The sequence below is a fragment of the Ochotona princeps genome, chromosome 3 (genome assembly GCF_030435755.1).
Source record: "Ochotona princeps isolate mOchPri1 chromosome 3, mOchPri1.hap1, whole genome shotgun sequence".
NCBI lineage: Eukaryota > Metazoa > Chordata > Mammalia > Lagomorpha > Ochotonidae > Ochotona > Ochotona princeps.
This window is the reverse complement of record NC_080834.1, coordinates 40,235,170-40,307,258: the sequence shown is the minus strand read 5'-3', so window position 1 is coordinate 40,307,258 and position 72,089 is coordinate 40,235,170. Positions and strand designations below refer to the sequence as shown.

Sequence of the window (72,089 nt, the reverse complement as noted above, 5' to 3'; positions counted from 1 at the left end):
TTCTCCACTTCAGCAACAATCAAAAGTATCTTCCAACTGTATTTCCCCCTAAAACAAAACAACAAAAAACTAACATGAGGACTCTGTAATTGGTCACCATTGTATACTCAATACATGACTTACACAGCAATTTATCAAAACGAAAACAAAACAAAACAACAACAACAAAAAGCAGGAAAAAAGTATCACTGTTTACAACCACTAAAATGAACTTTAAGATTAGCCTAGCTGCAGAGCCTGTTACTCCATTTCCTATCCAGCTCCCTGATAATGAACTTGGGAAAGAGTGAAAGGGGCCCAAACTCTTGTTTCCCTTTATGCGTGTGGGAAAACAGAATCTCAGCTTCAGTTTGGTCTTGTTTGCTATTGTGTCTGAACATTTCCATATTATGTAAATGCCTGGGATGTATTTTTGCATAATCATTGCATATCGACTATGACTCTTCAAAGCAAAATCCCCACTGGCAGGCTATTTCCTAGAAGATTTCCACTTACTACATGTTGTTTTTGCCAATGCTACATTGGATTTTCTTATTTAGCTTTGTTTATAAAAAGCTTGACTTTCAGCAGGTTTTCAAAGAAGTATCTTGTATTTCAAATTTTTGTGTTTCTCCAAAGTATAGATTTTTCAGAAAGGTGAATTGCAGATAAAATGTAAACTGCTCAGCTAAAGGTATATTTACTGGAAAATAGGACAGTCAGGACATCTTTGAAGAGATTTATTTCTTAAAATAAACAAGCAAACAAAAATGTGTATTTTAATGATTCTCTTGAATTTTATGTCTAATCCGGTTATTGAGCTTATGTGATGGCACTATCAATGCCAAATTCCCCAAAACAGTTTAGGAGTTTATATTCTCATGGACTGCAGAAACAGCAATAATGGGATCCAGAACACTCTACTGAAATTTGAATAATCGCACTATTCCAATAGAAGGATTTGGCATATTCTGTCCTTCCTATAATATCCTGGTTCATTTTTCAGCAGTATAAAGCTTTTAAATGTATAACAATCCATGCATAATCTCTCTCTGGCTCCATCTAGGATCAATGATAGAGGAAGCTGTAGGGCTGAGAAGTAAGATCTGTCACTGCAATGGACCTGGAACACATCCACGGTTTCATTAACTACTATCACATTAAGACATGATGCACATTTCCTAAATACATTTCCTACATTCTCATCCTATTTTGAAAGAGTCTATTGCTCATGAAATGACTCCAGAGATGATCGAACAATTCATGACATCATTGTGTACGGCTGCCTTGACATATTCTACAAAATAAAAATGTCTTGTCCAAAATCACCCATACATCTAGCAAAAATTTCCTTCCCCATTTCAATCGGAGGTATTTTTAAGTCAGGTACTTGTGTTTCACAGAATGATGACTACTTTCAGAAACACTGATTTTTTTTCCAATGAAAAAAGGACCTGCAGACCAGGAAAACAAAACAAAAGACAGTAAAAATCAATTCATCTTCCCCGCACAACCTTCAAGATTGCAGCGACAGGACTGGTGCACCATGTTAATTACAACTTCTGTGACCTGTTGTCTGCAGTTTGCTTATTTTTGTACTCAAGTGAATAAAAAGGGTCATGATTTGCATTTAATTGTTAACAATTATGCCTTTGTAATTCTAAAGATTATTGTTTCTGAGATGAACGAGAGTCTGTTTTGCTTGTAGAAATGGAATGTCAGCAAAGAAGAAGCAAATTTAAAATGTTGATAATGAAAATACAAAGAGCGATATGTTTTATAATTTTTCAATATTGAGATGAATCAAAAAGGGATCCTTAATTTCTGACTCACACACTGTGACTTTTTAATTAGTTGTGTTACAGAGGCGTGTTCTGGGAGCTTAAGGCATAAGGCACAAGACATCCTTGGATTAATCTGGGTTTTTGGAAATACCTGTTCATAGAATCATTTCTTAAAAAGATAGCGTGTACTACAGAATGGTTACATCAGGACCTCAATAAGGCCTGATTTTCTAGTTGTATTTGCCAAGACACCAGATGTGAGAGTGAATTGAATAAGTTCTCTCCATCCCAGTCCATTTGTGTGGAGTAGAAATATCATCTGCTGGTTCAGCACTATTGATAGGTGTATGCCATGTAGAAACACATACTTGTTTTCCCCACATTACAGATCATTATCATGAATCCCTCGCTTTTTGTTATCAGCATCTCTGTCTTTAAGAAAAAAAAAAACACTGTGAATGTCTACATTTAAAATGAATGTGGCAAAATGTCAAAAATCATTGAATCTTAAAAGTAAGAAAATACCAATTTATGCACAAGAAAGAATATTCACTGAGTCCAAACTCACGAAAATTCAATTACACACTGCTGTAAATTTCTGGATTTACTATTCAAAGCAGTATATAACCAGAATACCTTTGTTCATTATTAACTTAATAAAATGGTTACTGATATGTTTATTGCCAACCAAGTTTCATTTTGCTAAACTTCGCTTCAAGTAATAACACATCCATCAACTCCTATCCTTCTTCTCTGCTGTTATATCCCCTTTGCTTGTTCCCACCATCTCTGTAGAGTCTCATTCAGCACCAACTTATTAGCCAACCTTGTCCTTGAATCAGCAAGTATATGAGTCCCTTGTTCAGCAGTTTGAGAGTCTCAATATCACAGTTGGCCTAAATGATGGTTGCACTCTAAGACTTTGTGTTGCGTATAGTAAGTTGGATCCTGTTCTCCCTGCTTCCCCTTGAACTGTAATTTCAGTAACTGGGATTTAATATTGTTCATTTCGATTCGGGATCACATTACAGCAGTAGGGAACATTTAGCCCATGGGCCAAATAAGGCCAGTGAAATCATTTGGTCTGGCTAAGGCAACTATAGACGGAACCAAAAATTCAACAAACCTTTACCGGGCCAACTTGTAAGTTGATAATTTTGTATGACTCATGAATGATGTAAATATATAATTAATTCTCAACAGAAAAAAACACACACCTTATCCCTGAATGCCAGTTGTATTGATCAGTTTTTCATTTACCAAAATAAAATACCTAAGTCAGTTCACCTTAAAAAAAATTAATTTTGCTTAAATCACAGTTTGGATGCTCAAGTTCATGGAGTTCTGGCTCCATTGATTTGGAGATGAATGACAACAGTGTGGATATCTGCAAAGGAAGATCCTAGGGTAAGCTGGGAACAGAGAGCGGAAGAGTCAAACTCAGCTTTTATAGTTGGTCCACTGGAGAGAACTACCTTTGAAGGGTGCATGCTCCCAATGTCCTGTTAATCTTCTGCCATTCCCACATTCTAAACACAATAATTGCATTAAATTTCCATCTTCTCAGTATCATTGACTAATTTTTTATTGGCAACTTGGAATACAAGGTACTTAATTTTTAATCCAGCTTATTTAAGTAACAGTTTTTCAAAGCTGAATGTACTCATTTGGAGCTGTTTTTCTGCTTGGCATACAAAAACAACTTTCTGTAACTCCTGGGTGGGAAACCATAAGGTGGGAACACTACCGTTTGGATTACTTGCGATCGAATAAACTGATCAATCCAAGTGATTGATATTCATTTTTCTCCATGGTAAGAATTTTTAAAAATTTAGAATAGATGCATTATTCTAATCATACACTAATAATTTCACTCTGAGTGTCTCATGGGAGGTACCCTTTTTATACAGAAAATACCTGTATCTTTCTTACTCCCATACCTCTGAATTAGGCATGGATATGCTGCCCATACTGTGTCTCCTCACCAAGAGGAAGCAAGCTTAAGTGAAATGAGCTGCGAGTGTCACCTAATAATATTAATGAGTCATCTCAGCCCTACAGATACAAGGACTTTGGTTTCTATCCAGACAAAATCTACTTCTCACCCTTATAACTTTTTTTAAGATTTATTTATTTTCATTGGAAAGTCAGATATATAGAGAGGGAGATCTTCCATTGTTGATTCACTCCCCAAGCAGCCGCCACAATTGGAGCTGAGTCTATCTGAAGCCAGGATCCTGGAGCTTCTTCTGGGTCTCCCACACAGGTGCAGGGTCCCAAGGCTTTGGGCCATCCTCCACTGCTTTCCCAGGCCACAAGCAGGGAGCTGCATGGGAAGTGGAGCTGCTGGAATTAGAACAGGCGCCCATGTGGGATCCCAGGCATGCAAGGCAAAGACCTTGACCATTATGCTACCGCTCCAGGCCCCCCACTGTTTTAAAGTCTTTACAAAATTACACTGACAAGTTTCTGGAAAACATTTTCTTGTTTGTTTATTTGAAAGGTAGTGGCATAGAAAGATGAGGAGAGACAGAGAAAGACCCTCCATGTGTTAGATCACTCCCCATATGATCTCAATAGCAGAGACTGGGTCAGCTAAAGCCAGGAGCCGGACTCCATCCAGGTCTTCTATGTGTGTGCAGGAGCCCGAGCATTTGAGCCATCTTCTGATGCTCTGTCAGACGGATTAGCAGGGGACTGAACTGGAAGAGGAAGAACTGAGATGTAAATTGAGATTCAGTTAGGAGCTTGCAGCATTACATGAGGCAGCTAAGCCAGTTGTGCCCAGATCCTTGTCCCACCTTTCTGCTTTGAAGAGTTTTATGATTACTTTGGAGCTTAATTCAGGATAATGTCCCCATTTCAAGGACTGTTGCTTGGTAACACTATTTCTATCAGCACAACACCTTCCCAGCAGTGCCTGGATTAGTAGTATACTCAAGGGATAGAAGCCATAGGAAGCATCATTAAATCTTCTAGGAAATTAAGCTTTGCGTTTGAATCAAACATCCATGCTGTTGCTACCATCCAACTACTTACTCCTACTCTCCTGACCCTACCTGGCTCATGTTATATGTAAGCTGTTTAAAAATAGTGTTGCATTTTAAAATATTTTCTCTACCACATTTTCCCACCTGCTGAGACACTATTGACCATTTTCTGGACCTTTTAGAGATGAATATCTGCCTGAATTTTCATTCTCTTAGTTATTCAAGTATTTATCTACCATTTATTATGGGTCATCTACTTCTGTAGGAGCTGGTGACAGAGCAGTGATTAAAAAGGCCGTGTTTCAAAGGGCCTAACTGGAAACCATTATGCTAAGGGAAATGAGCCAATCCCAAAAGGTTAGATAACACATGTTTACCTTAATTTAACATGAAATGATGTCAATCCGAAAACAGTACCTGTAAACTGTAATATTATTTCAACCCCAAACAGCCTGTATCTCATGCAATAAGATATTGTGATGTAACCAATGAACCAACAATCAATGTGAGTCAGACTGCTTATGATCTACATCAAAAAATTGTAAAACCTAATATACTTTCAAAACCCTATGCTACTCGGAAATGGGGCGGGAGAGCAGAGGAATCTTCCATCTCCTTAGAATGTGTGAGGAAGACGTGAAGTATAACCTACTGGGAACATAACAGGTAACTTACAGACAACAGATTCAAATCAGCATTAGACAACAGTAAAACTACAAAGGCATATGGGAGGAATAGGGAGCGATCCTGACAACCTCTTAACAGGAGGTCATATGCACAGAGCAGGTGGGGACCCCAGAGTGAAGCAGGTAGACAGGAGGAGGCTTGTATCCCAACCCTGCAGACTCCCGGATCCTCACCAAGGAGCATCAGTGCGGGCACCAAGGACTACATCCCAACTGCCAAAGAGACCACGGGGAACTGGAGTGCCTTTGGAGGCTGAGAACTCTGAGGTCATACACCCCCCGTTTGGATCTACCACACGGGATGGAAGAAGCCCAAATCCTTCCTCGCAGGATCCAAGGGCATCAGAACAACAGCCAAGAGTCCTGAGCAGTCTGCAGAAAGAGAAGAACAGTAAACTTCCTTCAGGACTAGGAAGAGGAGCTTTCTCTGGCCCTTACTTAGTTCCAACTTTGGATCCTCACCCTCGCTTGCAATGACCATCAGGATCGCTCCGGGGCTCCTCCCCCGGCCAAAAAAAACATAGAATAGATAGTCAGAGAAATACAAGGAAAGATTAGAACCAAACAGGAAATGATCAGCGTGGATCCACATATACCTTACTAGATAGGACACAAAGATTAGTTACTCCTCAGTAGGGGATGGAGGATTTCTCTGCACACCCCTCCTAAAACTGGTCTGCACCGCAACTGTTGACATATGCCTTGTTAGCGTTACAACCCAGTTTAGACTATCCTAAAATCTGCCAAGTTCAGCAGAATTATGCGTCAACACAATCAACTGCTGAATACTAAAATGAAAATAGACACGAGACAGCTGAATAGTACCCTGTAGCCATTTTAAGGTATATAGCAGCCAGTTCTTTGTACAAACAAAAACTGAAGGGTCAATGAAGTAGTCACAGGATGTGGTTAAGAACTTGCACTGTTATAGTGAATTGATTACCCAATACCGTGTCACTTAATTCCATTATGTTGTAAATTGTTATTAATGTTATGTTGTGGCTTTAAATTGATCGGGATGATATTCTGCCAGCTCTGCCTTCAGACCAGAGATGGTCTCCCCAAGAAACTGTTGAATTTATCTGGACAATAAGATGCTGGACTCTATGCTTGGTATATGTTTGCAATGAAAGAATCTTGACTTAATTTGAACTGTAATACAGCAACAAGGTGGAGGAATCCTCCATTGGAGAAGGGTACAGGGAGGGGATGGGGGAATCCCAGAGCCTATGAAACTGTGTCACATAATGCAACGTAATAAATAATAATAAAAAAAACTAGCTCATTCACTTTTTAAAAAAAAATTTATTTATTTTGTTGCAAAGTCAGATATACAGAGAGGAGGATGGACAGAGAGGAATATCTTCCGTTTGATGATTCACTCCCCAAGTGACCACAATGGCCGGTGCTGTGCTGATCTGAAGCCGGAAACCAGGAACCTCTTCTGGGTCTCCCACGTGGGTGCAGGGACCCAGAGCTTTGGGCCGTCCTCGACTGCTTTCCCAGGCCACAAGCAGGGAGCTGGATGGGAAGTGGAACTGCCAGGTTTAGAACTGGCGCCCATATGGAATCCCAGGGCGTTCAAGGCGAGGACTTTAGCCGCTATGCCACACCACACCAGGCCCTCATTCACTTTTTTGACTCTACTTAAAAATAACTGGTAAATATACTTTATTCCTTTCTAAGAGTTAGATACTTTTAAAAAGACTTAGTTTTATTTATAGGGCAGAGTTACACCGAGACGGAATTAAGAGAGGGATCACCTATCCACTGGTTCACTCACCAAATGGCCAGTGTGAAGCCAGGAGCAAAGATTTTCCTCCAGGTCTCCTGCATGATTGCAGGGACTGAAGGGCTTAGGGCATCCTCTGCTTTCCCAGGTCTCAAGCACAGGGCTGGACTGGAAGTACAGTAACCAGGATTATCCACAGGGGATGCTGGCATTAAAGGTGGAAGCATAGCCTGTTACGCTGTGACACTGGCCCCAGATTTAGATGCTTTAACCTTAAATGGTATTAACAGCAATAATCAAATGATTCCACTTTTAAACTAACCTCAATAGTTATTGAAAAAATCCTGCATATGAAGTGATACAGCATTCTTATATGATCCATACACAATTTATGTATTTTAAAATATCTCAACATCATATATGCAATTCATAATACATTGTAGATACTCCAAAAATAGTTGTTATACTATATTTTTATGGGATAACAAAAACAAATGAAGTCTGTAAACCTTCATAATTTACACAAATTTTTCAACAAATGTTTTCAATTTTCAATTAGTTGAATACAGAGATGTGGAACTAGAAAATTCAGAGGGCTAATTGTACTGGTTCATTCCATGAAAAAATATAAATCTAATTGACAATATTATGTAGACTATCAGGAAAGACGCAATAGCATTCAGGAAACAAAATCAGTCTGAAATTCAAAAACATCTAGCATTCCCTAATAACAAGCTCCTTTGTTCATTTCACTCCTAATGTAAAATCTAGCTCCAGGGCACTTTTTTAAAAATTTTTGAGCATTTCTGATCTAGTTCATTATTAGTGGTGAAGGAATCTGTATTTCTTTATTTGTAAAGACAGATCAGATTTACAGAGAAAAGGAGATAAATACGAAGAGAAAAATCTTCCATCTTTTGATTTAATACCAAATTGCCACAATAGCCAGAGCTGGTCCCTTCTGAAGCCAGGAGCCACATACTTCTGAATCTCCCATGCAGGTGCAGGGTCCTTCAGCCACGTTTGCAAGTCCAACATTCTGCCATTTAAGTATGTCATGACTTAGGTACAGACAATGGCAGCAAGTCTAGTATCTTATTGTTGAGCTATATTTAGCAGTTTCATTAAGAGTCCTTTTATTTAGGTGTAGAGATGTGTACTGAAGTGTTTTTCCATTTTCTGGTGTGTTAGTCTTCAATACACAATTCATCTATGGCAATATATGTATACACATGTTTACCTATATGTTTATCTTACATTTTGTATAAAGGTGGCCCTATATCAGAAAGAAAATGCAGTATTTGTCCTTGTGTGATTGGCTTGCTTCACTGAGTATAATCATCTCTAGTTGGGACCATTTGGTTGCCGATGGTAATTTCACTCTTTTTAATGGCTTCTTTATCTATTCCACTTTCAGTGGGCCTCTGGGTTGTATCCATGTCTTCATTACTGTGAATTGGGCTGCTATAAATAGGGTTGCAGATCACTTTCTCATACGCAGATTTCACTTCCTTTGATATATTTTCAGGAGTGGGATAGCTGTGTCATATGATAGATCGATTTTCAGTGACTGAGCACTCTCCATACTGACCTCCGTAGTGGCTGCGCTAGCCTGTGTTCCCACCAACAGTGGAGTAGGGTACCTTTTTCCCTACATCCACCACAGCAATGTTAGTGTCTGAATATAGGCCAATCTCACTGGAGTCAGGTGGAGCCTCAATGTGGTTTTCATTTGTAATTACCCAATAGCTAGGGAAACTGAACAGTTTTTCATATATATATTAGACTTTTGATTTTGTTCTTCTAAAATGCCTGTTGTTCATTTCCTTCCCCCATTTCTTAACAGAGTTGTTTGTTTAACTTTTGTTGAGTTTCTGGAACTCTGTCTAAATCCTGGATATTAGTTCCCTATCTCTTGTATAGTGTGCAGATTTTCTCCAATTCTATTGGTTACTTCTTCACTTTATTGGTTATTTCTTTTGCTGTACTTACTTTGATGTAGCACAATTTGCTTATTTTGGCTCTGATTACCTGTGGCTCTTAGCAAGTTTTCTAAGAAGTCTGCCAATGTCTGTATCTTGCAAAGTGTTTCCTATGTTTTCCTCTAATAGTTTCATGGTTTCTGGGTGCAGAGTTAGCCTTTGATCCATTTTGAGCTGATTTTAGTGTAACAGACAGGTGAAAGTCTTGCTTCTTTCTTCCAAAATTGAATCATGAGGTGATTAAAATCTAAATAGACCTAACTAGGACAGATTGGATCAGATTATTTATGCTACCAAATAGGATTTATCCCAGGCCTGTAGAGATGACTTAACATTTGAAATCAATAAACATGATACATCACATCAACAAACTGAAAAATAAAAACCCATGTGATCATCTCAACAAATGCAGGAAGGCATTTGATAAAATCCAACACTGCTTCATGCTTAGAAGGAACATTGTACAACACAATCAAAGCAATTCACGAAAATCCAACGTCAGCATCCTGTTGAATGTGGAAAAACTGGAAACTTTTCTTCTAAGATCAGGAATGAGACAAGAATGTCCACTTTCAGCACTTCTATTCAACACTGTATTGGAAGTTCTTGCTAGAATTATTAGGCAAGAAAAATAAATTAAGGCAACTCAAATCGGACATGAGGAATTACAATTATCTCTGTTCATATGTGGCATCATTCTATACACAGAATAATGAAAAGACTATGGGAACTCATAAGATAACCTGGCAGAGAAATAGTGTACAAAATCAATGAACATAAATCCATATTCCTAGCATACACAAGTAGCTCCATGGCTGATAAAAAAAAAAAAAAACATGTAAGTACAGACTCATTTAAGAAAGGGGAAAGGAACCTTAAATAGCTTAGAGCAAACCTTACAAAAGATGTAGAAGACCTCTATGATAAAAATTTGTAATCATTAACGAAAGAAATAGAAGACATAAAAGATGGAGAAATTTGTCATGATTCTGGATAAGCAGGATCAACATTATTACAATGTTCATATTACCAAAAGTAATATACAAATTCAACGCAATCCAAATCAAAATCACAAAAACATTTTTCTTAGAAAAACAAATAAGATGATGCAAAAATTCATCTGGAAATCCAAGAGACTGCAAATAGTCAAAGCTATCCTGAAGAATAAAAATCAAGCTGGAGAAATCACAATATCAGACCTCAAGACATTCTACAGGGCAGTGGTCATCAAAACAGTCTGTTACTGGTACAGAAACAGAAAATATGGTTGAAGCAGAGTATAAATCCCAATAGCGAGCCCACACATGTACAGCCAATTAATCTTTGACAAGAGTACTGAAAAAAGCCCAGGGAATAATGCTTATCTCTTCAACAAATGCAGTTGGGACAATTGGATACTGATGTTTAAAGCTTTACCCAACAGTTCCATGCTTTCTAGATCATATTCTCTTTCCTGTTTTAAACAATAGTTCTTTGCACTATTCTCACTTCGTGATTATGGCCTTGCTTCTTGTCTGATTCTCCATGGTTTTTCAGCCACCTTCAATGAAATTTCAGGGCTACACTCGTTACTTGGAGTCATCCATTAGGGCATCTGAACATTTGCTACTATTCTCCAATCTCATGCAGTACTTCATAAGCCTCCCTCATACTCACAGTGCACTGGATTTAAGTTTTCAATATCTAAGATCACAGAGGTGTCTGGACTCAGCGAATGTTAAACAACCATTAATGGTTACTATGCTACAACTAGCTGGAATCTATAATTTTGAAAACTTAATGCAAAACAAACAGAAATGTATGTTGTACAAGATCTAGTCAAAAGATATTTGAACAACAGCCATTTTGTGATGACTAAATTTGTATGCCACTTTGTTGAGAAATAGAGTTGTGCTATGTCAACAACACTGTGGTGTACAAAAGACTGAGTATTTCTTCACATCTTATTCCCTAGTGGTACCATAGCACCTTAGTTTGCACAGCATATTCTCTGAGGTTTACACAATAAAATTGCCTAATTACACAGCTTTCAGTTTGTGTGTTCATAATTTGAAATTTTTATTTATGTATTTTAGAAAGGAAGATATATATGTCTTATATATATAGCCATATATATCTTTATATATATATATATATATTTCCATATATATGTGTATATATATATATGGAGAGAGAGAGAGAGATAGCTGTTAATTTATTCCCCTTGTGTTCTCGCTGGCTCTGGGTCAGGAGAAAATCTGGGAATCTGGTACTCAGTCTGAATCTCCGGTATGAATGGCAGGGGCCCAACCACTTAAGTGAGCACTGTTGTCTTCCTAGATGGGCAGTAGAAGGAAGTTGGAATTGGGAATTGGACTAGGACTTAAATCAACCCTTTGATAAAGATTGTGGGTGTCAAACTGGTCACTTAATCATGAAAGCCAACTCCCACTCCTACACAGAATTTTTTTAAATCTCTTTAAAAAGTATACATCTTACTAAACAGAAAATTTAAGTAGCATAATTCTAAAACAGTATTTGACGTAACAGGCAAATTCAGTATTTAAAATGTGTACTAAGCGCTAGTAATTTTAGGTTTAAAATAATTAATGTCCTTAACTAGTTTAATGTTATCAGTTTGCTAGCAAGTAAAGACTTTTGCTGATGAATTGCTGTTTTTATTTCTATGCTTGTATTGTTGTCTTTACTGTTGATTTTATGGATTAAAGTTTTATATGTGAATAAAAATAAAGAGTGGATTATTTAGCTTTCTGTTTTCAATGTGACTTTTTTTTCAGACAGACAAGTTTATTTGCAAAGTGGCTATGTGAGCAGGGAAAGAAGAGAGGAGGGGAAAAGTGGGGTGCCTCTTGAAAGGTGGCTGGAAAAGACACCATCTGATTATTAATACTAGGCTGGCTTTAGAATGAAACCTAGTAAGAATGTGAAGAAGTAGATTTATAATATCTTAAATCAGATAGATTAAATACTGCATGCTTACTTAAAATGAATGAATAATGCTAGAAATCATAGAGAACATGAGGTTTCCTCAAGACCTGGCTTTGTACTACCAATGCAGTGAAAACAAACTAAAACTAAATGTACAATTATGCCCAACTGTGAAACACATCATGTATAGTACATACTTTAAGCTAGTGTATAATTTATATTTATTGTGTTCACTAATATCACAAAACCAATGTTTAGTTTTACAGCTTTACATCACACATAGGGAAATGTTTTTACAAAACAGAAGTTGTGCTTTAATGAAAAATATTATAGGCTAGGTACCACACAGCTCAGTTCAAGAAGTTCACCTCAATCACAGAGATGTTATGCAAGGCATGCCACAAAACACACTGATGGCTCTACATAGTTGGTTCAGATTTTAAGTTTGTAAACTTAAGAGAACTTGTAAACAACACTTGTTTTAGTTTTCCCAGATTTTTGTTCTTTATACTTTGTTACATGCCAACAATTCTAGAAATTTGAGGGTAAGAATCAGCATGCACTTTCATCTTATAAACAATATGAAAATCTTCAACATTTTTCTGTCATGAAAACATGTTTCAAGATTTCAAAATTTCACTTAGATCTAATCAGTTGTATCAATTTGCTTTACTCACACAGCCTAACCTAGAAGCCTACTCTTTGTGCAACTTCTTATATCAGATGGAGCATACATCTGCAACTTGTTATCTGCAAAGTCGGTTTAAAAAGCATTTGCATGGTCTCCTCTGGAAGGTCAGTCCAGAGTTAGGCAGTGGCTGTCATGTCTTAATGGTAGCAAAATGAGTTAGTAGTATCTGTCATGCCTGATCGTAAATTTTAGAATTATCACCTAAAGACTGTATTTCTTAGTCAAAACTAGCTTTGAAAAACCTCATAACAATAGGAATTTCTATTCTAAATATATTCTCAATACAGATGGCAATATAGCAATATATATAATACATTGTAAGTTGTGAAATTAATAAATGAAATGTAGTCAGTAGTAAGGTTTACAAAATATTGTAAAGTTAAATAAGTCAAGACAAATGTGCACAAATGGAATTATGAAAGCTTTGTAAATGTTGAAATGACTAGTAAATACTGACAAATGACTCAAACCTAACACTTCAAGTTTTGATGACATTTTAATTGTCTTCAGAATATGGATAGCTCTTATTGCTTGTCACAGTTGGTCAGAATGGTCATCAGATGTGCTTATTTCCAAATTTAAAGTATCAGGTTGTACCCAGCTTTGACAAAATGCTGAGATGTCATTTTGGAAAATTATTCAATCATGTAGGAAGAGCTAGTCATTCAGAAATGTGGTGTTTGACATTTGATCACTGAACATGTTAGCACCTTGATAAGCATTGCAATGTAGTAAACGCAAACAAGAAAGAGTATACTCCCTGTTTTATTTACAAATCACAGTTTCCTTCTGATGGCAGAGGCTGGGTTACTAGGATGTGGCAGTGACTAAGAGGATCGTAAGTCATTATTCATTTTTTCACTTGACTTATGCAATCGACACAGGCTATTTGATGAAAGTATATGATTAAAAAGCAGACGGTAAAAATATTTCTAAAGTGCTGGAATATTAATGGGATATAATTAACTGGGTTAGCTTAGCACACTTCTAAGACTTAAGCTAAAGTTTTTCAAAACCAATACCTTAGTATTCCTTTGTTTTTCCCGCAAAACCTGTGTGGACAATTATAACATGACACCAAACTGAAAATTGCCAGATTACCGAATCCATTTTGGTGGGATGAATATCATCCATATTTCCACTTTTGGTCGACTAAATACATTGTTTCCTTTTCCCTTAGTTGAACAGAGCACAATACATATTACAAACATCACGGAGATAAAATTGTGTGTGTCATTTCTGCAATGCATGCTAATACATGGCTACTAGGCAGTTAAACTGATCTACTTGATAATCTAAAACTGTATGTTGTTATCAAATGACAAAAAAAGCAATAGAGAAAACATCCAAGTTTTTTACTGTGTCTTAATGATAAACTTTTATTATTGCAATTTTCCACAATACTCTCAATTTTTCTTATAGCTCTAGGGGACCATTTCAGTGGCCATCTATATTTTGTGGCTTTGAAATGTTCAAAAAAATTGAAGTATTTGTTTGGCTTGATGTTTACTTATGCATATATTATCCATGTGTCATTGAGATTTCACATGCAGCCAGTCATTCTTAATTATGATCCTATTTTGCCAATGGTGACCTTTGAGACTACTAGCAAAAGTCCTGGACCTCTACATATGGTTGTTGGTCTCACCTAAAACATTGTAATGAGCATGTCTGAAAAAGGAGAGCATCAGAACTGGAAATGGACCCATACACCTGTTCTGGGAGTCCAAAATTGCTCTGCCTTATTCCTGCAATCAATGAAACCATAGTCAGAGGCAAGCTAGAATTATCAGAAATGTCCCTATATGTACCAAGTTGAATCATTGCTCCAAAGCTTCCAACAGCAGTAATAACAATAGTTACATTCTATCAATGGATACACCATACTTGTAAGAACAACTATGACTACTAACGTCTGAGTCATACAAATCTGTTTGTGATAATGTGTGGAATTCTACAGATTTTAGGGGGAAATGATACTCAAATTAGGGGGTATTCAAAAAGCAGCAAAAGACAGCATCTGGTTTTATTATAGTTTACATCACTCAGAGGTGTGTGTACACAATTTTCACATAATACACTAACAACTCTTTGTCCAAGTTTATCAGTGAGGTGAGGGAACCTGATTTTTGTCTGTGCAATAACTCCCAGATGATCTAGGTACTCAAGTTTAAAACCTGCACCTTATATGATCAAATACACGTTTTTGTTATCTGTGATTTTGAGAGTTTCATGTTAATTGGATAGAAAATAACTATTAGTGTAGCTATAAGTAATGAATGTTACTGTTCATGAAAGATTAAAGTTTTCTTGGAAGAAAAATGATAATAACAGTAAATACACATGAAGAATATATACACATACACCTGTTTCACACAGAACGCTTTCTGTAAAAAAAAAAAAATACAAAAGCAACCAGTGCCGTATACTATGTAAACTCACAAAGTGTACTTTATACACAAACATTAAGCATAAATTAAAAAGTAGGACAATAGCAAAAACATTTTAAACATAGAAGAATTTGCACATAATTTTGTTAAATAAGAATAAATAATTTTATCACACAAATTCACATACAAGTTGCAAAAACAATAAATTACATTTTCTTTTCAGTGCTGCAACTTTATTTCATTTGTGATTCACCCCTTAATTCTTAATGGGATAAAACTGTTTCCACAGGAAGGCAAAGGGAGTTGAATGTGCTGAATAAAGTTTAACAATGGACTGTTACCGCTACAGAACAAGGAAAGGCATACTTGAATGTTTTCTGCTCCAGTCTAGAAGAAATAAACATGGAGCTCTCCTGGACTCCATTTGTAACTGAGTTAGAGTCTTAAAAACCTGAGCATTTTCAGATAAAGTGTTTTTAAGAAAGTCTCCCTTATCATCCTGAATCGGAAACTTTCTAAAAATTCAAGATGCAGCTGGGGGGAGGGGAAAGACACAGTGCTAAGTGAGGCTGGACTGAACTGGGTTGAGCTGTAGTGAGGCTGGACTGAACTGGGTTGAGCTGTAGAGAGGCTGGACTGAACTGGGTTGAGCTGTAGTGAGGCTGGACTGAACTGGGTTGAGCTGTAGTGAGGCTGGACTGAACTGGGTTGAGCTGTAGAGAGGCTGGACTGAACTGGGTTGAGCTGTAGTGAGGCTGGACTGAACTGGGTTGAGCTGTAGAGAGGCTGGACTGAACTGGGTTGAGCTGTAGAGAGGCTGGACTGAACTGGGTTGAGCTGTAGAGAATTTTTACAGTCCCACCGTTCTTTACATGATTCATCATTCCATTTCTTTGAATTTCAGGTTCCAGTGTCTGCCATTTTTTCTCAGAAAATCAGACATACATTCTTCTGTTAATTTAGTGAGAAACACAACAAATGAGTAGAGAAAACTTATTAAAAACATGGAATAGGAGTTTATTGGCTCTAAGCTTTTTAGAACTGTTTCAATGAGAAGTGCACAACTTCACTACTTTGGAAAATAAGGTATCTTTGATGAATTTTATGAAGACTCTATAGAAGTAGAGCAGAATACAGTCATGTTTACTCTTCAATTTTTAAAAATTGTTGGAAATATCATCATGAAACATAAGACTGAATGTTGACAAATTTAAACAACTGGTGATGAATCTTCTTCTAAGTTAGAAAAAGTAAGATTGGATTCTCTTTTATCTTTGCACAGCCAAAAAGGTTAGTGTTGTTTTGTTCAGTCATTGTTGTTGGTGAGCAGCTTGACCAGATCAGCTTTGCTCCCTGCCCTGGGCATCTGGTTAGCTCCATCAAATACAGCTATCAGTCCTGCATGGATCTTATTTCTCAACTCTAAGTAGTTAAGAAAACATTATCATGTCTAAAACAAAGCAGTGTCTAAAAATAAAATTGATAATTGTTGGCTTTGTAAAGCAAGTGTACATTTGGCAAAATAATTTCTTAAGAGAATATAGTTTAGTAAAATTTTTAAAGAAAATTAGTATTTAAAATAGCAAGAATAATTGCTTAATTACAAATGGTTAAAAACAAAACTCCCATGAGTTCAGTGGAACTCAAAGCAATGATTCCTTAACAGCATTGTATGCAAATCTTTAGGCATCTTTGGCATTCTTATTGTCAAATTTTATTTTTTTAAATGGTTTTTTTGGTATGTCTCCAAGAAAAAGTAATCTGAGAAAATTAACCACCTTAGGTTTTTCTGAATTACAGGATGGGAGGGAAGCATTTATCAAAAAAACAGATTTTTAATGCATATAGTTATGTGTTAAAGCATTTCCTGGTACAATCAAATGCCTTCAATTTGGGAAAAATTATTAGTATAGTAAGAATAATATACTTGTAGTAATAATAATTGAGGAATTATTGCCTATGGTGTGGAAACAGTCTTATTTATATTAACCATGAACATTTAATCACTTTGATGATATTAACCAATTTTAGATGTGATTAACCACCAAGTGATATTCAATATTCCTATTAAACCATGTCAGCAAGGATGGATCTATGGAATCTCTTAACACAAACACATGAAAACAAAGAGAGCTTGAAGGCTTACTTGTAAGAGACAGACCAGTGTTGGACGTGAGAGAAACTTCTTTGTTGTGTATTTTATATCTATCTGTGTTATACTCTATAAAATATCATCTCGGACCCATAGACACAGAAAAAGCAATTGTGAAAATATAAATTGAAAACATGGTAAAATGGGTGTTTTTTCTTAAATTTCAAAGTAAGAAAACCTAATTTTAGACTGTTGAATACTGATGACACACGCACACAATGCTACATCTACATCCTCATTATTCTTTAATTTGGCTGTCTGAAAATACAGACAGTCACAAGTTAGAGTAAATGTACCTATTTATATAGTTAATGGACTAGATACACTGAGATCCTCTGTCAAAATTTCTCAGAAAATGCTTGCTGTTAAAATGATTTTTGACTAAAAATTTATCTCCTGTATTCAGAAAGTATACTAAATCTTACTAAAACAGCAGCAAGTCCTTAACTTCCAGTAAAACATCCACAGCTCTTTCTGGAAACTAGCAGGAGTTGAAATAGCTGCAGACCTACTTTGGTCAAACTTCTTTAATAGAAATATATTTATATGTGTGTGCATATATATTCTTATATATATATGTACATATATATGTAATAGAACCATGTGATATAAAGTGACATACCAAAGGAGAACATATTTACAAACAGTAAAAATAAGCGACTGTGTCATGTGTGACAATGATTATGATGCCTTTAAAGGCATTCCATAGAGGTAGGTGACAAGGGGGGGGTACTGTTCTGCCATATTCGAATGTCCCCTGAATCTACATGGATTGTTGCTTCTTTTTCTTCTCCTTCTAGTAGGCCAGGGAACAGTCAGTAACTCCCAAGCATTTCTGTTTTGCAGGGTTACTGTTGTCACATGAAGCAGTACACATTTTCATTTGGTCGCAGAGAGCAAATTCCACCCGTAATTCAGCTCCTGTGGACATTGACACAGAAGCACGACTTTCTATGCATTAGGTGGACTTCTCGTTCTCCACTACTGTATCGGCGATGAATCCATAACAACACAACCACAGGCTAACATTTCTTTAGCAAACATTGCTTAAAAGCAGAAGGCCTCTGAGACAGAAGGCATCCCTTTGCTAACTTCCGGTTTCCATCCTGGCATTGCACCGTCCTGGTGTGCCAGCCTGTGTCACAGGTCCTAGAACAGGCAAGCCATGGACCTGTCACCCACTGAAGCTGGGAAGTGTGTGATCCCACTTTATTGCTGCCATAGTTAGTGACAGAGTTGAGTTTTTGAGTGGACTTTTTGGGAACAAAAAAGCTGTAACGGACATCTAAAGATTTAGTTGGATCTGTTGCAAGAATCTGTACTATGAGAATTTCCTTGGTGGCTGAATATCCCATACCATGTAGAAAGTCATCTCGGTGGCTCCAACCGCTGTAGTTCATGACTGTTCCATTGATGTCAATGATGGTCTCTGAAGTGGAGATCATGTACTTTCCATTGATAAGGTACTCACCATTTTTCTTCTTCAAGGCTAAGTAGGCAGTGAATCTAGTCTGGTCTTTGGCTTTGAACTGTCGAACTTTGATATGAGTGGCCCCTTCTGGAATCCTCACAACATCAGTATAACCCTTACTGGTGGCAGGAATGATGCCCACAGAGGAGACAGAGTAGGTTGGAAAGGAGAGAAAACAAATAACACTTAATAAATGGATGCACAAATAGAAATTCTCATAAAAAGTGTTCCAAACACAAATTTTAATGCATTGTAAAGAGTAGTTTAAACTTGGATTTAAAGTGGATTTTTAGGGGGGAAGGCTGGCATGGTGGCATAGCACGCTAAACCCCTATCTGTGGTGTGAAATCCTATATGGGTGCCAATTTGGGTCCCTGGTACTCTACTTCCAATATAGCTTCCTTTATGTGGCATGGAAAAGCAGAGGAGGCTGTCCCAGATCCTTGGGTTGGGGGATCCACATGAGAGATTTGAAAAAAGTTTCTGGTTTTGGATCAGACCAACTCCAGCCTTTACAGCCACTTGGGGACTGAGCCAGGAAATGAGAGTTCTCTCTATCACTCTTTCTCTCTCTGTAGCTCTACTTTTCCAGCATAAAGAAATATTTTAAAAAATTGGATTTTCTTATGACATAATACAGTTACAGTGAGGCTACTATATATAATTATTGGCATGTTAAAATTAGGATAATGTAAGAAATTGATTTTAATTTTTTAAATTTATAATAGCTGCATTTAAAAATTTGTACTGCCATTAACATTTTTATCAACGCCTACCATCTTTACAAAGCAATTGTAAATTCTTCCACACAGTAGATATGATATATAAAAACAAAATGACTAATCTGTTCTTATTAAAATTAAAGAAATTTTTAGTGTTTTCAAACTTGTCTGCACAGTAGACTTACCTAAGGTTATTTCAAGCATTCCAAAACCACACAATATATCAATTAAATACTCATTTTCAGCACAGGTAATATTTTTCCAGTATGTGCATTAATTTGTAAGCATGGATTTTAATTATTTCTTACATTAAAGACAGGAAAGAGGCTCTGCATCCATTTTTACTGGACATCTGAATTTTGTGTGCTAGAGCATTCATTGGAAAAATATTCTATAGTTACTAATATTACTGAGATAATCAGATGAGGAAAAAAAATTTAGTGCCTGAGCAGTTTCATAAATGCTTATTGTTCATGAGACACCTCAATAGACTGCATAAGGCTTTACCATGAGTGACAAATAAAATAGGTCTCCCAAGACTCAGCAATTTCGTACAATTAGCCAAGGTGTAAATACCTACTTTCCATGACCCTCTGGTGAGTACCAAGGCTGGAATAGTAACTAAACTATAGCAGTGAGAAGCAGTCATCTTTTGCCAAGATCTTTGCCTGTATAAACCATACCATAAGAAGACCAGCCACATGTTTCACTTCTCATTTTAAATGATATGTAATAGAAAAACCCACAGAGGCTTCAAAGTCAAGATTGGAATGTTGGAGACAATAGCTCATCTTATAAACCAAGCATACCCAGTGATGATAAAGGTATTTGATCATGTTCATTCAAGAGTTCATTAGCAGCAGTGTGAGGCTTAACTGCCAAACCTCTCAATCCCAACCCTGTGCCTCGTTCACTGAGCCCCCATGCATGAGATCTTATGCCAGCAGCTGGGTTTTATAGCAGTTTCATGAAAACAAGTTCTGGTTGTATGCGGTGCTTAAGTGTTAACAAGCAGGGAAGCTATAGAAAGGATGAGGGGAAAAAGAATGAAAGGCAATTGAATAGGGGAAGAGAACTTTTCAATTTTTAATATTGATCCTTACAGCTTGCCTCATAAGGATACAAGTCATTAAAAGTGTCAACACTGCAGTGGATCCTCAAATTGAGTTTCTTGAGAAAACAATAAGTCTGAAGCTGGTGCCCTGGTTTATCAGCCCCTCAGTAAAAGATCACTATATTCCTGGTTGCTTTTCTTTGTACCTTTGAGGGTACCATTTCAACTCCAGACAGCAACTGGCCTCCTTGCTACCACAGATGAATCCCATTGCCTTCATGAAGCTACTGTAAAGGACAGTCAGCAAGTCAAAGGACCTGATTTTGTTCAGGGCTATCTGCACAGGACCAGTAACAGTGCCCGCCATACAGGAATAACTTTGTTTATATACATTTAACATGCACTTATGGAAGCAACACTTCAGTGGAGGCCATCAGACCCTCATTAAAAAAAAAAACACATCAGAATTTCTGATGGTATTGATTGATGAAAACTATGAAGAGGAGAGCATAATAAAAAAGTGGAGCACAATGATGGAGATGGGAAAGATATCTGTTCATTAAGAATTGCATTAGTAGGGGTGACACTTATCTGGGGCCTAAAGGAACTCCAAAGGCAACACTGATTATTAATGAAGGAAAGTGAGCCAGGAAGAAGACACAGCATGCATCTGTCAGTGGCTATGTGTGAGGGTCAGCAGGTCATCCAGTGTGGTAAAGTGAGGTATGAGAGAGGGACATGTAGAAGACACAGAGGATAGGGCAGAGGAAGAAAAATTCTAGCACTTCCTGAGTAATGAAACTGTCTTGGTTGTTGCCTCTAAATGAGATGGAGGCCATTGGAGTGCGCTGAACCAAGACCTAATTCAGATAAACAGTAATAACTCTCTTTGCTTTTGACAGGAACATGAGGGGACAAAGTCATTAGACAGTAAAGAAATAGCCATGTAGTCCAGGGAAGAAGTATCACTTGGATGGAGTGTCACAGTCATGGTGGCTAAGGTAACTAGATACTGGATATACAGATCTGTATAATGGCACATCTCTACTTCTGAATAAAAGATGGACTCCCAGTGACACTGTCACATATCTTGACACTAGAATGCTGTACTTTATGCCATTCCTTATACTTACAGTGTCAGGATACACTTAAATGGCAGAGTGATGAACTTGTTAACTGTTGTTGAGGGACTAAACTATTGTTACAATATAGCGGAAAACAGTGAGATGGCGGGTGGGGAGGGGTGAAAAGAGAAATCCCTGAGCCTAACAAATGCATCATGAAAAATAATGAATTAAAAAAAAACAAAATTGTTGCAGACCACTGCAATTATATTTTTCAAAGAGACATGTTTTCTGTAAAACAGCACACACTGATTAGAAATGTCTGAAAAAGCATAGCTAAGATATAAGCCTACCATTCTTTCATGAATTGCATTTCAGGAATCATATAGTATAAGACATCACTGAAGTGGAATGCCACCTGCTTTTTCTTTTCAGTTTTCAGCTCTGCAAGATATTGGCCCTCATGGGTATTATGGGTTATCTGCATTCATAGGTGCCATGATCAATCACAGTTCTATTCATTTCCCTTCATTCCCATCTCATATTCATAATGTGTAATTGGAGCCACTTTCGACATCCTCCTACAGAGAACTTATGATGTGATCTGAAATCCCCCTTATCAATTTTTCAGAAGTCTAAAGTTCTGTTGAATTCATATAAGGGCAAGGGTTCTATCATGTTACCTTTTTTTATTGAAGGTTCCGATAACCTTTGTGCAACTAGAGTTGTCTCCTCCACATACTCCACACTTGTCATACTGAAGCTTTGATCCAATAATGCCGTCACAGCCGGTTCGCACGCACCTCCCCCTCACACACACAGAATTACTGTAGGGTCTACATTCAGTTCCATCTGTCACCTGAAGCATGACACACACACGTATCAGCAGTGAAACAATACTTAGGTTCTTTGGTAAACTAAAAAATTTGAATCTGAGATTTTTAAGTATTATTGGACTAGAGAACATATGGAAGAACAAACAGCCATCTTGCAAAAGCTACATGGTTTCCATAGGTCTGTAATAGAAAAATCCTTGATATACTTGCAGAAAGAAGATCTGGGAGATTCTAAGTTACACGCTTTCTCCTTCAACTTAATTCATCATGTGTTAGGAGATCTGGGATACTCATCTCCCTACCTGCACCCTTAGCTTGTTCCCACAGAAGCTCTTCACTCCTTACCTTGATACCAACGGTCTCCTGACTTAGTGCTTGTGATGATCCCTTCTGTGGAATGAGTATAAGCTACTCAACAAGCTAACGTCATTTTTTGTTGTTGCCGTTGCATAAGTGTTTTTTTTTTTTTTAGAATAACACATTTGAAAATCTAGACATGATATTCAAAACCTTGTCCTGGTTGGAAAGCATTGCCTATTTGAGTGTTGACCTTTCAGACACCTAGATAGGGACCAATTATTAGGAAGAGGAGTTGAGGAAGCCAGAAAAAGATTTACTGGAGGAGACTCAACCGGCTGACTGAAAGAATACACAATGCTGTCATTAAGAAGCCAGTTGTAAGATACTGCGTAATTTAATTGACCAAGGTTCGAGCCTGTGAGCCAATACATAAACAAGTAGGAAAGACATAACCTTTGTAGGACCATTAAGATTTTTTTTCAAAAGTTTGATTAAACTGGAATGAAAAAACAACTTTATCTTGTGCAAAATTTTGAAATCCCTATATGGTCTCTTTTTTCATAATAGGCATTTTTGCATGAACTTTTTCAGTATTCTTCATCTACACTGACACATATATATATATTTTAAAATATGTATATATATTTGTCTAGAGACTACATACATATAAATATATATATACATATATACACATATATATGACTATAACTAGGTAGACACTAATTTTAAGGAAGTGATATTTATTCAAAATTCTCGATCCAGATGATGACATTGAAACCCATCTTCATGATGTGTGATGTGATTCTTAGGCAAATGGGAGAACAAGAGGAAGCTTTCTTGCTTTGTACTCCTTCTTGCAGCCTAGCTATTTGCATGGCTGTTTTTAAGGTAAAGTCATATTAGTCCATTTTACCTTCCTTGGAAGTTAGTTGTGCTTTTCAAAAATAGCCATTAAAACATTCACTTATTCTGTTTATAAAATGATTGTATTCATTATATACAGTATAAAAACATAGAAATTTAAAAACCTTCTAAATATAAACCATTCACAAAAGCATTCTGTTTGTGTTTTGTATCTGCAGGCTTTGTTCTACTGAGTAATTTCCACCAAGGATGCCTACTGCTTGTGGACAGACAGGGTGTACCGACCTTTGGAGAGAAGACCACATAGTAGCCGGTGCCCTTGGCTCTGCAGGTCAGTTTGCAAACATCAGTTGGGAGGACACCTGCATATTTGGGAACCCATTCCACAAACGTTTTGACTCCTTTTGCATCAGACTGATAGCCATTTTTGGCCTCACATTGCTCTTGTCGAAAAGATTTACCTAGGAACAAACACATTAGGCTATTACTTCAACTGTTCTGAAAATTGGATGGGCATTTAAATAATTAATTTTAAGCAGGAGATGACAACATTTCAAAAATATGGAGCCTCTTATTCTATCAGTGTTGAATTTTATCTACATATTGTAGTCAATGATGTTTTATCTTCTGCTCGTCTGAATATCCAAATCATAATTTAATCAATTTAAAATCCCTCACATATTTGTTATGGAGTTGCACATTAGCACAACTGTGCTCTATAACATTAATGGTATTTCTCCAATCTTCCCTGGTTAGTACTGTTAGAAAACAAATGCAAGTGCGTAGGTTGGGTACCGACACTCAGAGCAGCGTACCATTGGGAGGACAGGGTGCAACGCTGCAGGAGCGATAGATGGCCCTCTTCCCTGTGCAGTACCGGCCATTGTTTCTGGGTGCAGGGTTATTGCAGTGGCGGTAGGCAAACTGTACTCCTCCTCCACACGATCGAGAACACTGGCCCCAGGGACCCCAGGACCCCCAGTTACCATGGCTTGATGTCTGCAACAGAAAACAGAAGACATTTTTAACTCAAGTTGGAGGAAAGCTTCCAATCTATACCTCTGGAAATCGCTTGCATGTGAGGAGACGGACAGAAAAGCACTTCAAACAGTCCCTGGAAAATGGAATTAAAAATGGTGCAAAAATATTGAGACAGATGTATACAGAAGTCTTCAAAACTTCAAAATCCTTTGCACCAAGATGAATGTATATCTTAATTCATTTTTCTCATTACCTAATCAAAGGGCCCTCCTGTAGTTAGAGTTTTACTGAATGGAACTTGGGCATGCCCTGAAATTGCAGCACGTTTCGTCCTACACACATCTCCCTTCCTCCAGCACGTTTATCTGAAAGCATCTTGCACAGTAAGTCCTGAGCAAATTGTCAAAGTCGTCTCCTAGTTTCTCTGAGTCATTTTACATTCTGCTCTTTGGTCATGTGGATATCTGCTGATAATCCTAACCATTTCTGAATCATTGTAACCCTTTGTCCATTTAGATTTTAAAGTTCTTTCAAGTTATTTAATTAATTTGAAAGAGAGATAAAGTTTGGGGGGGGGGGAGAAATAGAGAGAGAGAGAGAGAGAGATGCCAGAACCGAGCCGTCAATCCGAATCTCCCATGTGGGTAGCAAGGATCCGAGTACAGGAGCCATCCTCTACTGAATCTTTACCAGTGAGCTTCAATCAGCAGCAGAACTCCAATGTTGCACTCAGATCTGGGACGCTGGCTTCCCAAGCGTCAGTTAAGTGCTGTGTGCCAAATGCTGCCCCATCTCCCTGAGATGTTTGATGATTGCCATCATGCATACGGATGAAAGCTTTGCATGATGACTGGCATTACTTATATTTGCATCTCTTTCTCATTGACAGTAAAATTCTTCAGTGTTTTTGTTGACTTACATACCCTGTCTGGAAGAGGCCTTCTGCTCCATGTGTGAAAGGGTTTGAGCTGGATTTGGTTAAATAATTGGACGCGACAGATACTTAAGGTACATATACATGTACAGAGGAAACACTCAGCTCTATGCCTATGGGTACAGTGCAGAACACCACGAGAATCTAAAAGGGGAATATTACAAGTTGCTTTGCCAAGGGAATGAATGTAGAAGCAGGGTGGGGGTATCGGCAGAGCCTGGAATAACACACATAGATTCAACCTTCCCCAAACAAAAGTTACATGTGAGAGTAAACCCATCCTTTGTTCCTACCTTAAAGGTTGAGGAAGCAGTTGTGGAGTTACAGTTGGACTATGTGTAAAGTGGTAGACTTGATTTCTTGGGGTAGCCACACGTGACTTTGGCTGCTCAAATGATCAGAGGGAAAACTCACCATTTGGGGGGCTGACCACTTATGTATGTAGACTGTGTCAGTGCTGCTACTATTGAGTTACAGAAAGCAAGTATTCTGGGGTGTATATTTGGGGTAGCAGTTAAGACTCCTGTGGGAGATCTGTGTCCCGTACCAGAATGCTTGTATTTGAATTTAAGTTCTAGCTCCACTCCCAATCCAGCTCCCTGCTAATGACCCTCTGAGGGACATCAGGGGAAGGTTCGAGCCTTTGGGTTCATGCCCTGACATGGAGACTAGAGATCGACTCTGAGTCCCGCCTCCAGGGTTCAGCCTTGCCCAGTGCCGATGGCTGTGGGAATTTGTTAACCAGCACACCGGGGGCTTTCTGTCTGCCTTTTCTCTGTCTCACAACTGTCTTCTTTTCAAGAACATTTTGAAAATCAAATAAATGTTTTCTTGTACTTCAGAATGGGAGATTTGAAAACAAACTTTCACAAAAGAGTTTTAAGAGCCGTATTTGGGGTCTCAATCAGACAAACTCTGAGTTACACCACTGATTAGTGAAAGGCAAAAGCTATGAAGAAATCCACTTTGATCCAGCATTTGAGTACTGACAATAGCCACTGAGGGCCGAATTTGAAGTTGTAAATGGATCTGTAAGGGAAAATATTTCTAATCAAGACAAATACAAATATATAAATATTTTCATGAAAATTAGAATTATAAGATAAGTTGATTTGTGGTGCTGCTCGTCTTGAAATCAATGCAAACATGGAGTCTTCGCAGAGCTCATGAAAAATACACATGATGAAAAATATATGCATGATTTCAAAACATTCTTTACACAAACACTTATCCCAGGAAGGCACTTTTCAACTTGGATCTCCAGTCCTTGAGTGACAAGAAAAGCACTTACTGAGTAATATTTTTTCTTGGTTTTGTCCACACATTTGCCCTGCAGGCAAATCCTGCCCTTCCCACAGGGTGTGCCCTCCACAGCAGGCAGCTTCTTGGTGAGGCACACCATCTGGCCCTGGCGTACCACTGCACACCACAGGCGGGCACACACGTCCATTCCAGGACACACGGTGTACTCGGGCCCGAACGTCAGGTTGCACTGCTGAGTGGCATCGTAGGTCTGTCCTGGGAGTTCTTCAGGGCCCAGGATCTGCTTTCGTGGCAGGTCTAGCAAGCAGTTACCTATAAGAATAACCAACATTGGTCTCTGCTTGGGATTTAGATTTAAAGCCAATGAAATCATGAATCGAAAAATGAAATGTTTCAGCAAGTGTTGATGCGTCACACACCCATAGACCTGCAGACTGAGGCCCTGAATAAGGGATTCCTCTGGAGACCAGACTGGGTACCACCTTACACTACAACTTTCCATTATTCATTGTTCGTAGGTGATGTATATCTCTAGGGTCTATAAAATGATGGAGATGTGACCAGGACTGGTAGGGTTAAACAAAATTATTGTTATGAATTAGTTGTGAGGGCCTGGCGCCATAGCCTAGTGGCTAATGTCCTCTCCTTGAATACACCAGTTCTAATCTCAGCAGCCCTGCTTCCCTTACAGCTCCTTCTTGCTGCCTGGGAAAGCAGTCGAGGACAGCCCAAAGTCTTAGGACCCTACACCCATGTGGAAAGTCTGGAAGAGGCTCCAGGTTCCTGGCTTCAGACCGGCTCAAATAGCCATTGCGGCTGCTTGGGGAGTGAACCAGCGGACGAAGATCTTCCTCTCTTCTCGTCTCTGTGCATCTGACTTTGCAATGAAAATAAATCAAAAAATTTTTTGAGCATTAGTTGTGGAATCTACAAGGGGCTGAGGCACTAAAAGATATTTCAATGAACCTGGAAGAAACCAGCTGGGAGCTTAACAATAATAACAGCGAACCACTCTACAACTTCCAGAAACAAAATTTGTCTTTGGTATTCTCCAACACCCTGTACTCCAACCTTATCCCTTCTATACCAGTCACATGTTTTGTTTTGTTTTTTTTCCTCCTTTAATTGCATAAATGACCAGGGAGCTAAGCCACTGATCACTGCACTTACAGAACATTTGACACACAATGCTTCAGAAAGCACATTAAATATCAATAATACAAAGTATGACCCAGATCTACCCTTTTAGGTCTCCCAATAAAGAGTGGTATATAGGATAAGTATATTTTTTCCCAGGTTGAAAAAGACGATGGGTAGCTTTTAAGATTGTCAGAATAAAGGTATACAATAAGAGAAGAAAAGCAACACTTTTCAATAATTTAGGACCAGGACATTCTCCACCGCCTTCCTCTCATTCTGTTTGTTAATGGTCTTTGTTGAGAGTGGGGAGTACATTTACTAAACCAAGGTGATGTCTCTCTAGATAGGAGGTCAAGTGCCAACAGGAGTGATGGGAGAGCATACCGAACTAGGACAAGGGCCATAAACAATCAGAAACTAAAATGTTCATTCTCTTCCTGCACAAAAAATTCTTATCCAGTGAGTTGCCATCATCGATTTTCCCTTCCATACACATATATGCACATTACCAGTTTCTGAACTTTCTTGTTTGTTTGATCTTGGGGTTTATATATAAACTGTAACAGCAAGAAGACTAATAATAAATATGTATTGCGTATCTACATTATTCTCAATTCTTTTCCGGTATTAATTTACTGAATTCTCATGAGATGATGCATTCATTTTATTTATTTTACAGACAAGAAAACTGTGGAAGATAAAGATCAATTATCCAAAGCTAGGCTTTGGGTACTGTGGTCACAGTCAGGCTGCTCAGTGCAGACTATACTGCTTCTGGTTAGCAGGTGGAGAGCTGCCTTATTTCACTTCTGAAGGGCAGGCTTCATTAAGAATTCCTTAAATGGGAATTCTTGTGCCTAATGGTAGACACACCTGGTATAAAATGTAATCCTGATCAAATTCTAGATGTCTGAGGATACTTACTCAAGTTAGTTAATCTTTTCCTAATTTAATTTCAACACATGTGAAACGCTTTTCTTTTCACTATGATTCTATCAAGGTAAAATTAGCTAACAAAGAAACAAAGACGAAGATTAAGAAACAGTCATTGATCCTAAGCTCAGCATATTTACCAAACTTAGAAATGTACCAGTTATTCTCTTTAATCCACAGAAAAGTAGTTGAATCCTTAATTCCACTGAGAATAGACTATTCCACACATTTTAACTACGCTAGCAAATGTTTTTACAACTATATTGAAGTTTCTTCAAAGTGAATACCTTACAAGTTGTCAGTCTGGGATGGATAGATTTTATAAAAATGAATAAAGAGCAAAGTTCCGATTTCATTTCTGAGCCAGAGTGTTTGAAGAGGTAAAACTTCTTAACATAAGCCAGCAAAAGCATTAAAAACAAGCTTCTGGCCAAAGAGAACCTGAGGAGGAAAACTCTAAAAGAAAAACATTAACATCAAATCCATAGGAAAGAATGAGAGTAAAACTTCCCTGGGTTTTGTTTACAGAACATAGTAAGATAAGGCACTTTAGAACTCCAGGGGAAACCTTATCGTCAGTGCTACATAAGAAAGACACCATGCTGTGTAAACCCGGCAGCGCTTAGCACACTGCTGACATTAGCAGACCCGCAGCAAACCTCTGAATCAGCAAGAATGCTTTCCAATTCTTCAAAAGTGCTGTTCTTAAAATTTGTTTTGAACAATTTTACTGAAAAGCACAGACTGCAATAAGTGGATAACTAAACCTTAGCTGGGAAGTCTTTACCCTGGGTGGGTGCATGCGGCCTGTTGGGGTCTACTTCATTTATCTCCAGCCAAAATAACCTACCACCTCACTAAGGACACACAGCCATGCGCGGTCCCTCTACTGCACTGGCTGCTGATGAATGAAAAGAAATGGATAACATACACAATTTGAAATCAGCGTAGGATAGGCAGACTTCAGATGGGGAATCCCTCTTTAAAAAGCTTATTCCAGAAGCATAATTTCTTTTCAGAGGTATAATTTTGAAAAACTAAACACACATTTGCTTTGCTACTAAAAGTCAGATATATAAGGATATATATCTAACAGGGCTGAATGTGAAGATTTTCTTAGTTGAAACAAAGCGATTTATATCAGAATTTCCCTGGTTATTTCAAGGTTCTCAGTGTGGTAAATTGTTGCTGCATCAATTACTGTTTTTCCTGAAACGTAAACTATCTATTTCATTTTCAGGATGAATTATGTCATTCTACCAAAAAACGGATACAGGCATTGGTAGTAAACATCCGACTGAGATTCATGCCATTAACAAGAACAAATGACTATCAGCCCGATTTAGAGTCCCTCAGTGTATAATATTTGAAGTCTAAATAGCGGACTGGATATGCATTTTCATTTAGGAAAAACGGGTGTGGTTTGAGGATGGAGTGACAGAGAAAGCAGAGCAAACTTCGCATCATTTATGTTGATTTGTAAAGAGACTCAAACTACAGCTGACTTTTGTTTACTTGCTGTGCACTGACTCCCAGCCACATCTTCAAAGTAACCTTACTTGTATTCTAGCTTGTCCTGGTCTGAAATGCTATCTGGGTTTCCTTGTCAACATTTTGTCTTTTTTGTTCCACAACTTGCTAAGTTGTTTTTTCTTTTTCCCTTTCTTTCTTTGGTGGTAACATTTTGTATATACAACAGGACAGTGTATAAAACAAAAGGCAGAAAAAAATAGTTCATCTTTGCTTTTCTTATTTTTGTGTAGCAATGGACCTAAAATAAGGCAAAAAAAAAAAAAACTGAAAGGGAAATAAAGTGACTTGAAATGAACTGATGGAAGTATGTGGCAGTCTGTTTCTATGGCCCTTGAAGCCCACCAGTGCTGATGGAACATGTAGCAGGAAACAGAACAGAAAAAACTAAATTAAAAAGAAATCTGGCTTCTATCACCAGTTAATTATCTTTCTGGTTAATGATGCATGGGAATAGTTGGCTATGCATAAATTAATGGAAATCAGTGTTCATGGTTATTATTCCTTACCCTTTCCTCCTTATTTCTAGCCCTGCAACTGTTTCCCTCTTCTCTCTTTGTCCATATCTAAAAATGACATAAGTGTTGGTTCAAATATTTACAGCCTTGAGAAATCAATGAATATTCCTAACCAAATGCACCAAAAGTATCTTTTTTCTTTTTAAGATTTATTTATTTTTATTGGAAAGGAAGATATACAGAGAGGAGGAGAGACAGAATGGAAGATCCTCTGTCCGATGGTTCACTCCCCAAACAGCTGCAATGGCTGGAGCTGAGCCATTCCAGCCCGGAGCTTCCTCCAGGTCTCCCACATAGGTGCAGAGTCTCAAGGCTTTGGGCCGTCCCCGACTGCTTTCTCAAGCCACAAAACAGAGCTGGATCAGAAGCAGGGTTGCCTGGACCAGAACTGGTGTCCACATGGGCTTATCAACAAGGAAAAGCAAATAAAACAGGCGTTCAAGAAATTTAAGGAATATGTTACACTGGAAATGAATCAATAAAAGCTGATACATTAGAAACGAAGAATACAGTGAAGCAAATTAAAAGTACAGTGAAGAGTCCCCAAAACAGAATGAAGCAAGCAGAAGAATCTCAGAACTGGAAGATATTTCCTGTCACCAGGGGGAAACAAACAAAAATCTGGAAGCAGAGCTGGATCAGGGCAAAAAAAAAAAAAAGTATTCAAGAATTGAAAGACACTATTAAGAGACCTAATATAAGAGTTACTGGAGTCTCAGAAGGTGCAGAAAGAGATACTGGGATTAAAGGTGTATTCAATTAAAAATAAGGAAAATTTTCCCTGATCTGGAGAAAGAATTGGGAAACAAGATCCAGGAGGGGCACAGAACTCCCAACAGAGTTGATCAAAAGCAATCTTCACCATAACTCACAGAACTTTAAAATATGTCTCATTTACACATCCTCTTAAATATGTTTCTTGTGAAAATCAAGACACAACTATAATACACTTTGTATTCCATCTTACAGACTGATGTTAAGCATTGCACTACAGACTCAGTAGAAGATTCAGGTTACTTAATTTCCCAACATCATTTTATGTCAAAGGTGTGTGCTTAGTAAGTGGCGGTAAGATTAGCTTTTTCAGGGTTGACTGTGTGGCACAGTGGGTAAAGCCACTGCCTGCATGTCAGGCATCCCATATGGAAGATGGCTCGAGAACTGACTTCTCCACTACCTATCCAGTTGCCTGCTAATGTGCCTGGGAAATTATTAGAAGAAGATGGCCGTAGTGCTTGGGCCTCTGCACCTGCACGGGAGAGCCAGATGATGCTCCTGGCTAGCTCAGCCCTGGACACTGTAGCCATTTGGGGGGTGAGTTAGTGTATAAAGGATCTCTCTGTTTCTTTCTCTATCTTCCTTTCCTACCTCTGCCTCTCGGTAACTATGCCTTTCAAATAACTACAAAAGCCTGTAAAATAAAAGTGACGTGAACATTCAGTTATCTACATATTAATTTTTCCAAGCTGTCTGCAGTTCTTTCTCCAGCAGCTGAGGCTGCAGGTGCATTCATGCCTTGCCTATGCAGGTGGTTGTCTTACTCATCATCAGTCACTGGACATGGGATACAGCAGATAAAGCTATCTTTTTTTTCTCCTTATGTTTATTAAACATTTGAGAAAGGAAATTCAGTAATTTGCTTTTCCTCACACAATTTCTCTGCCAATGTTTACCTGAGTAAACAGGGCAGTCTGTCTACCAGAATCTTGGCCAGGGTTGCCTGATGGGGGTGTCGAGTCTTTTAAGGAATCAATTCTCCTTTTTTTGGAATCAGAAATCTGCAGGCACAGTTATTTTTGAGTGTGTACTCTGACTTTTCAGCCATAACCTAATTGATGCATTTTTCTAGCTGGAACCATATCAGGAAACACTCGTAACACTAATGAATTTAAACTTGGCAGTGATCAAGTGCTACCAAAGTCCAGCTACTTATGGTTAATAATTTTTAAAATAAATCAAATACTTGGAACTTAATTTTGCTCCAGGATCACAAATCTCCAGCATTTCTGCAGATGGGGAGCAAGGGGTGGGGATACAATATCACACATAAGTGGATTTTCTGGATGGCATACTTTTTAGGTAACTTCAAAAATTGCTTAAGTTTTATGAGAATATCTACTTTAAAACAGTAATGGCTTTCCTGCTTTTGTAAAGTACTTTTTGACCTTGTGGAAAATTGTGCTTCAGTACTGTGTTATTTCAAGGGTTTTTATTTTGGGGGTGGAGTTGGTTAAGCACCTCTCGCTTACTGTCAAAGGATACCGTTTATTGCCCTCAGCACATCTGTCTGAAATACTTTCCAATCCCTAGGGCTATTTTGTGGCTTAAAATTGCTCATGTGGGGCAGGAATTGTGGTGCAGTGCTTTAAGTAGCAACTTGCGACATTGCATCCCACCTTCTCATGTTGGATGGCTGGTTTCGCTCCTGGCTACTCCACTTCTGATTCAGCTTCCTGCTAATGTACCTGGGAAATTATTGGAAGATGGCTCAGTTACTTGGGTTCCTGCAGCCCAAATGGGAGGCCAAGAATGAATTCCTGGCTCCTCGCTTCAGCCTGGCACAACTCTAGTTGTTGTAGCCATTTAGGAGTAGATGGAAGATGGTTATTTTTTTTTCTCACCCCTAACACACGACCTCTCCTCTTTCCCTTAATCTGTCATTCTGCCTTTAAAGTACATACATCTTTGAAAATCTGATTTGAAAATAAGAACAAAGACTACAACTGAAAATATGAATAAATGGTCTCTCAGTGAGTGAAATGGAAGGGTTTACACTAAGATTTCATGATAAGGGTATGGTGTTCTAACACATACATTGTTTTTCCATCAGCGTGGGCTTTTATTTTCTTACTTCTTTCCTTGGCTCTATAGTTGAACTGTCTGTACACCAACCTTTTCAAAACTGGGTTTACTAATTTCTATGGTCACGCTGTCATTTAAACTTGCTTCAGTTTTCTAGTCACTTTGGAATATTACAAAACAATTTGAATTTATAGCTAAATAATATTGCTTTAAAAACTTTGAGTGCTGTGTCTGCATACTGTTTTCAAATAAAATCAGACATGTTATGATAACACATTTTCCTTCTTCGTTTTTCAATAATCTAACATAACTTTATTCATTGTAGATTATTAATGAAATAATGATTTTTTTCTGTCAATACAAATGATTGATCAAGTTAAGGTACTGAAAAGAGAAATAGTTTAGAGTTGGCAAAACATAGCATAAAACATAAGAATGTTAGTGACATTTCTTTGATATACTCAAATACTTTTTTTTAAGTCCGGCAAACATATAAGGTCTATTTACACTAAAAGTATATCCTCAGAAATTTTAAACAGAAACTGAAATGTAACAAATAAGTCATTTGTTATAAAATTTTCAAAAACTCAGAGCATGAAGCTGTTTAAATACAGACATGTTATTAAAAACTAAGACAATCCTAAAGCATATTTACTGCGCAGATAACAAGGCCATAAATTCCAGAACCATGGAATACATGAATTATTTCCAAATTATGAAATAAGGAACAAAATTATGCACAGCATTGTAATTAGTTGACCTAATACTTGCATAGGAAAAAAACTTTCTTTTTCTACCATTTAGCAATAAGTATTTGCTGCCTTAGCAGCTAAATCCATTTAATTAGTGATTCAAGGTTTAGCTCAAGCTTTTGGAATGTGTAATGTGTGATTTTTAAATTAAATATGAAGACTTTTTCATTGTATAAAACCAAAGAAAGCAAAATGAAACAGTAAGGGCAGCATTAGGAGCACAGCCTTACAGTTTTGCTCAAGAATATCTTCATTAAATATTCATTTTATATTGATCACTACAGATAAATATAATTAGATAAATATTGATTTCAGGACTTTAGCAGCTTTGAACCAACACTGATAATGGGCCCAAACTTAAAAAGCACAATGTTACTACTGGTAGAAAGGAAAAACCTATTACAATGAGTTTTGATATTGGTTGTAAGTTTTTAAAATATTGGGATGTTCTTTCTTTTTCTTTTTTTTTTTTTTTTGAGCTTTGCAGGTTTTTTTTTTTTTTTGAGGTAAAATGGCACAACAGTTTTAATACAACCACCAATCTTCACAAAATAATTTTTAAAACTTTGTGCCTAGGCTAGCAGCATCTGCACTGTGACATTACTAGACATACATAAGCATCTTTTCCCAAGTACAAATATTAAAAGCAGAGCAGCTTAAGCAATTGCCTATACAAAGATAGACAGACGCTGCAGGTTATTTTCTTCTTGAATCATTTTTGCTGTAGAGTAAATTGCAATTACATGTCAGTATGTTACTGCTCTATAGAATACACTTTGAGCTGTGAGGTATGGCAGCTCCCTGTGAGAGAGCTAACATGTAAACCTAAATATTTCGAGTGATTTATTTTTTAGCTGCCACAGATGTGAAAGACAAAAAAAAAAAAAAATCCAGCTTTCAAAGACCCCCAGAAAACTTATTTTTCCAATAATAATTTAAAAAAAAAAGATTAATCCTCAGCTGTTTCCTATCTTTTCCTTCCTGATGGGAACATTTTTGAATAGAGAAAGATAAATATTGAAATGAAGTTATGTTATGGGACTATGGAAATTAAAAGAAAAAGAAAACCCACCAGGTAACTGCTCATTTACTTTACATTAAGTTGAGAGCCTGATATATACATTTCAACTTTATAATTCAAGATTGCAGTTAAATACTTTTAATTGACCTGAACTGTTATGGTAATAAGAAATTAGGACATGCTTAATATTTTCTGAAGAGACCTTTAAATTCAGATGAAGCCAAAATTCCTTTAAAATGAAAGTTCTGCTCTGAGTTAAGTGGTTGAAAGTTGATAGCAAAAGCCATCATGGTTTAGCATTTCCATCACAGAACAAAGGTAACTGCTGCTTAAACATCCAATAAGAAATTAACATGAACCAATTAGCTGAAATTTGATGGTAAGACTGCCATTCTGTTTTGAATATTTTCAATATTTAAGTTTTATATTGTTGGAAATGAACACTAATATAGTTCTGATGTGGCCAAATTGTTTTATTTTAAACAGTTGGTCACTCACACATTATTCGAAAACAAATCATGATTGGATTAGCCTGGGTTAAATTTAACTTGGAAAATATCAGTGGAAGTACAGCAATTACAGAAATGAAATAAAACAACAAATGGTACAGGAAGAGCTTAGGTGAGTAAACAGATCAAAGGAGAAGTTTGCAGTGTATATGAAGAAAGACTAAACCTTCCACTGTGAGAGACTGTCTGTAATATACAGTGCTGGGCAGGCACTTTCGTGGCAATATAAAAATTAGAAGGGTTATAGAATATGGGAAATAACACCTGTAATTTAAAAAACAGAAATCTTTGCTTTTGGCCAGACTACCAGAGAAGACATATATCTATGAAACTAGTAAAAACAAATCCCTGCTAACTGCCTCATTTCCAAAGCTTAAAATTTCTAAAACTTTTAATTTAGTAATATGAAGCATCATCAGTTATTAGATCATGAAGAAATGTCTGCTGATCTATCCAACAGGTAATTATATATGGGAAAGTTGTGTTCCCTAGTACTTTACCAACTGGGTTATTGGAATACCTAACGCATCTACTCCACGAAATCTACAACACAAATGGCCTGTTCATACAACTGGATACTGGACCACAATGAAGTCAACAATATGTTTCAGGGCGATGGAATAGAAGGGAAATCAGAAGAGGGAGCAACCTGGGTTAATCAGAATTTTTAATAGAGCAACCTTGATTAATTCCCATTCTCCCCCCCCCCCAGCTTTTATCGTGTTATTACAATATAGGGAATTCTTTCTTTTTACTAGTAAAGAACACTTTTTAATTGAGAAAAATTTCAAGCCAACTTGGATCTTTGCATCTTGATTGCTTTTAGAAATACAAATGTTTTTATTTATTTATTCATTACACAAAGAGATCAAGCAAGAAGGGGGGTTATCTGAATTATCTGTTATTTCACTCCCCAAATTCCTGTAAGCGTGGCAGCTGGGTCAGACCAAAGCCAGGAGCTGTTATCTGCAATCAGCTTTCCCACATGGATGGCAGGGATCCAACCATTTGAACTATTACTGCTGCGTCCCATGGTGTGCATTAGCAGGAAGTTGAAATCAGGAGCAGTGCTAGGACTTGACCCAAGGCACATTGATATGGGATGCAGGTGGCTCAAGTGGCATCCTAACAGCTAAGCCAAAAGTCTGTTCTGGCAAAAGGATATAGGATCACACAGCTAATGTACTACCAGTTCATCATTAATGCAGTCAGTGAGTTAACAACAGATCATAGTACAAAATATTGAATAACTACCTGGATTTTTTTCGCATAAAATGAGTGATCTAATAACCTGTATTGACATGATGTAGTTAAAGTTCAAGTTGACTAATAGTAGACATATGGTCATGTTAGAACTAGAAAAAATAATTATCAAAGAACCCTTTTATACAACTTTGAGTTACATATAATGGAATAATTTTAAGGGAAACCATTATGATTACGATTTTTTTCATATTCACTTTAACCACCCAGCTTAGAAAGAGACAAATTGTGAGTAAAGAAGAAATAAGAATTTTCTTATATTACAGGATGAGACTCTTCGAACTGTGTGATTTTAAAAAATCTCTTCCACCTCTTATGTAACTTTCCTCCCAGGTTTTTATGGTGTTGAAACAATAAAACTTTCTAGGAAACTTGTAGCAGTTTGTTGTAAAGATTATTAGGGTACCAAAATTTCCTGTTTCTAGAATTGACAACTTCATCAACATTTGTATTTGATTTACTGTATGATATCTATTTCATAGGGTTCAATAAAGTGTGCTCTGCTCTTAAATTATATCTAAAGAATAAAACCAAACATTTTACTTTTAAATTCTTGATGTGATTCTTCATTAGATTGCTGTTGTTCTTTCTGTTTTTTGGTTTTTTAAAATCTGTTCAATTGTCTTTACTTCACTTTCAGGAGAGTCTACTGTCTACCTGAAACCAAATTCTTTCTTCAACCTAGCAGTGGCAAGTTTCCTTCCCAGACTTTCTTAGGTCTTGAAGGGAATCCAGTGGAACTGTCACCTACACTTTAACCACACCCCTATAATAAGCATGTAACAAATAATTCTGAGACTCATCTTAATAGCAGGGAAGCCAAGATGTCTGCCAAAGTTCTCACAGGAAGCTAGTGGTGAAAGAAGAAATAAAAACCAGGTTTTTAGGGCACAGCAAGGCATTTTGTGTGGTCTCCCACACTGTTTCTCTTTTGAACTTCTCAATTCCAAAGCAAAAATACCATAGCTACAATGCCACCAAGGACGCTGGCCTTACATACCAAGAGACGATCAGCTTGCTTGCTTTGTTCTCTCAGAGTGTCAAAACAACACTGTGTGACAGAGCTAGATGTCATGTGGAGGAAAAGATCAAGTGGAACACTCACAAATTCCCAGTTTTGGTTTCTGGTACCATGTTGCCCTGAATGATACATACCATGGCCATCATCCAGAAACTCTGTGATGGTGGCTGAGGTACACTTGGACCACGGCTTGGAGGCTTCGATACTGGTGAGGATGGATGACATTAAGCGCTTATCTTCCGTGGAGCCAAAGTTCTCTTCACAGAATTTGGAATCATCGTGAGACAGGCCAAGGAGATGTCCTAAGGGAAGAAACAGAGGAAGTGAAAATAATAGGTGACTTTCAATTTTTGTTTTTCAACACAATTACACTAGCACATGATTTTTTTCCACTTGATAGTAGATGAGTTCATTTTCATGAACTTTCTCACCCAGATGCTGGACAACCTGGGAAATAAAAGCTGCATATTACTGGTAGAACAATTACGTTTGGTGAACATTGAGATGAATACTGAAAAGCTCAGCTCAGGAGAGGATGTTTGCCTACCTCGTTTGGACTGCATATGCTCTGTGACATACATAAACACTTATTTAGAATCAGAATCTGTGAAGCAACTGTGGGTTATGTCATTGCCCTCACTACGTATTATGTTGATTGTTGAATTTTCTGTTTTCTCTGATGAACCATAAACCCCATGAGATCAAAGTGCTTCTCCCCTCATTCACTACTGAAACTCCTGTATTTAATTTAATGCCATGCAAGTTGCAAACACTTAATAGACAACTTTTAAGTACCATTTTAAGTACTATTTTCTTCATCAAGAAATTAAGTGGCTAGCTGTATGAGATGACGTGAGGAGGAAAAGAAGAGAAGTGAAAGTAAAAACTTTCTGGTTTCATAAAAGTGTAAACGTGCTCTTCCTCTTCATTGCTTTTTGTCATTTAGTGAATTATGAGTGTTTACTTGTCTCCCAACCAAACTGAAGATTTTGAAAATATGCCCATCATGGAGTCAGCTTCAATGCTGGGAGAAAAATAGATAATGTAAGCGAAAGGATTTTTCTAAAAGCACTCATCTAGGTGGTATTTTGGGCTTTAGTTTCCCCACCATGTTCTTGGCAATTCCAGCAGATGTCATTTCTATTGTGTCATGGTAAATATTATTTTACATAATGGATAACTGCTGATTTCTAATCCAAGTAAATTGCTTTGCATTGCATAACATCATTTTCCTTTGCTCTAAAGATAAAATAACATTCTTTAATAAATCCAAATGCTGCTAAAATTGCTAGTCTCAGCAGTTTGTAGAAAACTCTGAAAAGTAGACAATAAGTCACCCTAATGGTGTCTTTTTAGTAAAGCTTGCTAGAATACGAGGAAAACCACTTATAACGATGTGGAAAGTAATGCTGCCAACTGATTACTGCATTTTCCTTGGGTTCTTGATGCCAAATTCAAGAACTCTGGCCAGGCTATCAGGAGTTCAGTACACATCAATGAAATCCAGCTGAGATGAAATCCTTCATGCTGCATTCCCACTACTTTTGGCCAACTCGTTAAATCACTGACACCTCATAACAAAATTGTTCACTGAGCAGCTGACTTCTGTTGTGGTTCCAATTAAATAAGTAGGGCTCAGTCACCTTCCAAATCTTCCCATTCTTGTGTTTTTTAAAGATTTTTTTTTTTAGTTGTTTACTACGGTAAGATTTACTAGATGAACACATATTCTCTGGGAAGCCCATTCACCTTTTGTTGGGTCAGTAGCATGAATGTGTGCCATACTATAAAGTATGTCTCAAATAACATACAAATGGTTAGCAGAAGCTCATTTAGTTTTTGAGTGACGTATTCAGGGATGTCAGAGTGCAGAAAAACAAAATTCTTCAATCATGTCCTTTTAAAAACTGCTTAAATTATGTCCAGTACTTGCTATGAGTGCTCTCTGACCTTTGTGAACTTCTCTAAGGCAGAAACTATCAGTTAGGAGTGTGGGATTAACATGGCAATTTCACACTGCAGGCTTCGCCCCACATCCTTCTGGCATAGAAAACAGAGAAAGCGGCCCAAAATGACCTTTGTAGCATGATATTTACTTGAATCTTGGCTTACATTTTTCCAATGAAACATTAGAATATTGCATTCTGTTTCATAAGACAGTCAAGTTTATTTAATGGAGTAATAGTCTTTTCTTCCAAATCTATATAAATTACACTTTTCATATGTATTTTTATTATTGCATCAAGGGATTTTCACTTCATTTGGAGAGAAGATTTTGAGATTCCTATTTAAAATGCAGGCCATATGGCAAATACCAATTACACTTTGAAGGGTCTATAAGAATATCTCACTTTTTTCTTGTATACAGAGAGGCAAGTCATAGAATGTTCAAGATCCAAACTATGTAAGTAAAACAGTTTCCTTTTCAAGTATCTTGGCATAATTTTATGAACCATTTGGCATGCTCTTGGGCATAATATTATGAATTTTATGCCTCCTGAATTTATTAATTTGTCAATGTGAGTGAATTGCTACCACAGATAAACACACAATCCTACCACAGAAGATTGTCATTCTGAGCATGCCCAGCTCCTAGCTCCACCTCAACCAGAACTAGAGTGGGTATGAACCTTTTTTTTTTTAGTTTTCTGTGCCAGGAAGACACAGGCTGTGTGAGGGTCAGCTGGGCAATATCAACAGAGAAAGACTGTGAGCTGGCTGAGAGGCATGGGCAAAAGGAAGAACATTTCAGCATCCACAAAAGCAGAAAGCCTGTTCCTGAGTGACTGGAACCAGGGCACAGGGAGAGGCCCACATGACTTCCCTTCAGAAGCTGGATGGGACTTGGAAGGGGAGAGCAATGTGAGGGATGCTTGGATGCTCTTTAGGAAAGATGTGACACACATACTAAGAGTTGTGCACAGCCAATGGAGTGGGGGTTTTCCAGTGTGGGCTGCCAAACAGTTTTGCTAACACGATTGATGTCTATCTATAACTTGTCCACATCATTCAGCCTTGCATTGACAAGGTGCATATAAAAGCATCAACCCTTTTAAAGGGACACTCACACTGAAGCCAATACACTACCACACAAAAGTTCAAGAAAATCTAGAACCTAGCAAATTTAATATCAGGTCACAGCAGACAGCCATGTATTTCAAGGAGGGGTAGTGGGGGGATTACAGAGAACTGAGCACAGTATTTGGCTTTGGTGGCAGCTGCCTTTCCAGATTCTGTCCATAAATTACCCACAGAGATAATGAAAGCCAATGGTATGGTTTGCAGATTAAGAATTTCTGAGACAAGTAGCTCCCAGCAGCTTTCCCAAAATATGGAGTTAACCAGTCATGCCCCCAGAGAATAATGAAGAATACCAAAAAAGTGGTGGAGAAAATGTTTACAATGCCTAAAGAAGGCTGTCATTTTCATGTAATTGTGTTATGCAATGTTTTCTGTTTGATTGTTTTCCAGCAGCAAATAACAACACAGTGAGTGGAAGGATGAAATCTTGATGAATTGAGAAACCTATGGAAAAGGAAATTCTTGAAGCAGGCACTTGGTGCAGCAGTTAGGATGCTGGTTGGGAGGTCTGCATTCCATATCAGAGTGCCTGGTTCTATTCCAGGCTCTGATCCTGAGTCAGCTTCCCGCTGATGTGCAATTCAGGAGGCAGTAAATGATGGCTCAAGCAATTGGATCTCCGCCAGAGATCCAGATTAACTTCGAGCCTGGTTCAGTCTTAGTTGTTAAGGGCATTTGGGTAGTGAGGCAGCAGGTAGCAAACTCTTCTCTCCATGTCTGTCTTGCTGCCTTTCAAACACATAATTGCATTTTAAAATACAAAAACGATTTTTCTTTTGTTTTGGAAAGATACAGATATACTTCTTTCTTGGCAGTTCAGAGTGTGGAAAGAAAATGGTGGGGAAGATTCCAACTAACTCTAAAGAGCAAAGGAAGAAATTTTCAGCAGTTCAAGCAAGTTCCTTCTTTCTTTCTGCATACTAGGTTGTGTAGAGGCCTGGTGAGAGGGAAGGTGGGCAGGTGGGTAGAGGAGTGGCGAGTTGTGGTCGTGGTGGTGGTGGAGGTGGAGCGTTGTTAGGACTTAAAGCTGAGTTCCTAAAGTTTTGCTTTAGGACAAATCAGTATTCCTGTTTAGATTCATTTGTTATCAACTGACATGCTAAAGATGGAAAAGCAGCTTTAGCAATTTGCTTACAAAACTTTCTTTCTAATGCTTGATGATACAATTGGAAATTTCTCATGTATAATGCTGAGGCAGTTAAGAGCCAACGCACAGAAATAAATAGCAAGCAGTTACTTGATAATGTTTCTAGTATGATAATCCTTTTTAAAAATAAAGTCTAATAGGTGACATATAATAAATGTGATCTTTGAAAAGTCCAATATAGATGGAAAGAATGGGTCGCTTACTTAAATTCACAAGTGAATCTAGTGTTAGAAAGAAAACCTGAGACAAAATAGACATTTCCTCCACAGGCAAGCTTCTAATTCAACTCACGTATTGCTGTACAAGTAGGTATGACTTAGAACATTAACTTCAGGAAGGAAATTGCTTGTTTTTCTAAACTTTGGTGTGAAAATTAAACAGAATTTCATAGTCTTGTTTCCTGATTCCAAAGTGACCAGTGATTAAGGGGACAGAGTACCACATCCTAAAAAAGTCCCAAGTAGTTCTGTAATGTGTTTACTTGGGACAGCACGGCATGGCTGAAGCAGCTGTTTCTTAATGAAGTCATGTTTTTATTTTATCTAATTTTCCAGCTGGGATTATGGAGGTTCAAGACGATCTTACAAGGGGTGAAAAGTGAGTCAACAGCTTATGTGAGACCAGAATCTAGAATCACCTGAAGAAGGCCATCTTAAATTCTAGTGATTGAGTTGTGTATGTCTACTCCAACGTGTATTCCATACGGAAGGTGATTCACTCTCCTTTCAAAACACTAAATATGAGTGGTAAGCTTGGTGCCAATTTTGTATTCTGGAAGGAAGAAAACTTTTTTTTTGCACAGCATACACTAGCGGCATCAATATACTTTTGAGTCAATGGTTATGTCTTTCAAACGGATTATTGTATAAAAATACTTCAAGGAAAGAAGTCTTGGGTTCCAGAGCCAGATGAATTATGTTCAAATTTTAACCTAGCAGTGTTGATCTCAAGGTTAGAAACTTCTGGGTGTTCTGGTTTTCTCTTCTATTGAGTGATCTGTAAACACTACTTATCTCTGGACATTGGTGAGGATTAAATAGTGAAGAAGAGTTGGGTGTTTAGGACACACGAGCTTTGGTGTCCTCCCAGATTTCCTAGGACTAATTTCCTTAGTCACATGCCAGTACTCAACAGTTTGAATGCATTTTAGTGTTATTAAACAACTTCATTCTGGAGGGGAGGGAAAGCTTCTCCAAGAGAAAGAAGAATTGAAATTTGATTTCTAAAAATAACTGACAATAAACATAAAATCTCTCAGTGATGCCAGCTAGAAAGCAAAGCCATATATTTCCACCTCACATCTACGGCACCAGGAAAGCACGGTGTGCCGTTGCTCCAAACCGGAAAGAAAAAAGTGCTCAGTTCATCTTGATTAAAGCCATGAGTTTGTGGGTAAACACCCAAGTTTAATCCCAGCTTCCTCTGACCTCACATCTCACATCCAGTCCAACCTCTGATTCTGTGTATTGTGCTTTGGTCTGTGGTGCTTTGAGGGCCTCAGCAGCTTTTTCAAACATGGCCCTGTTTAATCTAATCATCCATGGGAGAACAGTCCCATGAAGATCAGCACAACTGGAGAACAGCCTCTAACCACAGCAAAACATAGGCAGCCTGCTGTTGTGTCTCAACCACTTCCTAGATTTCAGCTGAATACAGGGTCTTGACTTTTGAAGTTGCCTGGCTTTAGCTCAGGAAGCACGCGGAAGCCTTTCATTCTGGAGAGATTCACTTAGCACATTTTATAATTAACTAAAATAAAGCAAAACTTTGGAATGTTTGCAAATGATGGATTTCATTAATCTAAATAAAATCAGATTGTTCTCCTGAGTGTCTGGGAAGCTGGCTCTACATCAACAAAACTATGTTTTAACAAGCATGTGTGTAGCAGGTGAAATCTTTATTATTACAAGTTGTTAATAAAAATCTGACAGGTTAAAAATACAAACTCAGGCTATAAATTCAGCATTAACTTGAAAATATCTGAGTTCACATTTGGCTTGTAAAGGGCTGCAGATACCTTCCTGCCTCCACTCAGCATACATGAATGAGGACTGTATTTTTGAATGTGTAAAGTACCTTTCAGAAATGTCCTAACAATGTATGCATCTATTAAAGTCAGGCGGAAAAGAACTCAACATCTGTCAACATCATCTTCCAGAAGCCTGCATCGTCATCACTTATCTATGTACTTCCAAAAGTTTTGTTCTTTTTCAAAATAATTAGCAGAAAAAAAGAAGTGTAATGGTTATCAAGCAATTCATGAAAAGAATAACTTCTCTGCACCATTCATTTGCCTCTTTCCCTAATGAGTTTGTGTAACCTAACCCTGTAGCTGGAAACAGTGTAACATAGGGTCTTTGGTTTTGTCTCTAACTTATTCATCAAATTTCAGTGGAGGAGATTTTCAAAGACAAGGAGTAAAAGAAAAAAAATGGAAAATTTTGATCCATTTTTTTTCGCTGAAAAAAATTTTTTTTTAAGATTTATTTTTTTTTATTTGTATTACAAAGTCAGATATACTGAGAGGAGGAGAGATAGAGAAGAAGTGGAGCTGCTGGGATTAGAACCAGCGGCCACATGGGATCAAGGCGAGGATTTTAGCCACCAGGCCACGCTGCCGAGCCCCCAACTTTGAGTTTTAAATCTCTATTCACAAAAAGAGAGAGCACTTGGGTACTTATATGCGGAGTTTTATTTCAATTCCTGAAAATTGTGTTCCTAAGTAAATATATAGAAGAAATGAAGTAAAAGATTATGACACAGGCTTGGAAATTTTCTCCCAATTTATGCTTTAAGTACAGCAATAATTTACACTGCTTGCATGAAAAAAATGCATACTATGGATTGCAGCTAAAGTAAATTCAGAACACTCTGGAAATAGGCTTTAAAATCTTGTTTTCATCACTTGACACAGCTTCTATATGTAATTTTCAAATAGGAAAAGTAGCAAGTATCTAGTAAAACAGAAGCAGAGGATGGAGCGGTGGGAAAAAGCACAAAAATAGTCAAGTAGGATTAGAATCCAGAGTTTAGTTAGTGTGGATATTAGCTCAATGAGACAGAATAGTGACCGGCATGACCCAACTCTCCCTGGCTGTACAGCAAGACTAAGAGAACCTACAATACATGCTCATATCATTTGTGCTAAAGCAAAGTCAAAGTAGACAAAAATGAATGAAAACTAGGTTCCTTTATGTATGTGGAATCGAATTCTCATTTCCCTGCTGGTCATTATTACAGCATGGGCCATATATAATGTACAAAGGGAAATCAAGTAGGTAGGGCTTGGATGATGGAGAATAAGTTACACAGAATTCTAATTGAAGTAAACAGAGATGAGTTAACCAAGGAATTGAAAGATTACAAGAGCATAATCATCTGTCGAAGATTCAGGTTTGATTTTTGCTCAGGAGGGCACCTCAGAAATATCATGAAAAAATAAGTGGTAAATTCATTTGTGCGTAAACATTTTAAATCTATACATAACTTTTTTTGAAACAAATGCAGCTTGCTTATTAAAATAAAAGCAAGGATGTTCTCCCATAACTTTTCATATACAAATTATTATTCATTTTTGAAACTGTCCATGAACACCTGCATTGTTTCTACACTGTTTTCTTTTATATCTTTATCTAATATCCTTAACATTTTAAGAAAGCTTCTTATTAGACATTCAGATAAATATAGCTTTAATATTGCATTTGTTCTCATCAGCATTTGGCTTCTGACCTCTCTGGCAGCTGCATCTGTGCAGCAAGGACCTTAGGATTACCGATTCAGGTGGGCTGGGAAGGCTGCGGTGTAAGGTTCTTCCATTCAGTCTCGTTTCTTTGAAGCCAAAGCAGCCCAGAAGAAGCTGTATTCATTGCCACAGTATCACAGAGGAAGATCACCTCAGAGACCAGGTGAAAGTAAAAAGGTAGTAACCTTTCTTGCAAGGAATGAACAATTTCATTCTTCCAAGATCAGGATTTAGAACTCAGGATCCTGTGCACGGAGGGTGCCAACATTCAGCTTTCTTGCTTATTTCCTATAACTTCACCTGGCTTACGGACTCCCGAGCTGTTGCTTTCCCAGACATTTAGCACCACTCTTTTGGGATTGCCTTCACTCTGAATAAAAGTGATTAATGACTAGCATACCATTCAAATATCCTCTCCTTAATTGCAATACTTAATTACAATACTCTCTGGAGTATTTGGACTAAATCCTCTTTGTTTCCACTGCAGCTTGAGCAAAATGTTACCTTGAGCAGCTCTCCTGTGTCTTTTACTCACACATATACTAAGAACTGTAACAAATATTGATTATAGTTCTATGCTGGGATGCACCTTTATCAGCTGTTTCACGCCTTTCCCACCTGTTTTTATTGCAGCATAACCTTCCCAGCCTACCTGAATCGGTAACCATATGGTCCTTGTTGAACAGATGCAGCTGCCAGAGAAGTAGGAAGCCAGATGCTGATGGGAACAAATGTTTTTATTGGTAAGGGCAGATGACACATGAAGATATAATCATGCCCCTGAAGTTCAAGTGGTATATGCATTCAAAGGGACATCAGTTCTTGCAGTGCACGCATGAGAGACTCACACCTCATTATTAGGGAGGGAAGTCAACGTTTCTGACTTTGAGACAGCAACAATGGACACAAGGATAGAGTTGGGACTCCGTCTTAGATTTTGGCTTTCATCAGTAAAGATGCCCAGGTAACAACAAATTATTGTATTGAGTTATTCTTAGTAATGCAGTTGGATGACTATTTACCTTCAAATTTTGCGTTTCCTTGCTTAGATGTTAAAAAGGATTTCCATTGTGAAAATTAGTGCTACAAGACTAAAGAACTGAAATTCATATGTGTCAATGTATTAACGTTTTTATATCTTTGATAAGAAATTTCTTTAATTCCTTAAAGAAAATGCAGTTACAAATTCTCCGTCTACAGGAATAAAAAGCAAATGTTTTAAGGGCCATTTAAGAATTCTGGTTTTACTTTTAACACAAAAGCTATCTAATAAAATAAGTATGATAATTCACAAAGCATGCTTTGCCTCCAAAAAGATGATGTTGAGCTGGTACATATACATATGAAAGAAAGAAGATATAAATCACACAGGCTAACAGAATTCTATCCAATTTCATCCCTAACACAACTTGCTAAGATAGTCACTACTACCCTGAAATGTACATATGAAACCTAACCTTAGAGAGTTTAAGTAATCAGATCCATGAGACGTAAGTAGAAATTATTTTTGCAAGACTTGTGCTCAGTTCTCATGAACAAATCCTACTTCCTAAGTCAATTTCTCATACATATAGCAGCCTAGGTCAGCAAGAAGCACGTAAGATTCCCTATTTGCGGAGTAGTTTTCTAGAAACAATTCTGCACTAATTTGATCAATGTAGGAGTTAGATATGTTTCTTGTAACAGATAAATTGGGTAAATGAGAGTTCAGAGTGGCAGGCTTGGCCTCATCAGCCTTATTAAGAACTAGATGAGAAAACTTACAAGTGGTAGGCTTCCTTCAACAGGAAGTTAGAATTATTACTCAAAATGAAGGAAAATGGGTTGAATTTCTTGCCAAGAGATGCACCTTGGATGAGTCAATGCCACCCTGGACAACTTGTAAAGGAATATGATACATTTGGCTTAGGAGCTATTTAGCGGTGCTTGAAAAGACAGAAATCAGCCAGCAGCAGTAGCAAACGTGTCTTTGACTTTTAAATCACACTGACAAAGGCAACATCTACTGTGCTGCTGACTTTTCCTTCTCCTGTATTAGTTAACCCTAAAAGTGCAAATATAAACAGATTTAATTCCCAACGGTCCTTCTGAACCAGGAGAAATCTGGAATTAATTGCCAAGTATTTGGGTTTCTGTTGCAGCTGTTACAAGTGTTTGATTTGGCGAGGGAAGAGAAAAGGCACTGCATACCAATTTCGTGAGCCACGGTGAAAGCTGCGTGGAGCCCATCATCTTCAATCACAGCACAGCTGCGCTCCGGAGAGCATATGGTCCCAACGTCTGCCATTCCCAGTGTGTCACAGGAATGATGCCCACATAAATCCTGTCCGGGAGAAAGAAAGAAATCATTAAACCCAATTTACATCCAGAAGGAGCCACCATGGAAAGCCACTTGCTCACCCCAAATGGCAAGCCTGGAATATGTTTAGAGTATCACCTGTTCAGTTTTGCAAATGTTTCAAAGGCAAGCCTAAGGCAGCTACTACTCTGAGATCGCCTGGGACTCAGACCATGGAACAATAACAGAACTCCATTGATGGAAAAGATGTTTTAGGAACGAAGCTTATTTGTTGCAATAGCAGCCACAGCCTAAAAAAAAAGTTGATATATATGTATATGTATATACATATATATATATAAAGATTCATATATGGCCATACTTAGCAAACTCCTTACATTTTGTCCAAATTCATTCTGAATTCATCAGAAGCCAAACCTAAAATTCATTTCTTTCACAGAGGTTGCAACAACACATTTGCAACAGAATGTTTGTATTGGTTACTTGGACAGAAAATTGAATTTTAACCCAGAACTGTAATTCTTCAGAGGATCATTTCCTAATTTCCAAATAAAGTTCTAATTTCATAGGTTTCATCTTAGGCATGTATACACTCTCATTAATAGCCTTTACTATAGTGTTTCTAATACTCATTAATCTTCAGAAACTCTATGTAATATATTATTGAAGTATAAGTGCTTACATGTATTTTTCTGGTGAGAAGTTGTGTGACTGTTATGGCTATCTTAAAGGGAACATTATCTCACCCCACTAACAAAAAAATTGATCAATTTATATAAAAGATTCACCAACAATCCTTAAGATATAAAGCATGAAAAGAAAACCCAAGTCAAAGATTTGACGTAACAGATGTTTAATGGTAATCTTTCCCTTTAATTACTACTAGGGCATTAAATAATATGGGATTTCTTGGGCTCTTTATTTTTTTTTTCAATGAAAATCAACTAACACTGTGTTCAATTATAGCCAAATAGCAAGATAATAAGCCAACTGGTAAGCATGTTAATAAATGCAGAAGAAAAACACTAACAGCAAAACATTAATTAATATGAAAGAAAACTGTGTAACAGTTGAAATAATAAGTACCATTTCTATTAAAATTTTCTTTGTATCTCCATTGACGGCAATGTCTAATTTATCGTGGGAGTGTAACATGTACGTAACTGAAGTGAATGCAGATTGTCCTTAAATTGACAAGTGCATGATGATACTACTGCACAGTGTCATAATGCCATTGATTCGTCAACGCCTTCCCTGGTTTGCTGCACAAAAATCCAACTTAGGCAATTTTTTAAAAAAAAGATATGCCCTATTCTCTCCCTTTACTAATTTTAAGGTCTTTATTACGTTCTATGTAGTTTGATTTCCCAGCTGTGATGAATTACAGTACGGTCACTGTGTTATTGTAGCTTCAGACACTGGAAATCTCAGCCAACTTGCCTGAAGAACTAAGGCACCAAACCCACAATGGCCTTCCAAAGTCTCCTGCATATCCTCATATGTCATCTCCTGGGATCCCAAATTACAGCTGTTGAGAACAAATTAGTAGTTTTTAAAATTGAAATTGGAATATTCTTTTGCATAATAATCAGTCTTTGAGATAATAATATAGCCCAATACATTTTCATTTCTCCTGCCTCTTCCAACAAAATTTTGTAGTTCTAGGATTAAAACCCAAGTTACTAGTAGGCACCATATCTTACTTCTGAACACATATATTTTTAAGCTAATTATCTTCACAATCTAGAGCTAATTTATCTTCAAGTAATGTAATCTGAGTATTAACTTTTTACGTCTTATTGCTTACCTAACTAATAAGTTTGGAGAAAAACCCACAACAGAAGGAAATGGCCCTCTTGTTTTGAATAGAGTTTAAACTGAAATATGAAAATCTGCTCACTGTTAATCAGTTGCTCATTAGCATCATCAAACAACCTTGCCAATCTTGAGTTATATCTGGCCCTTCACCATAAAATCGTGCACATGTGACCAGATTATGAATAGAAGCACTGATATTTTTCTAAATACACTGACAAAGCCTTTTGATGGAATAACCAATATCGCCATATTTCTGCAGATATAAAAACACAAATGGGCAACCTTTCTATTTGCATCACATGATTTCAATATTTAGCAGCATAATTACACTTTAAAATCTGCAATGGGCCTCTGAATTTGTGATTAAATTTTTGTCTCATTACATTAAAACTATGTTTCATATTATTACAATTGCAACATGTCACATTCATATCTACTTTTTTGGTGATAATGTATAACAAAATTATAGATACAAACCTCACTGATGTTTATAGGATTTTTAAAAATCAGATTAAGTGTAAGAATACTTTGAGTAGGGCCCGGCGGCGTGGCCTAGCGGCTAAAGTCCTCGCCTTGAATGCCCCCGGATCCCATATGGGCGCCGGTTCTAATCCCGGCAGCTCCACTTCCCATCCAGCTCCCTGCTTATGGCCTGGGAAAGCAGTTGAGGACGGCCCAAAGCTTTGGGACCCTGCACCCGCGTGGGAGACCCAGAAGAGGTTCCTGGTCCTGGCATCGGATCGGCGCGTACCGGCCGTTGCAGCTCACTTGGGGAGTGAAACATCGGATGGAAGATCTTCCTCTCTGTCTCTCCTCCTCTCTGTATATCCGGCTTTCCAATAATAATAAAAATCTTTAAAAAAAAAAAGATGAGAGAGAGAGACAAAAGGAAAGAAGCAAGATTTCAGATGAGATACTGGATTACTGACCACATGTGGATCTCATAAAGCATTTACATAATAGAAGAATTGAAAGTGGTGCTGCCAATAATTTATTGCTTGTGTAAGGTGAATGTGAAAGCAATTATACCTTTGTCATAATTGAAGGTGGTTTTTTTTATGCAAGATCAGTATCTTGTTACCATTGTGTAAACAGCAATGTAATGAAAGGTTCAGTAAAATGTTAACAGTTGGAGGAGTATATCTAGACTGATTTACTCTTTTTAAGGGAATTGAGAAAAATGTCAGAGGAGGTGTTGATATGAAAGTCTGGCAGGAATGAGGACTGTTTCTTTCTTTCTTTTTTTTCCCTGTAGGTTCATTTATTTTGGGAGGGAGAGAAGAAGGGAGGGAGGAAGGGAAAGAGGGAGAGAGAGAGAGAGGCTTCTATCTGCTGGTTTACTCCCCAGTGTCCAAAATAGTGGGGCTGTGGGGGCTGTTCCAAGCCCAGAACTTAGAGTGGCAGGGCCATGTACTTGTCATTCTCTGATTTTTTTTAAGATACATTAGCAAGCCACTGCATTGGAAGTAGAGCAGTCAGAACTCCACTCATATGTGTTGTCAGTGGAGCAGACAGTGGCTTAACTCACTGTACCATCAGGCCACCCCCAGAGAAATGGGAATTCAAATAGGGAAAACCAGAGGGAGAATGATGGAACAGTGAAAGTCAGGCTCTAGGGGAATGGTAATAAGTTAAAGAATTTGTTGGGTTGAAGGCAAGCTGGAAAGAGTTGAGATACAGAGCTCCTCAAGATACAACAGTTTCTCTGAAAATGTTAATGTGAGAAAAAGGGGAGGAAGAAACGCAATAAACTGGAGATTGAGGAGGAGTGGTTGCTTATCACAGTGGTTTTAAGAGTGGGAATAGGAGGCAGGCTGCTTTTTGCTGCTAACTCTATAGGGAAGAAACATTGCATACATCGTGTATATGCTTTAAGACATGTCTTATTATTATTAACGCAAGAACTTTGCATCAGGTCCAGAGCGTGTTCTAATTATCTGCTTATATTAATAAAAAGTAGTTCACTCCACAATTGAAAAAGAATTGATGGTCAGGGCATTGAATGTCCCAAACCTTATACTGGGAACACTAAATTCCTATATGTACTTGAACAGATTGAATATTCATATTCCACTGAAATTTCAACAGCAGTGTATGAAACATCATCATGATATTGGTAAACCATTACATAGGTTATTGTTGATACACATCTTATCTTTTACAGTTACAATGTGCACATGGCCAAGAAAATACTTTCGTGGCACAAATGAATAGCAAAATTTTCATTTCTAGGGTTGGTATGCTTGGTCATACTTAATCCTTCAGAAGCATAATACGTATTAGAAGTGCACTGCAAAAGTGCACTTCATAAACAAGACAATGTTAGATAAGAAACATGAGGACATTGGTAGCATATCTCCCTAAAACATGTGCTACATTTTATACATCAGTATCTAGGCATCAATGCAGTTGTTCCCTGTTCCTCATTCCTCCCATTAATCCTTCCTTCCTGGAGATGTAATTGTGACTTTGCCTCCTAAAATTTGTCTATACGTCTATACATCTGTTGAGATCAATTACCTTCTTACAGCAAAGATTTCATAAGGTTCCTTCATTCTCCACATTTATCTTAGTCTGATATTCAAAGCACTATAAAATAAATTCCTAAATTTCCTGTCTTCTCTTCCTTGCTTTCTTGCTCTGGCCTATGCACTGTTTCCTGCATATGTCATGGATACTTTGAGTCCTAATCCTTAGGTCAAAATATTCCTTCTGCTAGCAGTATTAGTTTACACCAAATTCTTTATAACCATTTTTTTATTCAATCTAAGATTATTAATCTCTAATGCAACTGTTTTTATTTGAACTACATCCTCTGTCCAGATTCATAAATTTAAGCCTTTACTCCTAATGTGATTACGTTTGGAGACAGTGCCTGTAAACAGGTAAGGAAGGTTAAATGAGATGGAAAGAATGAGGCCTTTATCAGACATGCTTAATGTCCCTGTAAGAAGTGATATCAAACTTTCCTCTCTCTGTATCTCTCTCTCTCTCCTCCCACTACAGATCTCATCCCTGGCCACACCACACTGAGGCAAGGTCTTGTGAACAAATGTCAAGAAAGTGGCATTATACAGGGCATGAAAAAGCCCTCACCAGAAAGGGAATTGCTGCGAAGCTTATTCTTGGGTTTGCCAGTCTCTGGAAGTGTAGGTAGCGATTTCTGTTACTCAAGTCATCCATTCTATGGTTTTATACCTTATTCTTATGGTGGTTCAACAGATACATGTGATGTGCAATTTCTTCTATACTCTTGTTTTTCCTAACTTCAATTAATCTATTGTAAAAGTCGTTATGTTGTACATCAATTATTCATTTCCTTGTCTGCTTCTGGGAGTAGATTCTTAGTAAAGGAGCCTCATGAAGTGTAAATCCCCGAATCTCTCTATGCCTATGAGGAACACTCAATGTTTTGGTTATTTAGTCATCACATTCTTATTATTGCTTTTAATGATTTATTTATTTGAAAGACAGAGTTATAGAGAAAGAGAGGGAACACAGAGAAGAAAATATTTTTTATCTACTGGTTTGCTCCTGAAATGGCCACAACAGCTGGAGCTGGATCATGCCAAAGCCTGGAGCCAGAAGCTTCTTCCAGGTCTCCCACAATAGCGAATAGGCTAAATCACTTGTGTGATCTTCTGCTGCTTTGTTAGGCACATTAGCACGGAAGTGGATCAGAAATGGAGCAGCTAGTACTCAACTCGATGCCCGTATTGCATATGGGTACCACAGGTGGTGGCTTTACCTGCTGCACCATGCTGCTTATCACAGTTATGATGACGTGTTTGGTACAGAGAACGCTAGACAGGATGATCTCCTCCATCTGTCATTTGCCATTTCTATCTCTCTTCACCTGAGTGCTCTTATCTATCAAAAGAAGATAATGATGTGATGGTTGTAGATTAATGCAAGGATTTACTATGAGATGATTTATGGGTGTGGAGAAGATATGATCAATAGCTAGCTAAATCTAAGTCAGATTTATTCACAGTTTGAGTACCAACTCTTCTATACAATAAAGCCAGTATAAAGATCCACAATCAGAATTCATCTTATCTCCTTTTTCCTTTCAACTTTTGTTTTTATAGCTCAGAGCATTTTTATTTTTGTTTTCCTAACACCAATGTGGTCTATACAACAACTTGACTTCCTGTGTATAAAGACAAGCCCACCTTTCCACCTTTAGATGTTGAATGTCTCACACATGGGAGGTGAAGACAGGCATACGCCAAATGTGAGAAATATAATAGATTCCCATGTGTGCTGTGTTTAAAAATTCTGATTTTTCCATAATGTTCCTCATAACTTATTTAAGAAATATCCAGTAGAGCCATTTGCTCTGCTACAAGTCTCCCTGTTTATGAGATGGTTAGCTTTCTATTAATCCATACCTATGGGACATACTTCTTAGATAAGGGATCACCTGTGGTTTTCCATGAGCTTTGAACTCCAACATGTGATTAAGGCAGTAAGTCCATTCAGCAAGTCCACAGACAAGCACATCATCTGGCCTCATCCAGCCCTCTCTTCTCTTTCTGCTCTCCCCTATTGCTAACATGAGAGCAGGTGGAAAAGGAAAAGTGCTGTGTGTGGAGGTATGGCCCCAACATTCTAAAACAGACCTTGGAAGAGAGGTTTCCCTTAGAGATAGCAGCCTGTTAGTGGTCACACTCGCAATTAACAAAAGTGAATGAATCTTTTTGCTGACACAAGTTCAATATATTACCATCAGTCTTTCATCAATGCTGTGCAGGAGTGGGGATGTTAAGTAATGTTCAATTTTGTTGCCAAGCAGGTAGGTTTTTATTCGTTTTTTTTTTTAATTTTTAAAAAAGTGAATAATAGAGCCAGGTGCAGTGGCCCAATGGCTAAAGTCCTCTCCTTGCACGCACCAAGATCTCATATGGGTGCCAGTTCTAAATCCGGCAGCCCCGCTTCCCATCCAGCTCCCTGCTTGTGGCCTGGGAAAGCAGTTGAGGATGCCCCAAAGCCTTGAAGTCCTACACCCTCATGGGAGACCCAGAAGAGCTCTTGGCTCCTGGCTTTGGATCAGCTCAGCTCCAGCTGTTGCGGTCACTTGGGGAGTGAATCATTGGACAGAAGATCTTTCTCTCTGCCTCTCCTCCTCTCTGTATAGCTTACTTTCAGATAAAAATAAATGAATCTTTTTTTAAAAAGTGAACAATAAAAGAATTCAGGAACAAAGAAAGTATCCTGGAAAGCAGAATGAAATCTTGGGGAGATAAGTTTCTACTGCTTGGTGGCAGGAGTCCTGTGAACTGCTGCCTAAGTGCTAGTCCACATTGCAAATGCCTTCCATGTCAGAAAACTGACTAGTGCTGAACTTCTTTAATTAGAACAGTGAATTAGAATAGTGCTGGGGTGCAGCCCTGACAGTGAAGTGTGTTAGTTTGTTAGTTTGTGAGTTTGATAGTTGAATTATTAACACTACTCTGCTGACACCCAGACATAAAGTTCAAGGTGGCAATAACTAGTAAACAGGAGTGGAACTATCCTTACACATTTGCTTCATGCCTGAAAAACAAGAAATTCAGGAAAAGACATCTGGACAAAAAAAAAATTGGAACAGGACTTAGAGCCCATCAAAACATGGATTTGATGCCTTGGCGTCTGGTTGCTAGGCAACATGCTTCTTACTTTCAAAACAGAGTTGTAAAAGTAAAATTCTGGGCCAGCTTTGGGCATTTCTCATTGAAAAAAGAAATAACCATGAAAGTGATCCAGGCCTTCAGATAGCTGATTGCTCTGAAGTAGAATAGCTCAGACCACCTCTCCTACAGACATTTTGGCTTTTACTTTTCAAAGTATTAAGCAGAGATTAACTTACAACTTTGAAATTGTCTGACATGAATGCTACATATAAGTCTCAAAGTATTTTTCTCACTCTCTAATTAGTATAACTTTCCAATTGGGTGCATATATTCACATATTCATGCTTTTCTATTATTTACTTTTCACGATGTGAGATGTCAGAGGGCCAATCATCAAGTAAATGAGATTTGCTTTGCTAAAAGTATGCTTCTGCTTGGTAAGCAGGCCAGGCAAGCAAATGTGAAATGTTTTCTAAGTGTAGATCAATTTGAGAAGTGCATGTTATTGCAACATTTAATTATAATTAACACAGATTATTCATTTCTTTCTCCTTTACTTTTATCTATTTGAAATATACTCAATTTCACAGTTTACCAAGCAGAAATTGCTAGCTGCCCAAACAAAAAACAAATACAGGAAAAGCAATAATGAATCATTTATAAATCGTTAACTAATTTTCTTTTTAATTAAAAACAGGAAGATTATGGGGCAGGAGAGCAAAAGTGATGATCTTTCTATTCATTAATATTTGTGCTAAGATTATGGAATGTGCATTTGTATTTAAAAATGAAAGCCAACTCTTTAATGACCTTCTTCTTGGAAGGGTGTGCCTACGAAAGGTTCTTCCTTTTCCTTTGCAGCCTCTCCTTCCATAAATTCTTCAAAGCCTCCTTCTGGGTTCTCTCCAGTGATGCAAAACGGCAGGGAAATCCAGACATGAAAAGCTGCTTGTGTTTTTTGTTAAAGTACTTGGAAACCAACTAGAAATGGATCATCTTACAGAACTTCCTTCACAGTGAAAGCAGCAGAATGAGTGCCCTCCCGGTTCGCAGTGGGATGCTGCACAGGGAAACTAAAGGATGGCTTCCAGAAGATCACTTAATGAGGAGAGAGTTTTCATCGTACACAGCACAGGGTGCTGCCTGGACCTCCCTAAACTTCTGTTGGGCAGTGTCTTTGTTTACATGTGGTTTACATCTATGCACAGCCCATGAACCACAAGAGTTTCTTACTCCAAATTTATCACCACTTTTCTTTCATCCCAGAGGTGCTGCAGCAGAAATAGCAGGATTAGGTGGTGAAGCTGTGTAATTGCAAAGTTTCCTTCAATCCACCATCAAAATTCCTATCTTTGTTCTATTTGCTCCATTTCATCCCATGATTTTACTCAAGCCTTTGCATCGTCCTTCAGCTCTTGTGGATGGAGTACCAACACTTCTAGAAAGAACTTTCAAAGTCACTTCTTATCAGGCAGAAAAGCACAATGTAAAAAGTATCAAGGAGGGTAGAGTTGTAAAGATGGACACATATCAGGCACCAAATTAACCCAAGCTTGTTGTTTGAATGTCAACACTAACATGGTGGACAAATGATCAATAGCTACTGTGTTTTTCCGCAGCCTCTGGACTTAGACTGATCCGATTCCTTGCTGTCCTTACTTGTAGGGAGGAAACCCTAGGAAAACATTCCTTCTTCATGCCTGCACTCTTTGCCCCGATCTGCACTGGCACTTAATAAATAGATCCGTCCCAAAACCCAGACATGCCTACAGGATGTGTCCCTTCCTTCTGCTTGGGAGATGCACTGGCTGACTAGGGAGGGGTTATAAGGAGGCCCAGATGGCGTCCTCTCCACTGATTGGCTATATCCTGCAGGCCCTCTCACATTCCTTTCTGTTCAGGAAGTCAGACTCTAAAGGGGACCAATGAGAATTCTATGAGAAAGTCAGACTGGGAAAGGAGTTTTTTGGAAAGCCTGTCCTCTGTTTCTCTATGTGTTGCAGAGTGGGTCCAAGTAAGAAGGTGGGAGCATTTACAAAGAGAAACGCAGCCACCATGGCTGATCCAACAAGCTCCTTGCGTAAGGTTAGACAGTCTTACATTACATCTTACTGAAAAAGTTTCACAGGCAACTTTGCTTTTCCCTTTTACACTTTAACTCCCTATGCATTGTGACCGTGCGTACACACCTGTACCACCACTTCTCGGACTGTAGCACTGTTGATTGCTAATTGCGTAAGCAGAGGCAATAGAGTAGTCATTCCAGGCAGGCATTGATGCTGGGCTAATCTGAACACAGGAGCAGAATTGGAAGGTGGCTGCATGTCCCGTAGAACTAATTCGTTAAGCCAATCCGTAGTGGCAGGTAGTTAGTTGGTAGGAATACCAAAGCCACCCTCAAGACCCATGGGAATTGTGGCCCACGCATCCCTGCTGGACCTACCTCCCGAGTGAACAAGATCGCGGCATCGTAGTGCTCCTCGTGGTCCTCCCCCAGCTGGTTGTGCTGGTGCTGCCACTTGCAGAAGTCCTTGAGCGTGGTGGCCGCGTTCTTGCTCACCTCCAGACTCTTGTCCTTGTCGCCCAACACCACTACTTTCACCACCGCCAGGCGGATGTGGTTTTCGATGCTGGCGTGGCTGTACAGACGGTTGGCGATGGAGGCCAGGGTCAACAAGTAATGTTGCAGGCCCCGGCCATACATCCGTGCCATGGTCGCGTCAGCCACTAGGAGCAGCTCCACCTGGCGAGACCGGGAGATGGAGCGGCGCTGTCTCCTCCACCACGTCTGTGGTCCAGGTCCGTCCACTGCTCGTGAGAGAGCAGAGGAATCGGAGAGCTGTGGGGCCGGCGCTGCGTGTCCAGCAGGGCTGACGTGCGTCATGGGCCGCTTGTGGGTCCTTGGTGGCGATGCCGGAGTCTCGCAGCTGGCGCGTGATGGCAGGGCCTCGAAGCTGAAACCTTCTCGGGTATAGACGTGCAGGATCCGCGAAGACTCATCACCGTACACCCGCTCAGCTTCCGCCTCGGCCCAGGGCCCGCGCAGCAGAGGCTTCAGGGTGTAGCGCGCGTGCTTGACTGCGAAGAAACCGTCCAGACCACCGCAGAGGTCAAAAACAGCCAGGGAGCGGGAGCTGCCGTCCACAGTGCCTCTGTAGAAGCAGTGGTCCCGGTGGCGCCGAGGTGCGCTCAGCCCGCCTCCAGCCGGCACTAAGCCAGCAGCGCCCAGAGAACCATCCCTTTCCAGGTCCAGGAGGAATCTCCGGCCGCCCGCGTAGACCAGGTAGCCCACCTTGCCACCTCCCGAGTAGAGCTGGTCGATGTTCTGTACAAGCCCGCTGCTCCGGCGCTGCGGCACCCCCGGCGGCTGCGGATGGCGGGGAGGGTCAGCTGGCTCCAGCGCCTCCTCCCCCTGCTGCCGGCGGGGCTGGGCGGCCGCTGCAGCAGCCCGAGGCGGCCCGGCTTTATCCTGGGCAGGTGCCGCGGCCAGGGACAGACGGAAAGCGCACAGCAGCAGGGACGCCCACCAGAGCCGCATAGTGCGCTGCCCGCGGGGAGGGGCTGCGCGACCGGGACCTTCTGGGTATTTGTTATTCGCTAGGGAAGTTACTGGGGCGGGGAGTGGAGGCACACTGCACACACACACACACACACACACACACACTTGCTCTCAAGGTTGACTCAAGTGTCGGAGAGAGGGGGACCGGCAGCAGTGTCTGCCTGTCCCGGCCGCGGTGCCAGCGTGCGAACTTTTCTTTGTTGCTTTGGAAAAATTTTTTGGATTAGAGCTCCGGAAAGGGGGGAAAAAAAAGAAAAGAAAGAAACAAAACGATGGAAAAAGGGGAAGGAGCAAAAAGCCAGGTGGTGGGGCTTCAGTAAATAGGAGAAAACAAGCAAACAACAACAACAACAACAAAAAATGCTGCCACGGTCCTTGCACGGAGAAAAGTGAAGAGGGTACCGCGCGCCGGGCGGGCAACTGGTGCGCGCCGCCTCGCCGCCGCCCCCTGGCCGCTAGCGACCCGCGGGCTGCGGAGGTTTCAAGCTCTGTGGCCCACTTGCTTTCTTATTTGTGGGTTTCCTTGGCTCTACGGGAACCAGGAAAAGGGGGAGAAAGAGAGAAGGAAAAGCCATAAAAATTAAAACAGAATAGCAGGGGGCGGCCTTGGGCGAGCCGGTGCCGTGGCGCGTCTGAGTCCCTTGGTCTGCGGTGCCTTCCTCCCCGCGGTCATCCCCAGTCGGCCGCTGCGAGCGCGGAGAGCAGCGCGAGCGCTGTGAAGATGCGAGGAGGTGGAACAATGAATTTATAGCGGCATGCCATCCTGCAAGGGCAATTTCAACAATTCGTCACTGCACGCTGCCTCTTAAAGGGAGAGCTTCCCCCACCGCTCCCACCCTTCCCGGTCCGCGCCTAATCAGATGGGGGAGGGTGGGGTGGAGGGGGGGTGATCGAGGAAAGGGAGCCGAGGAAGGAGGAAGGGACCGGGACCTGGCGAGAAAGGAGGAGGGACAAGGGAGGGAACGCAAGCGAGAGGAAAAAAAAGTATTTGGGCAAGAAAAACAGATTTCCTTGGCCTCATTTAAAGCCACAGCGGCTCCGGGTCTGTCTGATATTTCACAACCAATCGGAGTTGGCTAACCCCGCTTACCTCATCTCCTGAAGGGGTGTTTTGGTGTGTTTTTAAAGTTATTGGGACATTTCAGGTCTCTCCCTGCCTACTTCTTGCTTGCTTTTCTTGCCCTTGGTGGGCAGTTCCTGCGGTTAAGTTTTTCCCCTTTGCACGCCGTTGCGCTCTGGCTCCGTAGCCCTGCAAGTTCCTCCAGCAGCAGAAGCCGCCCCAGGGTCCCCACCCGCGTCCCCTCGCCCCTACGCTCCTTTGCTTTGCCTCCCCCGGCAGTCTTGCCTTTTGCCTTGCCCCAGCTATCCCGGCACTCGGGTCCCTCTCACCATCCCGCAGCCGCGGCTGTGGCTCCAAGTGACTAACTTCTGCCGGCCACCAGCTGAGCGGCAGGACAGCAACACAGCCTTAGGCACTGCCTAGCTTGTCGCTCTGATGTCCCAGGCAGGGGGCCCTTTGGGGCCTTGGGACTCCAGGCTTTGTGTGCTACTGGCGAACTCGCCTCTTTCCAGGGAGCTTTGTACCGGTGCCAACACTGTGTCCTTAAGTCCAGACCACCGGAACTTCCTTTGCTAAAAATAAATAATGAATGAGTGAATAAATAAATAAATAAATAAATAAATAAATAAATAAATAAATAAATACATTCTTTCAGCAAATTAGACTCAATTGTTTTTTTTCTTTTATTTATTTTTATTTTTTTTTAGTATTAATTACATTGCATTATGTGGCACAATTTCATAGGCACTGGGATTCCCCCAACCCTTCCCCGAGCCCTCCCCCCATGGTGGATTCCTCAAGACTCACTCAAGACTCTTTCTTTGCAAGAGTATACCAAGCATAGAGTCCAGCATCTTATTGTCCAGATAAATTTATTGGTTTCTTGGGGAGACCTTCTCTGGTCTGAAGGCAGAGCTGGCAGAATCAATTAAAAACCCCAACACAACACCATCAGCAATTTACAATATTATGGAATTAATTGACATGGTATTGAGTAACCAATATGTTAAAAAATGCAAATTCTTAACCACATCCTGTGACTACTTCATTGACCCTTCAATTTTAGTTTATACACAGAACTGGCTGCTATACAAGTTAAAATGGCTATAGGATACTATTCAGCTGTTTCGTTTCTATTTTCATTGCCCATTATTTTTGACTCTGATGGTGATGCGGAGAAGAGATGCCCCTTCCCGCCCCTCCCTAGCGAACCCCACCCCGCCCCAATGGCTTCCAAGCTGATTACTTTCTACAGGTCCACTAGAGAGTCAAGGACTGGCTTGAGGTCTGTAAGCAGAGAATATTCCAGTACTCCCAAGCCATGATTGCCCTGTGTCCAGAGTACTGCCACCAAGCCAGAGGCAGGATGAAGTCGTTCATGCTGGGGTCCCATTCTTATTTTTAAATTAGATGGACACTGGGCTACAGGAACACCCCATAAGCCCTGGATAGATTTTTGTCATCTATCAGGTCATGGAGGAAATTGCTGTCACTGAGGACCGCTGTCCTCTGATTTCTGACCCTTATTCTCTCAGTTGCCTGAGAGCAGTAACACCCAGCTGGATGGATTGAGATTGAAGGAAGAGAATCTTGATTTGAACAATGTTCTCCGTCCCTCTGAGGCCTTCCGGCTAAATGCTCCAGATACTCTGTTCTCTCTAATGGCCATTGTTTTGTGCCTACAGATAGCAAAGATTATTATAATTATTATTTTACCAGTTCCAGTGGGGAAAAAATTAATATTTTTTACTAAAAACCATTTCAAAGCAACTTTGAGCCCATAAATTTAATCATTTGGTCATTATTGATACCAAAGGGTCATATTAGGTGACTGCTGTTAAATTAGTGTATCATAATTCCTTTTATTCACACATTGTATATTTAGAATTTGAAGAAACTCCAGCTGAATTTTCTTCTTAATGAAGTTTTTCTCCTGTTCCTCAAAAATTGCAAATCTCACATGAGTCCCAAATCTGAACTTTATGCCTTTAATTGCAGAATGACTTTTATACTTACATATTCAGATCATTATAAATATATTGAACCTATGGAAATCAATAAAGTTCCCAAGGTGAAAGTCACATGAGAACCACATATTTACAAGGAAAGGAACTAATTAAAGCTTCTAAATATAACAGACACATTCTTACACATTCAGAAAACTTTTGGATGTAACTTTTCTAGAGAAATAATGTGGAACATAATTTGGTGATGTTTTGGAAATATTACTGTAGTGGATTAGGATGTCCTACCGTGTTCAAGAAAAAATAGTGCTTGTAGGCCAAAGTATGTAACAGGCTAATCTTAATCTTTTGTCTACAATGCCTACATCCTGTATTGGCACTAGTTTCTGTTCCAGTTATTCCACTAACAATTCAGATTATGACGTGGGAGGGCAGCGGAGGATGGCTCAAATTCTTGATATCCTGCACCTGTGTGGAAGAACTAGAAGAAACTTCTGGCTACTGGTGTCCAATTGGCTCGCTCTGGCCACCATGGCCATTTGGATTGTGAAGCAGTGGATAGAAAAATCTCACTCTGTCTTTCCTTCTTTCTATAATTATGCCAATAAAAATAATGATGCTTGTAAGTCAAAGGAAGTAAACTGAACCAAAATAAAGCAGCCAAAACGTTTGTTTTACAGTGGAAAGACAGAATGTACTCATAATAATATTTATGTGGACCAATTACTACTCCAATATTTCATTTTTCTGTATTTTGTAATAAATTCCCGTTTCATTAATAGAATCTATGCTCATGAATAAAGTTGATATGTAAGTTTACATTTCCTTGAAGAAAGACTTTCTACTCCAGAATATTATAAATTGGAAAAGATATTATACATCATTGTTGTATCTGCCAGGGTTGGGGCTGCCTACAGGCAGAAAAATCTACTACTGCTCTACTCTCCTAGAATCTAACTTGGTGCTCCACTTACAGCACTTCTTAAAATCGACTGAGCTGAACAAATATTCACCATGGAGTTACTGCAGAGTGTTTTGTGAAGATGATGAATACACCATGGTTAATGCACTTACAAGGAGCTCACAGTTCAGAGAGAGCCAATGATAGTACTAGATAAGCAGAATAGAAGTTGGAAAATACAAATATAGGAGGAAAGAATCAGAGGAATAATTTCTGCAGAGGCTCTGACCCCTGTATTTCCAGTCAGCTTCCCTCCATGGGGTTTCTGTGTCGTTGTAGGTAGAATATATCTCAAATATCCATTTACTTAAGTGTTACTTCCTCTCTCCTTTCCTCAAACTGAGTTTATTTGTAAGAGTAAGGAAATATCTGGCAATAAAATATTAGCCTACAGCTAAACACCTGTTCTTTACCTCCCACTTGGAAGAATCTGTCTCAAATCAGTGTTTTCCTTTCCCACAATACGATGCCTACCTTAGCCCTTGCTGCATTTTGAACCCTCTTAGAATCATCCCCTTTGCTGCCACAACATATGGATACTGTGCTAGTCTATTTTATTCTACTATTGCTTGTGCCACTAATGCTGCCTGAAAGGCCCTAATGAGGATTCTATATTTGGTGAGGAGGTAAGACAGTATTTGGGACATATGTATAACATATCAGAATGCCTGGATTCAAGTTCGCACCACGCTTTGGATTCTGGATTCCTGCTAAGGTACCATTTAGAAAACAGCAGCTAATGCAAGACCCATGTTGAATTCTATGCTCTTGGTTATGACCTGGCCCAATCCTGGCTCTTATGGGCATTTGGGGAGTGAACCAGCAATTGGGGGCTCGCCCTCTGACTGTCTATCTTTCTCTCTCTCTTTCTCCTCTCCCTCTCTGCTTTTGAAATAGAATTTTAAAATAGACTTAAAAGAAAATGAAGAAGACTCTAGGTGACATTTTTCTTCCAAAAAACCTTGTTGGTTCCTATGAGACTGCTTTAAGATCAAAAGTTACATTTTGGGAGTAGGAAAAACAATGAATTCACCCTTTTAATATTGATATGAATCTGATTTCTTAAAAAATCACTCATTTATTCATTTGAATGACAACCCGCCAATGTCTGTAAAGTTGGAGCTGAGCTGGTCTGAAACCAGTAGACAGGAGCTTCTTCTGGGTGTTTCCATCTGGGCTCAGAGGCCCCAATATAAGAGACATCTTTCACTGCTTTCTCTGTTGCATTGTCAGGGAGCTGAGTTGGAGTTGAAGCAACTTGGATTTGAACTGACTTCTATATGGGATGCAGGCAGTGCAGGCAGCGGCTTTACTTACTGTGCCACAGTGCTGCTCACTGGTTCTGACAGTTCAGAGGGCGTAACTGTTCTTCTGGGACAATTCTTTGCTCATCATCCAGCCATTTCCCTGTTTTCCCTTCTTCTCCTATATGCCATAATGGTAGAAGATGCATCATTGCACACAATATCATATATATTAACACACACTACCCACATCAGCTCGCATGTGAGAAACCTCACATACACACACATTCACTCTAATTCTTGTTTCCTGTAGGCTGCACTAATGGGTAGACAGACATTTCTCATCAGGAATTGTATAACTGGCAAAGGATTTGATCAACTGTAAATAAACTTCCCTGAGAACAGCATTGCAGGGAATTTAATCTTTTTAAGAGATGTTTACTGCATCCTGATAAAATTCCAAGCCATCTATATATGCTTACTCAATATTATAACAAGTAAGTTTGGGGTAAGCTAGATTTTCCTTTTTTTTATAAACAGAAACTTTACACTGGATGAAAGCCTTCAGATGAGTAACATACATATGTATTATTTAAGACATGCAGGTGTTATCTGCGAAGCAAAACCCACATGTCTGTTTTATATGTCGACCAGCTGCGAAATGTTGTTTTAGCTTTTCTCACAATTATGCACATATTACTTGCTTTTAGGAGTTACCCAAGTTATTTTTCTTTCTTTATTTTCCAGAAATCAATTCAAAATCTAACCTTACTGGAAACACGAGGAAAATCAGGAATTTCAGCCCAAAGTAATTTGAGACCTTTGAGGTTTTCTCTCCCTTTTCTTTGTGATGGCAAATTTCAAGCAAAGATTTCAAAGTACTTAATGAGTAGCAGTTGCAGTCATTATTGCTGAAGCTGTTGCTCCTTAGTCCTACTATATGTGTGTGTGTACATATACATAAATATGAATTTACATATTAATGTTACCTTTATAAAAGTCCAGAATGTTAGTCTTCTTGGAATGTATTCAGTCTCTCTCTACTAAATGTATTTATTTTATTCTGATAAATGAAACAACAAATTAAAATTAGTCTATCAGCTGGTTACTATGCTCAATAAAGAAGACAGCTCTTAGTTCAAGCACAGCTGTTAACTATTGGTTGGTTCACTCTCTTGTTCCCCCTTGGCTTCTATGACAGTACAGAGCTCTCTAATCAAAGTGCTCCTCTCCAAGTAAACATCTGGATGTATGCAAATTCTTAGATGGCCTATGGAGTCAAAATACAGCGTCAGTTATTCATGATTGCTAATGACCTTACTTAACTTTCTCTCTCTTGTTCAAAGATGTATTTTCATTTGCTTAGAGAGAAGGGTTGGAGGGCAGAGATAGAGAAAGAAAGATATTCTATCTGTTAGTTCACTCTCCAATGCTTCAATGGTCAGGGCTGGGCCAGGCCAAACACAAGAGACAGGAGTTTCACCTCAGTGTCCCATGTGAGCGCAGGAACCCAGTTTCTGCTGCTGAATCCCAACTGGAGCATCCAGGATTCCAATCAGCCCCCAAAAGGAATGCCAGCATTGGGGTTCCTGGCTTTACATACTACAACACAATGTTAGCGCCATATCACCTACCTTTTTAATGCATACCTTTCCTAAACAGGTTTTAACTTGTGAAACACCAACATTCTGACTTAGGGTCCCAGACGTAGGTCCGTATACAGACAATACAATTTTAGTCACTTTTATTTTGCTCTTGTTTTTCAGGGCCTCAAAAACAGGAAGTGACTATGAATCCTGATTATTTATTAATGTAATGAAGGTTTGATTTATGGCCTTGTGCATATAGGAGTTACCATTAATTTGCCACCCTTACACCTTCCAGCTGGCCAGGCCCAGGTCTGTTACTAGCTAATGTGGCTGGAGTTGCAAGAAGGTCCTCACTCTGCAGACATAGTTGAACATGAAGTAATAGCAAAGAAAGGACAAGGACTTGGATTGACTTACAGTTCAGGGAACCAATTTTGCTTCTGGTTTCTTAAAATCAGACTCTTACTTTTCCTCCTCTTCCAGTGTTGTACACACTCTCCCAGCTATGTTAGTGTTAAAAGTGTATTTCTTTGGCATTCGGGGACATGAGGCAGGGAGGAAATGATGAGATGGTGTTACAGTCCTGATGACATTCAACCCCATGTGCGCAGTTTTTATTTATTTATTTATTTATTTATTTATTTATTTATTTTGATTGATTTATTTATTTATTTGTGTATTTATTTATTTATTACAAAGTCAGATATACATAGAGGAGGAGAGACAGAGAGGAAGATCTTCCGTCCGATGTTTCACTCCCCAAGTGAGCACAACGGCCGGTGCTGCGCCGATCAGAAGCCAGGAACCAGGAACCTCTTCCGGGTCTCCCACATGGGTGCAGGGTCCCAAAGCTTTGGGCCATCCTTGACTGCTTTCCCAGGCCACAGGCAGGGAGCTGGATGGGAAGTGGAACTGCCGGGATTAGAACCAGTTCCCATATGGGATCCTGGGGCGTGTTCAAGGCAAGGACTTTAGCCACTAGGCCATGCTGCTGGGCCTCCTATGTGCACAATTATTGTTTAAGGATAAGTAAGGCAATTCCCCCATGAGCCCCCAGTACAAAAGTTATCAGACCCAATATGGTCTATGTCAGTTTTGGTTCAATCTGTGAACCTGCTTCTATTGGTTTATACCTGAAAGAGGTCCTCTAATACCTGACTTTATAAGTACCCGGCCCACTGCAGTGTTTCAGTGACTAAATCCTTGCCTTATACATGCCACATGGGCACCGGCTTGTGTCCCAGCTGCTCCACTTAGCATCCAGCTTCCTGATTGTGACCTGGGAAAGCAGTGGAGGATTACCCAGAGTCTTGGGAAATTGCATCTACCTGGGGGACCTGGAAGGAGCTCCTGTTTCCTGGCTTTGGATAGGCTCAGCTCTGGCCATTGAGACCAGTTGGGGAGTGAACCAGTGGACAGATCTTTCTCTTTATAAATCTTTCTAATAAAAATAAGTGAATATTTTTAAAAAAGCTTAATTACCTATAGTTGTGTTACTAAACCAATTATAATTTATATTTACAATATATGTATATATTTAATTTTTATCGGAAAATCAGATTTATGGAGAGAAAGAGAGAAAGAGTATTCTATCCACTGGTTCACTCCCCAAGTGACCACATGGCCAGTGCTGAACTGATCTGAAGCCAGAAGCCTAGAGCTTCTTCTGAGTCTCCCACATGGGTGCAGGGTCCCAAAGCCTTGGTCCATCCTCTACTGCTTTCCCAGGCCACAAGCAGGGAGCTGGAAGAGAAGTGGAGCAACCAGGATATGATTTGTCATCGATATGGGATCCTGGCACATTCAAGGAAAAGACTTTAGTCACTAGGCAATTGCCTTGGGCCCTATAAATTACATTTTTGCCATTCACTATATAATTTCCAGCTCAGTTCTTTTTTGTATCTCAGAGTCGCAGTTATTTCTGATCAGCATTAAGCAAATGCTTAATATTATATTTATCTATGATCTTATTACATATCTTTTAGCGAATTCAAAGAAAGAAAATGGGGCACATGAAACTTAAGGTGGAGATACTGACATAGGCTGGTCAGTGAGACACACAGAATATATATCACATGCATTCCACAGCTGCACAGCACAGAAGTTTCAGGGAATCCATAAATAACTTTTAAAAGCTGCTGTTAGTCAAGAGAGTAAAAACATAACCCACTAGAGTCTACGCTAGCTTCCAAACACGCCACTTGTTTTCCAAGAAATGCCAAACAACATCTTGAGGCTCTCATTGTTTTCCCTTTTCTGTCATAAATCCTGTTGTTGCTTTTGATGGTTGACAGACATCTTATGGTCGGGTGAGTCCTATAAAAGTAACATTTTTTTTTTGCACTCTAAAGATAACTCATCATCTCAGAATTATTTTTAGCCCAGCTCTCTATTTTTTTCTATGCTCTTTGCCTCGTTCTCTCTCCCTTTCTATCTTCCTCCCTAGAATATACTCTCTGTGGACACAGGGACCAGGCCCATGATCATCCCTTCTGTCCCCACAACTTTTCACCTCCAACTGGCATGAATAGACACATGCCAAGTTTGCAAAAGAATGTATTTCAACTCTATTTTAAAATTATGTAAGTGGGTTTTGTTGATGGGTCCCTGCCATCTTTGTTTCACATTATTTTTCTAATAATAAAAACACACCTTTTGAAGGTTTCTGGAGAAGGTTTTGTTCTTTGGGTCTCACTTGACAACATTTGCTCAAACCATTAGCCGAATAAATACAATATTTCTCTGGGATCCAAAGACCCAAGAATAATATATTAACAAGGAAAGCCTAACTGCTCTAGCAGGAAATCTCAACTTACAGTTGCTTCATGCAGAAGATATTTTTTTGTTAATATCACAGTTCATTGTGGATTGAGAGATGAAGCAATGTAGCTCCATGCAGCCGTTCAGGAATTCAAGCTTGTCCCATTCCACGATTGTGCTTCATCTTAAACTTAATGTCTCCAACAGTGATGATAAAAGCCAAGGTAGAAGAGAGGGCACATTCTCCTGTCAGTGTCTCATCCTGGAAACTGTGTACTTCTGGTGCTTTTGCGGAAATATACATGTCCATTTATGTCCCCAAAGCCTAGGGTAGGAGAGAGAAAGCTGGGGAAGATGTAGATTTGGGTAGGGGATAGAAGGCAAGAAGAAAGAAGAGAGTGAAAACAAGCAAACAAATAACACATTTAACTGGTTTCCATTCTTGGCCATTTTTTATCTCAGAGATGAAACATAGTGGCAAAAGTGTAATAATAAAACCAAGGTGAACTAAGAAAGAGAAAGTAAAGAACTGAGAAAAAAAAAAAAAGGAAAATCGTTAACATATTGAATCCAGCAATATTAATCACACACTTTATTTTTGCTCAAGACAGTTTAATTAGGGATTCTGTTGCCCAGAACAGAAAAATTCTGCCTTAATAGAATACTTGTCTCTTTGTCACGTGTAGACCTAACTTTAATGATTTGGATGTAGCATACAACTGAAATATATTTTTCAAACAACTTAAAATGAACCAGTAATTACTAATGTACTGAGATAAGATAGTGTCTAGTTGATCTGATTGATCCAATGTTAACTAGTAGACTTTTCATTTTTAAAGTCTTATCCATTTTCTTTTTTGTTGGAAAGTCAGATATACTGAGAGAAGGAGAGACAAAAAGAAAGCTCTTCCAACCGCTGCTTAACCTCCCAAGTGGCTGGAATGGCAGGAGCTAAGCCACTCCAAAGTAAGGAGCCAGGAGTCTCCTCCAGGTCTTTTGTGCAGGTGCATGTGCCCAAGGCCTTGGGCTGTCCTTTACTGCCGTCCCGGCCACAAGCAGGGAGCTGGACGGGAAGTGGAGCAGTGGGGACACAAATCAACATCTACATGGGGTCCTAGCACACGCAAGGCAAGGACCCCAGCCACTAGGCTACCTCATTGGGCCCATCTTTTACATTATACTTGAAAATTTAGTCTCAAATAATTGATAAGTGCATTGAACATGTCCAACTATTATAATTCCTGTTCAGTTCTGCTCACTGTGCATGACTCATGTTAGTGTGCATGAAGATGTCAATAACTTATATGTGGGTATTACACTAATTTCAGATTTTTCACATTTTTGAGTGATCAAAATTGAATTTCAATTGTGTTTCCATAAACAAAAATTTATGAAATTCTTCCATTTCAATACCTGTAATTTCTCTTCAATATGTACTCTGAACGTGTTGGGACACGTGTCATCTCTTTTTGACCCTATAGTGTATAAAATTATTAGTCCCTGTTGTTCTCAGACATTGGTACAACTGCCAAATGGAGTATTATTAGTAAATCTTTCCACCAGGCCATGGGACATGCAAGTAGAAAATTCACTGTGTTTCGTGCAATCCTATATATACAGCAGCACAATCTACAATAGCAAAGATGTGGAAATAACCCAGATGCCTTTTGAAAACAAAATGGGTAAATAAACTGGAAATGTACTCTATGGAATAGTACTCAGTCACTAAAAATTATATTCTGTCATTTGCAATGAAAAGGTCCCAAGTAGAGACCATTATGTTCAGTGAAATAAGCCAATCCCCAAAGGACGAATTTTATCCATTCTCTTTGATAAATAGCAACCTTCCCTAGTTGCTAGCTTTTCAATGAATGAATATATCCCTTCCAAAACAATGGCAAGTCAAAATACCCAAGTTTATATCTAATTCTAACACTATCTCTTATCCTGGAGAAGTTACTTGAACCCTTTGTGTATCTGGTTCCTTAGCTATAATAAAGTAATAATTGTGACACCCACCAGATAGGTTTTTTTTAAAGAAGATAAGTAGTTTGAATATGCAAGAATTAGTCAATACATAAAAAATGAAAATATTTCCATTTTTATTGAGGCTACCCTTCTTAATACTTGAGCATTTGGTATTAGGCTTTTCGTGCCCAGTTAAATTGACTTAAGTCTGTGAAATTTCTGGCAGAGAATCACCAAAACTATGCATAATCAAAATATTTAAGATGTTCCAGATACTACAGTTGGAGGGAGAGAAGTCCAATGTTGAGAAGTAGAAAATCCCAAAGGATTATAAGGGCACATCTTCTAATGATCATTACTTTTGGATTTTTTGTGAGACATAAAGAAAACTTTGAAAAGTAAAATTTCCCATTTTTGTTTTATTCTGTTTATACTTCCTGATATTATTAAAGCTAATCATTTGGTCACACCTGCCACATGTTAACTTCCATGAGGCACTGCTGCGATGCATGCTCCAATATCTAATCCATCAAGCTGCATCATCTTTGACAAATATTCCCTCACTTCATTTTCATTAAATCAATCTCACATAATCCCAAGTATTTAGATGAAAGAGACAGCAAAAGCTATTTAATCTATGTTTGTTTAGTTTTTTTCCTTCTCTTGGCCTGAGTTGAAGGAAAATAGAGACTTAAAACTTATGAAAGTAATCACAAGTTTCTATAACTCAGTTTAATAGAATGTTTTCATTCTAGAGCCCCTGCTTGGGAGAGCACACAGATGGCAGCAATGTGATATTGGTGTTGTGCTTTAAGGACTCATCAGAGACTCTTATTCTACACACCCAATGACTTAATATAGTAGACGCTTAGGATTGGAGTGTATAATTTCATATTTTAATCTTTGAGTGGCTCCCTGATGAAAGACACATAATACAAAGCAATTCATAATTTAAAACGCCAGCACATGTAAAAAGTTCGAATTTCTGGT

The 72,089-nt window shown here is 38.8% G+C and overlaps 1 protein-coding gene across 1 annotated transcript; it reads right to left on the bottom strand.

Moving 5' to 3' along the window:
* Positions 1-16,834: 16,834 nt before the first annotated feature.
* On the bottom strand, positions 16,835-59,788 carry ADAMTS5 (ADAM metallopeptidase with thrombospondin type 1 motif 5). The gene is made up of 8 exons (XM_004588591.2): positions 58,438-59,788; positions 48,453-48,585; positions 38,427-38,594; positions 26,832-27,115; positions 24,441-24,624; positions 23,911-24,086; positions 22,309-22,484; positions 16,835-18,904 (listed from the first exon to the last, which is right to left on the bottom strand). The coding sequence occupies exons 1-8, from the start codon at positions 59,530-59,532 to the stop codon at positions 18,337-18,339; spliced, it is 2,784 nt and encodes a 927-aa protein (XP_004588648.2). The 5' UTR covers positions 59,533-59,788; the 3' UTR covers positions 16,835-18,336.
* Positions 59,789-72,089: the final 12,301 nt, after the last annotated feature.

Coding starts and splice junctions, on each gene's coding strand:
- ADAMTS5 (XM_004588591.2), bottom strand. CDS start 59,532: ATGCGGCTCTGGTGGGCGTCCCTGCTGCTGTGCGCTTTCCGTCTGTCC. Junction 24,625..26,831: donor CCAAGAAAAAATATTACTCA/GTAAGTGCTTTT, acceptor TTTCTGTTGCAG/ACATCAAGCCATGGTAACTG. Junction 24,087..24,440: donor TGCACCCTGTCCTCCCAATG/GTACGCTGCTCT, acceptor GTTTGTTCCTAG/GTAAATCTTTTCGACAAGAG.